The 72,089-nt window shown below is 37.0% G+C and overlaps 5 protein-coding genes across 6 annotated transcripts; 2 read left to right on the forward strand and 3 right to left on the reverse strand.

Moving 5' to 3' along the window:
- Window positions 1–1,949: 1,949 nt before the first annotated feature.
- Window positions 1,950–3,405, reverse strand: LOC122310461 (probable polygalacturonase). Its single transcript, XM_043124334.1, has 3 exons — window positions 3,374–3,405; window positions 2,989–3,059; window positions 1,950–2,819 (listed from the first exon to the last, which is right to left on the reverse strand). Exons 1-3 carry the CDS (start codon window positions 3,403–3,405, stop codon window positions 2,167–2,169), a joined length of 756 nt encoding a protein of 251 aa, XP_042980268.1. The 3' UTR covers window positions 1,950–2,166.
- Window positions 3,406–8,132: 4,727 nt separating this feature from the next.
- LOC122311845 (beta-carotene hydroxylase 2, chloroplastic-like) lies at window positions 8,133–10,205 on the forward strand. Its single transcript, XM_043126582.1, has 7 exons — window positions 8,133–8,683; window positions 8,773–8,832; window positions 8,955–9,026; window positions 9,109–9,243; window positions 9,441–9,566; window positions 9,711–9,767; window positions 9,866–10,205. The coding sequence occupies exons 1-7, from the start codon at window positions 8,303–8,305 to the stop codon at window positions 9,941–9,943; spliced, it is 909 nt and encodes a 302-aa protein (XP_042982516.1). The 5' UTR covers window positions 8,133–8,302; the 3' UTR covers window positions 9,944–10,205.
- An 8,525-nt stretch (window positions 10,206–18,730) lies between these two features.
- On the reverse strand, window positions 18,731–20,192 carry LOC122311156 (putative septum site-determining protein minD homolog, chloroplastic). Its single transcript, XM_043125589.1, has one exon. The coding sequence runs from the start codon at window positions 20,047–20,049 to the stop codon at window positions 19,054–19,056; it is 996 nt and encodes a 331-aa protein (XP_042981523.1). The 5' UTR covers window positions 20,050–20,192; the 3' UTR covers window positions 18,731–19,053.
- Window positions 20,193–34,956: 14,764 nt separating this feature from the next.
- LOC122310818 (probable receptor-like protein kinase At5g24010) lies at window positions 34,957–38,295 on the reverse strand. 2 transcript variants are annotated; one of them, XM_043124979.1, is made up of 2 exons: window positions 35,263–38,295; window positions 34,957–35,107 (listed from the first exon to the last, which is right to left on the reverse strand). In XM_043124979.1, exon 1 carries the CDS (start codon window positions 38,281–38,283, stop codon window positions 35,350–35,352), a length of 2,934 nt encoding a protein of 977 aa, XP_042980913.1. In that variant the 5' UTR covers window positions 38,284–38,295; the 3' UTR covers window positions 34,957–35,107; window positions 35,263–35,349. The 2 variants fall into 2 exon arrangements, with proteins under 2 accessions (XP_042980913.1, XP_042980912.1); XM_043124978.1 differs by having other exon boundaries at window positions 34,957–35,126.
- Window positions 38,296–47,955: 9,660 nt separating this feature from the next.
- Window positions 47,956–59,163, forward strand: LOC122310462 (uncharacterized membrane protein YjcL). The gene is given in 8 exon segments (XM_043124335.1): window positions 47,956–48,054; window positions 53,849–53,902; window positions 54,724–54,940; window positions 55,515–55,625; window positions 56,937–57,110; window positions 57,409–57,437; window positions 57,439–57,651; window positions 57,754–59,163. Coding segments are annotated over 8 exon segments (1,221 nt in total). The 3' UTR covers window positions 58,078–59,163.
- Window positions 59,164–72,089: the final 12,926 nt, after the last annotated feature.

Consider the following 72,089-nt stretch of genomic DNA (forward strand, 5'->3'; position numbering starts at 1 on the left):
AGCTAACTATCTATACAACACTGAAAACTAAACTATATTAATAAAACTTTACAATGTCAAACATGATTAAAAACTACAAAGTATGACTAAACTTTGGCAATCCATGTTAAATGATCTAATTTGAATTCTGTCCATGTTAATCTAGGCAAAAGAGAGGTAGCTTGAAAGATAGCTTTAGAAACCTTAACGTGCACCAATTTTTTCTTCCTGGTCAGCAATAACTACCTTCTCTATAGGTGTGCTGCATAAAAAAAGTGATTATGTCATCCCAAACCACTCAAGAAGCGCTAATAAAGAGCCAACATTTGGAATTACTCATGAGCTAGCCTTAAAAAAGAAGAAAATCTTGCCATGCGAATCTTGTTACTCATGGGCTTTTCTGTGTGGATTTGAACCAGCTAATCTTGGGGCTATTTAATAAATTTCCAAAAATCAGAAAAAGGCAATAAGTTCTATAGTATTTTTCAATTTTGGTACTAGTATATTCCAATTTTGTACCATCAATTGAAATAGTGATTTTCTTCACTTTCTGCCTATCTCCATCACAATGGATGTTCACTTTGAGAACAGATTCCTGCATGCACAACCAAGCAAAAAAAAAAAAAAACATAAAGTAAAGGTAACTACTATTAATACCTTAAACCCAAACCCAATTCAACTCCATGATTCTTATGAGACAAAAGCTGCTTGCTTGAATTTTTTTACATGATTTGGAATTAAGCTGAAAAAACCCACTTGGAGATTCAAAGAGAACCAGCCATATATATTTTTAGATATACAAGCTACTCTTGTTTACCTTACTTTATGTGGGGGAGCCTCCCCAGGGAGGGTATTATCTACATCATTCAAAAATAGGCACCGTTTCTATCCATAAGTTATAATGTAATGTAAGAACTAAAATAACTCAACTAGAATGGATTATGTAGGTATTTAACTGATAGAAATTGTTTACAAACAATAATAGCTACCATCATGATAGTCTGAGTTCCAAGTACATATCTACATGGACGACTTCATCAATTTCAAATTATTTTTTATTTGCATTTTTGTTAAGTAGTCTTTGTTAGTACTAACAAACACGAGGTGTAGACTATTAGTCAAAACCAGGAGATTGTTGTAGCCACCAAGAAGTATTTTACTCTTCTATATTTTTTCATTCATTCTTGTAGACCCTCTCCTAATAATAACATACCCTTGCTCGATTAAAATCTGACAGGCCATCTCTTAATTATTCACTTATTTTTAGCTTATCAACTACACAAATCCAATTATAGTAGAACCAACCTAAAAAGGAAACATTGATCAATGAGAAATATCATAGAAGAAAAGTGGTGGCTGAGAAACACTTACATGCTTCCTTTTTACTAGTACTGCTTAATTCTGTCACAACCATATTTGCCCCCCATTAGAAGTAAAAGAGACATGTTTCTTGATAACCCAAAATAAGAACCTTAAAATCTCATATGCCTCTATATAAGGATATGTCAAAAGCCCAAAAACAAAACACCTGCCCAAATCGGTTCAAAATTTTTTGAACCATTTTTGTGGTCAATTATGTTTTTCTTTTTTTTCATTATTTTATGAAAATGCCCACTTCTTGTCAGATTGAAAATTTTGAACTTTCAATTTTTAAACCCCTCTCACAAACTTACTTTTGCCATGTAATTGGTGTCCACTCATTGACTTGCAAGTAAAATGACTCTTGGTTCATGTGAGGATCGATCTAGTGCGTTTTTTCTTTTTCTTTTTAAAAAACATGATTTATACATGCAAGTTTTTAGTAAATTTGAAACTAAAAATAGATTATAAAAAGATGTAATCTTGGATTAAATGTACCACCTTTCAACACAAGAGCTCCAGTTAGATGCCTCACCATTGCATGGCTATTACAAGTACAAGGTAAATAAAGATTGCCATTATTTCTTGTTTCATCTGGTTTGCGCGTGATGAAAACATTAATTTCCAACTTTATTTCATTTCCTTTTCACTTGCATGCTTAAAAAATATAATTATGACAACAAAAAATTAAAATGATGATGAAGCCTAGCTGAATGAAAAATAAAAAACTTGAAAATACTTTCATCATGCTAGGTTCAGTTATTTTAGAGAACCAACATGTTGGAGATATGCAGATTTCCCAACAAGTTACATTCTGATCTCTCACACCTAGGCAGTTTCCGTAGTAGAACAAGTCTTCAAGTGTACATCCTCAACGGGCAACCTATCCTTAGGAAAGGCACAATCAACTTTTTCCTTTTTGGGCAACAAATGGCAGGGTTCAAGAGTCACATTGCTCATCACTCCAGCAATATTAGTGCAATTCCACTGCAATTCCTTTGGCATCTTACTCAATGAGATAGTCACATTAGAAATGCATATTCCTGTAAAATGATCTTGGGCAATCCCCTCAAGTCTTGCTCCACCAGTAACATTCGTCGCCACAATATCTCTGTAATTGATTACTTTAATCTCCGAAATAGCTTTCGGGTCAAAATTAGTGTCAAGGTGTTGATTATAAAAGCCTGACATCAAGAAAACCCACTTCATAGTTGTGAGGGTCATTCTTCTTACAAAGATATCCTTCACATAAGCTCCTCTACCGATAGCAGTCTTGATTCTAATACCTGATTGAGTGTTAATGGCTGTGATGTCTTCAGCCCTAACATCTTGAATTCCACCAGACATTTCACTACCTAGAGCAATGGTGGCACTGTCGGGGGATATGCAGGTTAACCTTCTGATGATTAGGTGCTTTGTGGGCATTCCAAATTTAATGCCATATTGATCCCAACCACTTTTTACGGCAATGCAATCATCCCCTGAGAAACAAAGAAGTCCTCAATACGAGTATTTGTGCATGAATATGGAAAGGAAGAAACAACATCGACTTAGATTATATGGTCATCATTATTAAGTACTTATAATATAATTACCTCTCGTGCAAAGGAATGGCAAGCAATGCAAGTGACTCGAAAGTGGCAAACAAGCCTGGGTCTATCTCATCTGTGTTAGGAGAGTCAATAGGGGCAAGGATTGTCAGCCCATGGATTAGCACATCGCTACAAATCAAAAACAAAAGATGAATACGAGTAAGAAATGCAAAGATCATGTTTGTGCATTAAGAAATATATATATATATATATACACATATAAAGTTAAGGAGGTAGAGGATCAGGAGCATGTTGATCGTGATCAAACCTGCTATAAGTCGGATGGACAAACCACGAGGGAGAGTTGATTAGAGTAAGATTAGATATTTGGGTTTTGTTTGAGTACTGTATTTCAATCATGTATGGTCGGGTGACATTGGATTGGCCCTGGTGAAACTTGTCCCACCAATATTGACCCTAGCCATCGATCGTGCCATTGTTACCTGATAACAATAAGAATGAGTCCCTTAGACATGGTCAGGCCAAAACGATACTAATTTGACATGTAATAATCATAATTAATTGGGGAATTGGGATTTTTTTTTTTGGGGGGGGGGGGGGGGGAGGGGTGTAATTAGTCAATAATTACAGATGATTATGATGTCGGTGAGGTTTGTACCAAATATGAGGCTACTGAACCGTCCATCTCCATTTCCATCCCTTCTTCTCCCATAAGAAGGCAAAGCAGGAACAAGTGGCCATTTTGCCTCATCCTGTCCATTTTACAATGCATAACATGCAAGGTTTTGGCAATTAAGTAATACTGATAGTATAGGAAGAGTAGAATTAAATAGAAAAAGAGAGAGTTGTACCAAGGTATCAAATTTATTTATTTATAATGAATTTAATTGCTTAAATTGGTTCCAGGTGTTAGCCAAGACAGTTATAATTAATTTCATGGTGTTGTTAATCATGATGCGTGTTAAAAGTATACCTGAGATGCAAGAATAACGCATCCTTGTGAAGAAATAGGGTGAAATGGCTGCTGGTGAGATTAAAGCTCCCAATTAACCATTTTCCAGGAGGAACAATAAGCTATGCCCCACCTTGTGATGCATACTTGCTGAGGCTATCAATTGCAGCCTTAAAAGCCTTAGTGTTCAGTGTTTTTTCATCACCAACTGCTCCAAAATCCGTCAAATGTGCACTGTACTTTCAACAATTTATTACCCTATAGTGTAAGGTGTCTAGAACACTAGAATATAATTTGCACTCTACGACCCTTAAACTTACCGTTCCCAGCACAAGAACAGCTAAGATTGTTTGAATAAGCTGTAAACAGAGGAAAAATTAATGAAGAAAGTCACTTTTCTAGTTGACTAATTATTTAAATTCTTTTGTATAAGTCAATCATTGAAGTACGTATGTAAGAGATTTTAAAAACATATATATATATATATATATATATTAAAATAACCAAAATAGGTTGTTTTATATGAAAATAACCATCACGTAGGTGAGACAATGGTTGTTTAATAACTTGTACACAAAAACAATTATCTTCTATACAAATTATAACTTGCTGGTGTCCTGAGCCTATATGTTTAGTTTTCAACACTGCTCTCAACAAAGTGAGATCGTAGTGGAGGAATATAGGCATAATTCCTAGCATTACCTTTTTTTTTTTTTTTGCAATAATATTCCATCTCAAATGGAAAAGGAAATTAGAACAAGCTTATAAATGAAACCAAGAAAATATTGCATTAAAACCAAGAGAACCTTATATATATATATATATATATATCATAGAAGCACAAAAACAGTCTGTATGTCCATTGAGATTCAAACAATTTAGATCAATATAGCCCTCAAAAAATTTGATACTATGGATGAAGAACATATACATGATATACATACAGAGATACACATAATATAGAAAATACAACAATATTTATTCATGATGAAAAAAAGAGGAGGAAGAAGAAGAGATGGAGCGTGTTACATCAGATGCTCTGAATCCTAGAGACTGCTCCATGTTCTGAGAATTAGAAAAACTATAGGTAAGATTGTTTTGCAATGCAAGATAGGGAGGGTATTAATAGGGAGGGTGCAGGAGAGCAAATTCGGAAGGTTAACCAAGCTTTCTCTTCCTGTTCATTGACCATTAACAAACTTACAGCTTTAATTTTTTAATCTTTCACAAATAACCTGCCTATATATAGATATATATAATCTTGAAGATGCATAATGTTCTTTTTTAGTTATTTAGTGTTTGTAGTACTATTGTTATTACATCACAATTTTAATTATTCATCTCTTTATTCTTTTGACTTGGTACGAGATCCAACGTTTAATCTATAAATAATATTTACAGTTATAGAGAGCGCAATCATACTACTTTTGAAAAAAAAAATATAAGACTTACATAAAAAAATTAATTTTGTAACTGTGGACCCCACTCTTATCAAAAGAAATGAGCGACACTTGCATAATCAATAACAAACATGACAGCATTATACTAGTATGTCACATGATCATGGTTTCTGAACAATTATTAATTAAGGATAGTGTTAACATTTATGACTCTGTCTAATCTCAGTGTATCACAAATGGCAAGTTAGCTCAATCTCAGCTTGACCAAGATGAGAAGAATGATAGCACATATCAAGACTCTAGAAGAAAAGTTGTCTGCAATTGATCTTTAGGATATAATGGTGTAAATATGTTGTAAATCTGTAATTTATATTTTGCATATCCTTACGTTTAATTCGTGTATATTTCCTATAGCTATAATGGAATACAATTCTAGTTTTGGTAGAAAACCAAACCATTTTTACCATATACTTTTTTTATCTTTTTTTCCCAGTTGTGTAGGTCATGTCTATATGAAATCAAATGCATGGGCTGATCAATTAATTTATAGACATCATGAGTATATTCCTTAATTATTAAGTTTCCGATTGCATTATGGTCACTCAAGCACATTGCATGCAGCATGCGTATCCGTGCAAGTTAGAACAACTAATATTTATTAGGCTGAAAGTGAAGTGGATGCATCATAAATTATAATTAATTAGATAAATGCAAAATTAAATTCTATAAAAAAAAATAAGATAAAATAAAATAAAATAACAATACAACCGTTGATCATGCTCTTCAGCACAATATATATAGATCACAAATATTTCCATTAATTTTCCATTTCATATTTACCTGGTCATCATCTTATGGAAAGATAGAGAAAAAATTTTAAAAATAAAAATAAAAAGGATCGAGTAATTGGTTTAATTTACTATAAATGGTGCTTGCATTATATTCCATTGTCATGCACTTCCTATCTTCTTGGATTAAGTATTGGGTTTGGGCCGTTCGGGTTATAGCCCATATAACCAACTTTTCATGGAACTAGACAAGTTGAAACTGCACGAGAAACTCAACCGACCATCCCCATATTACACAAACTTGCGTTGGGTGGGTTGGTGGGCTGGGATGGGCCGGGCTCCGTATATCTGTGGTCTCAGAAGTTAGTACTTCAATTCTGATCATGTGCATCAGTTATTATTATTATAATAACAATCACATTCTATTAATAAAAGATGATATATAAATTTAACTTAACAACAATTTAATTACAAACGTTAATAACTTATCAACATATTATTATGATTGATATGGTCTAATCTAAATGACAGATTTCTAAAGACTTAAATCTAAAAGATACCACAAGTCTAATCTATTTATTCTATTAATGTTTTGTTATCTCAATAATTAAATCTTATTTGACAGTAGAAAATTAAGAGTAATTCACTGGCACTAACCTTGACCATTATAATTGTTCAAGGAATCCTTAAAGAGAACACAACATTACATTCATACCTATCGACACCAATAATTGACGCGTCAACACCTGGGTCAAACAGGTCTGCCCAAGTTATTTGCCAGGTGTCAATCCTGGAAGGGAATGGACGTGACACGTGGCAGTTGAGAAGAGCGAGTAGGAGCTAAAATCCAAAAAATTAAGGGAAGGGTGATCCCTCCTTGTTATTCTAATTTCTGTCAGTATTTGCCAATATGCTATGTGATTTGCTGTCGTCTCCTTTCGTAATCCCGCGGCGGCCCATCAGCCTCATATTCTTTAGTCCCAACCTGACATGTGTTGCCATTTCCTGGCCACACATCGACCCCCACTTTCCCCCACATTTTGCGCTTTGCTTCTTTTCAAAACTACGAAGAAAAAAGGTTTAAATGTTAAGAGGTGACATTGTTATTTTTTAATAAGAAAAAGAAAACATGCATATTTAAGAATTTATTTATTTATTATTATTATTATTTTTTTTAACAAGTGTTCTTTCTTATTCGTATGGGAGTAGAAATACTGATCGGATAAGAAAATATGCATCTTTTAAAAAATTGTTTATAAAATCTTGGAATAAATAATTTCATAAGAAACATTCGAGACATTTCTTTTCCTTTTAAATTAAAAAATGCTTGGAATTAGTCTCATTTTGAACATTTTTAATGTATGTAAAAAAGAGTCATTTTTAGTTATTACGGACTAAAAGTTGACTGCAATGAATTATGTAAAGTTAAAAAATTTAACTTTTAGTTACAATATTTATAAAAATAAAATCAAATTTAATATGAACTGTTCAATGACTAAATATTTAGTTTTTTATTTTTTTATTTTTGGTAAGACTCTTAATCTCTCTCTTCCCTCAACATTTTCTCAAAAAATTCTAGTTTTTTTTACTTTTAATGTCAACAAGGGTTATTAGCATTATATTAAATTTATTTTTTGGCATTTATGTTAAATTTTAGATAAATTTAATTAGACATTTGTTGTTATTAATATTAAATGACCATTAAAAATATAATTTTTTAACCAATAATTTAATTCGAATATAATTACTAATTAACATATAATTAATATAATGGTAAAATATGATATAAATAAATATATTAAAAAATATATTAAATTAATATTATTTTATTATTATATAAATAATAAATAAATAATTCAATATAAGGACTTATGTGAATGAAATAATTAAAAGTTAAATTGATCTTATATTAATCAAAAGTGTATTTTAATTTTAACTAATAAGAAGGATGATAGAGAGAGAGTAAAATACAAAAATCCTGTTGATATTTTATTATTAACAAAAAAAGAAAAAAAAATGGCAGTAAAGCAAATAAAGACAAAGACCGTGGTATTTGTTTTTGATCACTTGCTGAGTGTCTACATGCGCATTATATTCCAACAAGTCGCAGAAAGATGTGTGGTCTGTGCGCATTTAACCCTTTGCTCCTCAGTCGAGATGCTGCCATTGTGACATTCTCCACGACAGCCCGCACCGCCTAGCATACTCCCTCTCTTTCCGAGCTGCTATTGCCAAATCTGAATCTCAAGTTCGACTCTTGTGCTAGCTCCCATGGCCGCCCGACTTTTGGCCTCCTCAGCCCCTAAACCTGCCTTCCGTATCTACCAGTACTCCCAACCCCTCCACAAACCCACAACCGCCTTCGCTCCCTCCCTCCTCCACCGCAGCACAATCATCAAAACCTCAAGAAAAACATGCTTCACTCTGTGTGTGATAATGGACGACCAAAAGCAAAGTAGCCAGTTGGGAAATCTCGTAGATGAAGGTCCCGATGGTATCAATTATCAGATCCCATCGGTACGTGCGGCAGAGAGGTTGGCCAGGAAGAAATCGGAGAGGTTCACCTATCTAGTAGCTGCTGTTATGTCTAGCTTTGGTATTACTTCCATGGCTGTCATGGCTGTTTATTATAGATTTTCTTGGCAAATGGAGGTACTAATTCCTTCTGCCTCTTTCTCTCTCTCTTGAAGGATAGTTTGTGTATATTTATGTCCTATCGAGTGGATTTTGTTTTGGTATAGGGCGGCGAGGTGCCTTTGTCTGAAATGTTCGGTACATTTGCACTCTCTGTGGGGGCTGCTGTAAGTTCTTTTTTTATTATTCTTTCGTAATGGGAAATTTTGGATGTTGAATTGAAATTCAAAAGTTGGAGTTTTGGGGCCATTTCTTGTGCTGAATTGAACTGAGTAGTTCTGATGTTTAGGTGGGCATGGAGTTTTGGGCAAGGTGGGCTCATAAAGCTCTCTGGCACGCTTCCTTGTGGCACATGCATGAGGTATGTTTCCCATATCTCGGTTGATTTTGCCTTTGACAAAAGTCTGAAGAAGAGAATCCTAAATTTTTGCTTTTATTTGCAGTCCCACCATAGACCTAGAGAAGGACCATTCGAACTCAACGATGTTTTCGCCATAATCAACGCTGTCCCTGCTATTGGTCTCCTCTCCTATGGTTTCTTCCACAAAGGCCTTGTGCCTGGTTTGTGTTTTGGTGCTGTAAGTCTCTCTAGATACCTTTCTCTCTCATTATCTTTCTGAATCTGACTTCAATGTTTTTTATTAACGGTTTGATTATAATATTTACATTCATACAACAAAAGAAATAGTAGTTAATTACTGGGGATTGCTAATGATGTTTATGTGACGAAAAGGACTAGGTGAATTTCCAATATTGACCTTTTGACCTGGAGCAGGGTCTTGGAATTACAGTGTTTGGCATGGCCTACATGTTTGTCCACGATGGTCTGGTACATAAAAGATTCCCAGTGGGGCCCATTGCCAACGTCCCCTATTTTAGAAGGGTTGCTGCTGCACACCAGGTTAATCTTCACCACTCATACAAAATGATTAATTATTTTATCCCTGTGCCAAACAAGCATCGATACGTTTTTTTTTTTAATCTTTCTTTGGAACAGAATCTCGATAAAGATCAATATTTTGTTTGGTTTGATGTCTTTCTGCAGCTTCATCACTCAGACAAGTTCGAAGGTGTGCCATATGGTTTGTTTTTGGGACCCAAGGTAGGTTCTGTTTATTTATTTATTTTTATTAAAAAAGGGTTGTTTGTAAGTTTGTTTCAGTCCAAGGGTGACTGGAATTGTTTTGCTTTGTGGTGCAGGAACTGGAAAAAGTGGGAGGCCTGGAAGAGTTGGAGAAGGAGATAAATAGGAGAAGCAAATCGTATGAGGTTTCATGAGTGATAAGTGAATGGGAACCCCTTTTGGAACGTGAAGAGTGATCATAAATATCAATGGTTTTGAGGCCCTCATTGTTTTTATGCATGGGCAGAGAGGAATTAAGAACTCGGGGGATTCTAGTCTCTAGATGTGTGTCCCACTTCAAAGAATATATATGCATATATATATATATATATGCACCCTCTTGTACGAATCCAATGTTATAACTTTTGTGAATATATTGGTCAGAAGTATAAAACAAGCACATGTACCTTGTTTTCATTTGGAAGTGCTTTAATTTGCAAAACCCACCGTTTCTGTTTGATCTTTTAATTAACGTTGCCTTATATGAGAAGGGTTAAGGATACAAAAGGGATCAGATGAGAGATCTAAACAAAAATATAGTCATGTATAAAAACATGGAAAACAATAATATGTTGTAATTCCAAACTTCTAGGAATATATATATTCATGGACGATGGTAGGGAGATAGAGAATGGTACCCATGTATTGTACCAACAAGTGTAAATGCATTTTTTTATTTTAAGCATTTTTTTATATATCTTTAATATTTTGTTTAAAAAATAAATTCACTAGAAGTCACTCTCTTAATAATTTAGCAAAAAATATTGGTCGCTTTTATGTGATGAACCTGATGTGAGACGGTGTCAACCATTGTAACCCTTGGTATGCATAGACGCGCTGAACTTCAAGGAAGAGAACAAGGCAAGTGTACAAGAGATCTCAGGGAATGTTCTCACATATATGTACAAGCCCATTGTGTGCGAAACACACCATGTTGTATTCTTTGAAGCTCCATTGATCAAGATGAGATGACTGGGAAAACTACTCAAAATTTAATGTTGAAAGTGGAAAGCTCCACATGCTAGCTTATTCAGGACACTATCAATACTTTAAACCTTGAGGACAATATTCTTTAAGGGAAGGCGATTGTTATGAATCTGATGCGAGATGGTGCCTTTTAATGTAAAGCATTGTAACCCTTAGTATGCAACGTAGCAGCAACAATTAGGGGTATAACCGGTTTGGTTTGGTCTGGTTTTAGACAAAATCTAAGATTGAATCGGTATGCACCAGTTTTGCATTTTTCAAAACTGATTACGTACCGGTTACCCTTCTAAACCGGTATTCCAATTTTACCGGTTTCCGATCCGGTTTTAATGTATTACATTGTATATTATATAATATATATATATATATATAATATGGTATATTATAGTATATAATACTATAATAATAATATATTGTAATATATTATAATTGTATTATAAACTATAATGATATATTATAATATATATAATATAGTGATATATTATAGTATATTATAATATATAGTGATATAGTGTTAATATAACTATTAATACAATAAAAAAAATTATATATAATTTTAAAATTTAATATTATATTAATTAATAATTTATCATATAATATAAAACTATTTTAATATATAATAAAAATTAAAAAATATACATATAAATCGGTCCGGTCCGATTTAATTTTGTATATATTATATATAAAAATTATATATAATAAAAATTTAAAATATATATATAAATCGTTCCAGTTTGGTCCGGTTTTAGAAAAAAAAAATTGATATCAGACTGATTTTGACTAGTTTAAAAAAAAAAAAAATTGATACCAAACTGAACTAAACTTGAGACTGGACCAATCCCACCGGTTTGGTCCGATCCGGTTTATTAATTCACTAATTTTTTTTACACCTCTAATAATAATATATTGAAATACTTCTAAAGGAAATAAAGCAATTAACAAATACTTCTAAAAGAAATGTAAGACGTTGTGCTTCACCCTACTACGTGAAGTAGGGACACGTTAGGGTCTACTAACGTAGTAGCTTGTAAGAAAATCCTTGTACTCAGGAGGTTGGGAATTCCTCAAATAACCCTTGTTATCATTTTCAGCAATATCATTACAGCAAAGTTCATTGGTTCATTACTCTATTGTTCAATTCGTTCTTGGGCATTATAACCACCCGATAACATTTTATCGGTAAGGATTCTTTGTTCAAATAGAATTTTCATATATTCATTGGCCAAACTAAGAAATGAGACCATTAATTAAATTAAACAGTTTGATACAATGCATTTGGTAAGGAGGTAACTATAAATGATTGTTTTGGAACGTTTTTATGGAGACACCTACTCTCATTTCTTCCAAATCCACGAAAGAAGATGATATATATCTATAGGGAACAACTAACTTCTTTAGATGGAATAAAACTAACCAAAAAGCGACAGGTAGGGTGGCGTATCGGCTTGTGCATCTGCGACGGCATGTGAACCACACTAGTCAATGTGTTTGCTGATTTCTTTATTGGAGGAGGAGGAGAAAGATCAACTAGTGAAGGATCCATATTGGTTGGTGCATGCATGCGTGGATGAGTTTATGAACGATATTGGTAAAATTAGATAATTTATATTCAGCTTTAAAAAAGAAAAAAAAAAAAAGGGGGGGGGGGGGGGGGGGGGGGGGGGGGGGGGGGGGGGGGGAAGGCAATTAAAAAAAAAAATTATCTATAAAGGAAAAGGCAGCCAAAAACCAAAGAACATGATCAACTAGCAAGCGGGATGGAAAGAGGATTGGTTTCAAGCAGACAAAATGGAGACAAGTGAGGATTCGGGAGAGCGTTTGTCAAGAAAATTGTTATAATTATAAAGAAATTTTACAAAAATAAATTTGACGAGATTTTATATAATATGTTATATTTAATTTTTATAATAAAAATATTTTAAATTTTAATGTATCATATTAAAATATATTAATTTTTAAATTTATTTTATAAAATTTTTTTATATTTAAAGTATTTATCTTTTTTTCAAAAATGAAATGGAGTTTTTGGATGAGAGAAAAATTTGTATAACTTAGGTTCTGTTTGGTTATACAGATAAGATAAGATGAAATGTTTTGAATAGTAATGAATAAAATATTATTATAATATAATTTTTTAATATTAATTTTATATGGAGATTTAAAAAAGTTAAATTATTTATTATATTTTATATAAAAATTTAAAAAAATTATAAAAATGAGTTGAGATAAATTGAGATGAGATTTTTAATTTTAATTAATAAAGTGGTAGCTATTGGCAGCCGACATTGCTAATCCAATCTGTTAGCTGCAACTTTGCCAAACTAATTTTATAGATTGGTCGGTAGAGTTTGGCGAGTGACATTGAATACGTAACCACGTACTATTCAAGTTTGGAAATAAAAACAAGAGACTTTGCCAGGACGGGGCCATAGGTCACCGCCCAAACACGTACTTAATGGTAACGTGGAAGTAAATATAAATAGAAATATTCGGATTGGGCGGGGGGCGGGGGGTCCTCAAAACATTCTACTCTGACCACCAAATAGAGCAACCTCAGTGGCTCTTGCACTTGGCTTCTTGATTGAGACCTCCACTTTTCATCTCTACTTTTACCTGTCAAAACTTGAGAAGACACGCCACGTACACTACATTATAATAATGTGCTGACTGATCAAATAAGCAATATTCATCGCAAATTACTTAATTAAAAGAGAAATTAGGATTGATTGACTCATCCAAATTTTCACTGCGTTGCTGCCGACATCAAAATGCACTTTTTATAGTAAACTTATCTTCCTTTCTATTTGATGTTGACCTCAACCCAAAATTATGCACCCCATTGCCAACGTACCTCTACCCCTCCACCATCTTTCCTTCGAAGACACACTCACTACTACTCAGCAATCACTTATCTGCAAGATATTGTTTCTTTTCTGTCGAGCTTACTCATAATATATGACAATTTACGTGTCTTTATGATATTGGCCCTTCTCTCTAATAATTGTTTAGACTGGCCAACACCAACAGGTCAGGGAGGGACGCACTCAAGTGGAGTTTGGGCCTATGTATTTGTTGTTGGTCTCCCACTTTATGCTTTACAGATGAAAAATTCAATTTGGAATGTATTTATTCACACATCAAATATATTTATTATTCGTTCGTAGGAAAATATATTTATTTATATATATATATATATATATATATTCTTTTATAACTGATTTAGTCCCATAATTAATGAGTAGTCACACACAGACTTGGGTTTGGTTGACCGGGAAAAGGCCAATCTTCTATTTTACTAACTAATTTGTGTATCTGTATTTGCCTGTCAAGATTAGGCTGAGACTAGGCCCAGTTCTCATTCACCCGTCCCAAGTCTTCTTCCATGATTGGGCCCTATCAAACTTCTCCAGGCCCAGTAAATATTCACTCTCTCTCCCGAGCTTGACGCACCTTTCATTCCCGTCACTTTCGCGGGAAAATCCCTCTCCATGAATTTTCCGTACAAGTCCCTTCCTTTTCTCCAGAAACCGAAAACCCCTTAATCCTTATCAGATAAGTCGTGCCAGCACTCTTCTCTTTCCCACAACCAATCGCATTCAGCTATCTTTCCTGGCCTCCATGTACGGTCGAAAGGGTTGTATTCATTTCGTGGGTATTGGAGGTTGTGGGTTGTCTGTGTTAGCCATGCTTACACTCAAACAAGTAAACACTAATGTTATGGTTGCTAAGAATGTAGATAATAGAGCACGAAAAAACAAACAGAAAGGAAAAAGAATTTCGTTCCCATCATCATATAGTGGGAAGAAAAAAAGGAACCTCTGTTCTCATATCCTAGGAAACAAAATTTGTCATTACATTTTAATGAAGCTTGAGTTTGGTAGACCCATGTTGATTGGGTCTAATTGTGTTGCTGGTTATGAATGTCATTATTACAAGTTATAGATGTTATGGTGCGAATTGGTTATAGGGTTTCGAGGATAGTGGCTCAGATATCTTATGGAGCAGTTACATGGATGCCCTAGACCTTGGTGCTCGAATCGGTCATTCAGTGTCGAATTTGCTCTGTTTTTTAAAGGAAAATTTCCTTTGAATCAACTAGGTCCAACTGTCTGCTTCACTAGGCAGTTGAAGGTCTTTGATAACTATAAGTATATAGGCAGTTGATGGTGTAATGTTTGATTTACGAGATATAATTTTGTGAGTTACTCTACTTGATTTCTTTTAACTCTGTGGCACTACAGATACAAGTGTTTGTTGGCTGCCAAGGCCAACAGGGTGCTATAATCTTATTGCTGTTAGTGGCAGTCTTGGTAGGTGTAGTATAAACTATCGTTTCATTCTAGCAGCGATTCATACAGACTCCTCTAAAATTGTGATACCAATCCATGATTTGCTAGGGAATTGATTTCGGCTATCAAAATAATAAATGGTAGGGTTTGAGTTATTAATATAATAAAATTCAAATAATTTTCATGTTTAGCATTTGGGTTATCTATATAAGGAGCCCTATGCTTTGCAATGTGATCACGAAGGAATTCTCATCTAACATTTCATCTTGTATGAAATTGGAGGATCGGCTCCCTCGAAGTAACCACCATTTTCCTTATCATATTTAGGTCCGAAACCACATTGATGTTCTGGCTCTGGTTTTAGGTATCAGCCACGGCTTTGAATAGTTTTCATTTGATCTATCTACAGTATAATAGATGTAGCATTGCTTAGTTGTTTATTTGTGGATCTAGAACCATAGGGCATAGATCACTTTTATTACTGAATTGACCAAGGTATAAAGATTAGGTACTAATATTCTTATTGGAGACCAGCATTGCGATTATGAAAGCTTTGGGAGTGTTATTATGGGTTTACACGTATCTTTTTTATATTTTTGGGGTAATTTTACTCATGCGTCACTAGAATTTTGAAGGTTAAAGTTGAACCAATTGAGTTCTTCAGATTGAAACTTTTCTGACTCAATTGAGTGCTAGTTGTAGCTTGCTTGCGCTTACAACGCTATTCTTTCATGTTGCAAATAAGTTGGGGCGGTGCAACTTGCATATTTCTTTTGCTTCATGAGACTACTTCAGATAGTGAAATCTCTTTTGCAGTAAATCAAGCCGGCTTGTTTTGTTTTCTATCCTATGTAGTAAGCAACCATTGCCTAATTCAGGGAAGAGTACAACAGCAAGTATGCTGGCTTATGTTTTAAAAGCAATGGGTGACGATCTTACAGCTGTAGTAGGAGCGGAGCGCACGTGCCACAGGTATCCTTGTACTTTGAGCAGCTAGGCAGAAATGTTGAGTTTTATGAATGCAGTATATTATGTAAAGGATTTTTTTTTTTTTTTTTTTTGTTTTAGTCGTTTGCTCAGAGTAATTCCCTTAATGATTTCACCTCTTCACGAACTCTACAAACATTTGCGCATGGGTCCATTACTCAGTTGGCTCCTTTTATGTAGTTAATACATCTCTCTTAAATTCAGCAAACCCAAAAAAAAAAAAAAAAAATGAAGTAGAAAGAAAATCAGCAAAAATAATACATTTCTCTTGAAATCGATGGATGTCGGAAACAATTGAAGTTATCCTTTTGTAGTTTTCAGAAGGAAATATTATTTCAGGTAGTGGTCAGAATTTTATGCTGGAGGTACCCTTTTCACTTGATTTTCACTGTGGTTCAATTTGATTGGTTATTATATGAGCATTCGACAGTGCAAATGATAATGTTAATTCCAATAGGTTATTACAACGTGTGGTATTTTCTTTATTTTTAGAACTGGATCTCACTCCACATTTATGTGGAGACTGCAGATGCTGGCAGCTTAGTTTCATTGTTTTCTTCTATTTATTTGTTTTTTTAATGGAGTATTTCACCTTTATTCTCATGCACTTCATGTCCTGGGTAGGCTGATGAATATGATGGTTGTTTTTTGGGATTATCACCTTACATGACTCTGGTAACTAATCTGGATTGTGAGCATCTTGATATCTTTAAAGATGAGGTGCGTTGATGCATAACCTTTTCAAGTATGGAACTCACGTTGTGAGATTGTATATTCATCTGCTAGCTTTAGACTGTATCATAACCTTCCTAGCTCTTGGTTCTGTGATTGCCCTATCTAGAACTTGCAAAGAATCTTTAAGACTTATCCACCTTGGTACCCATCATTTACTCGCTAGTTAAGTTAAATCTACCTTCAGGATGTTCCTGAAACTAATTAAGTTTTTTTTTTTTTTTTTTTTTCAGTAAGTCCTGAAACTACTTAAGTTGGGGTGGGTAGACATCTCATAATATCTGGGGACGGGTATCCATCACCCACTAGTCGCACTATTTCTCCTTCTTCATGTATATTCTTGTGTTGTATGTAATGGGGCATCTCCAGGGGTGTACGGAAAACCAAGGGTTGCTCATTATTTTTCTAATTTTGAGAGCGAAAGCAAGCATCAAATCAAGATAGTTCCTTGTTTATATAATTTACTTCTTGTTTAAATAATTTACTTCGCTTCGCATGTGTTTCACAACTTTCAACTTTCACTCATCATACAAGACACCTATTCCAATTCCCTATGGATTAACCATTCAATCCCTGAAGCAGCATTCCATGTCTTTCACTCTCATCATATAAGATACCTATTCAAGTTCCCTTTGGATCTAACTATTTCTGAGTTTACAGTGCCCATCTCTTTGGTCTAAATAATAAGAAAACATTTGGTGAATGGGGCTCCACTCATGCAAATTTCCATATTTATTTAGATTCAGAAATACAAATCCCATTCCCAATTGAACTGCTTAGCCTTAATTACTCTGTTGAAGATGGCTGAAAAAGTTATCAAAGAAGAGGACAAGAGACAAATATTAACCAACAAACAAAACTATAAACAATGCAAATTCATGGTAGCTGATGTTTTGAAAAGTAATAAAATCACATAGATGCATAGATCTGAACTTCAGCTGTAGCTAGGAGTCATAAGACACTGAACGGTGACAGAAGTTTGCATTTCACACAAATCTTATGTACAGAAAATAAACAAGGAATAAAAGCTGGTGGCATGTCTTTTATATAAAAGATTGAGCACACCAAAGTCCAGCAAAGAAAATTTTAAAACGAATACTGATAGTCACTTCACAAAAATCTAATGCATTCGATGTACATTCTAGTTCATCAGCTCAACTTAGTAACTTACATTGTTGCTTCATATGGATGGTATTAGTCTCTGGTTGTGATATCACCCTTTTTCAAAGATAAGGGCATGGTCGCCCGCAATGCATTGACACCCCTTGCTATTTTAACCTATTTAGGACATGGACTAGAAACTCAAATTTTACACCTCAGTGACATTGGAAAGGTAGCTCCTCACACGTTTCCTCTTATTCACATGCTGCAAGAGCCTGCAACCCCATTGCTGTTTAAGAAGTTCCTGAACCTTGTTCGTAGGAAATTCTCGGACACTAAAGTCCAGGTGCATGTTCTTTGCTAAATCATAGAATACAAGCAACTTCATTAGACTATTCCTTTGATGCAATGTCCGTTCCAAATCTGGAGCTATGTGATAATCAATACAGGATAAACACTTGTGGAATTTCGGATCTAAATGATTGGCATTCATCATCAATTCATTCCAACTTTCATGGTGACTACACAGGTTTTAATTTTAATTGTAAATCTCTGGTTGCCTATGCTGTGGAGCGAACCAATTTATACAAAGTGAAAGTACACATGTATTGTAATTGTATTGGCCTTTGGAAATGAATATCCAATGTTTTGACACAAAGTTTGGCATGTAATTTAACACTCTTGAGTATTGACCCATGTCAACAGAGGTATATAATTGGTGTATCCGTTGTTTCATGATAATTTATTAATCCGTCAGAAACTTATGCATCACATAAAATCCAAGTTTTACATGACCAAATAATAAATATGGAATCAGAGGATACACCATACGGTTACAATTGATGATACCCCAAAATTAGGCATAAATTCCCCCATTTCAAAGCGATCACAAGACAATACAGAAAATTCATCCTTGACAAGGCATGTTTTCATACTGAAAGCTCCAACTACAAGTCAACAGATCTTAAGTAAAAATTACAAACACAACTCCTAAAACCAACACGACATTACTAGAAATCTAACAATCATAGATAATCAAAATAAAGAAAGAGAACAACTTTACCGATCCCACTGTACACGGCTAGTTCTCACTTTCCCAAACTCCTGAAACAATTACCTGTTTCAAGCAAAATATTTATAAGCTCAAACTTCAGAAACGGATTTGATATCTACCTTCCAAAAAAGGAGAAAAAGCCGCGCTTCTTTGGCTCCTCCTCCACCATCACAGCTTTCATGCTATCCTGCTCAACAAGCCTCCAAGCCGCCTGCTCGAAAGCCAATCCAGCCAATGTGGGTGGCTTATTCAATACAAGCGGGTACCCTCTATTGGTGCTCCTTATAACCTCCGAGTCCTCCGGAATGACCCCCAACAATGCCAAACCCAACATCTCCTGCACATCAAGCACTGACATCATGTCCTCGCCTTTGATCATATCGGTTCGAACCCGATTCACTATCATCTTTATGTCCCTAATTCCATCGCATTCCAACAGCCCCGTGACCCTATCGGCGTCTCGCAGGCTCGTAATGTCCGGCGTGGTAACGAGGACAGCCTCATTGGCCGGAGTGATGGCGGTTATAAACCCAGCATCGATGCCGGCAGGACAATCAATGAGAATGAAATCAGGGGAGCCCTCTTGGCGAGCTTTCAAGGCGTCCACGAGCCAAACCAAGGCCTTTCCGCCAAAACCAATGGGAAGTTTGGAGCGGGGCTTGGAAATGCAGAGAAGTTCGAAGTTGGACCAGCGCTTGTCTCGGACGAGGGCCTGGTCGAGGCGGCAATCTCCGTTGAGGACCTCTATGACGGTGTAGTTGACGCGGTTCTCAAGGCCGAGGAGGAGGTCCAGGTTTCGGAGACCGACATCGGCGTCGATGGCGACGACGGAGAAGCCTAGGCGGGCAAGGGAGAGACCTACATTGGCGGTGGTGGTGGTCTTGCCGACGCCGCCTTTGCCAGAGGTGATCACCACGACACGGGGGGTCTCTCCGGACAATTGGGGCTTTCTATTGTATTGGAGAAGGGTACGAGGTGTGCCGGAGAAGGGCCTATGGGTGCGTTTTGTTGGGGTTTTTAGGGTTTTGGGGTGTAAGGGTATTGTGGATGGTACGGTGAAGTAAAAGAGGCCCGAGGGTTTGGGGGTAGTGGTGGGGGAGAGAGAGAGCATTGCTTGCTCTAGAGAGACAGAGACAGAGATCGAAGGTTTTAGGGAAAGAGGTAGACGACGGCAACCATTTTTGGAGTTGCAAGCAGAAGGATTGAAAAAATAAATTTGGAATCGGGTCAAGGGATGAATCGAATAAACTTATGTACGGAAATCCATGGAACTAAAGCCCTTATTTTATTTATTTTTTGGGCAAAGGTCATGTTTGGCACACGAAAATTATTAAAAAATCCCATCTCATTTAGAAGAGTTTTACTGTAAAACTATTTTCACATTTGCCAATAAGCAAATGTTACATAAGCATTTAAAAAAACAAAAATTCTACTTGCAACCGAGCTGCGACACCCCTGCGGCATCGCGGTCAGACGTGGCAAAGTAGCAAAATGTTGAACGACGTTGTTCTAATTTGAATAACAAATCACAGCAATCTCAATTCGAAACCCCAGCTTTTGCCGTTCATTCTCTTCATCGTCTTCCTTCTCCCTAATACCCCCATCGTCTGGTTTCCAGCCTTATTTCTGAGGTAACCCATCGACTTCATCGTCTTATCTCTCCCCATACCCCATCGTCTGGAATCCAGCCTTCGTCTTCGACACCCCCATCTCCATCGTCTTCGTCTTCTCCATTGCCTCACGAAGACACAACCCACGAATCCCTTATCTTGCTTCGTCTTCGTAGTGAGGAGTGATGGGGCTCAGAAAACAAACCAACTTGCATAAAAGAAAAAGTAGTGTCAGAAAACTCATTTCCCCCTCCCTCCCTCCATCTCTATATCCGTCCGTCTTCACAACGTCTGAATCGTGCTACAGTTTTCTTCTTTGTTTTTTTTTTTCTTTTTCCTTGGCTGAGAGAAAGAGGAGTGAGTGAATGATGCGTGGAGTCCCTTGAATCTATCATTCCCGAGCTCTGTGTTTGTTCCCCTAAATCTGTGATGTAACTATTTCACAAAAAAGAGAGAAAAACTGAAGGAACAAATTCTCTCCATCTTCATGGGATGTAAAAATATGCAGAGAAAATGGTACTCCAACCCAGTTTTTATGTTAATTGTTTCTTCTCCCAAAGCAAATAGAATGATTCGATTGCTGGTGCCTGGAGTTTCACGGACAAATGAAATTGCAGGAAACCTTTCATTTTCTTGGTATTTTGTTTGGTCGTTGGGAATGAAAATAAAATGACATGCGAACATTTTTTTGGCAAAGTGTTTTAGCAATTTGGCCTCAAAATTGAAGGCAATTGGATGGTCTTCCTCCACCACAGGACGGCTCAGTCCCGAAACTAGTCCGATACCACAGGTGAGATATAGAAGGGCAGCCAAAGCACTGATGAGGATGGAGAAGACGAAGATGGAGAAAATAGAAAGAGAAAAGATGGGGTTTCATGGAGATGGGGGCGAAATGCGAGAGTTGCAAAGAAACGATGTCGTTCAACATTTTTGCCAAGTCAGACCCGATGCCGCGGGGGTGCCGCACGCCGGTTGTGTATAGAATTGCTCTTAATAAAAAAAGAAAAGTTATAGCCGCATACACCCCATCTCTCCCTCTTTTTCTTCTTCTCTCTCCCTTCCCCTTAAGTACTCACCCCAAAGCCTTATCAATATCTCCCTCTCCTTTCTCTTCTTCTTCCTCCTCCATATGCACTGATGCCGACGAAAGAAAGTTGAAAATAATTAGGAACTTGTTTGAAAAGATCAACTTCAATTTACAAGAAATATATAGAACTAATATAAAAAAGATTACTATCCATCTCCAATCACCCATTCACCATATTAGAGAGAAGGAATTGTTACTGGACAAAAATTCAACTATATCAATTTATAAACTGTATGTTCACAAAACTACAATAACTCGGGTATATTAATAAAGATAAAAGAATTCATTCAATCAATATGCACATATATATAAAATACAATCAATTTTAATAATAAAATTAAGCTCTCAACAGCAACACTATGCCATCAATTTGAGAAAACCAAAACCAGCAAACTAGCAAGACGATTTGTTTTATTAGAGACAGAGGGCTCCTTGAATAAGGAGAGGGAACCATCAACAAACGCAACCAAGGAATGAAAGGCCAAAAATAAATATGGTTCTACAGTATTTGGAACTTTACCAAACAGAAAACTTTTTTTACCTTTTAAATAGAAGACGATTTTTTGGGAGCTTCCTTCCGTTGGCATCGAGTGCAGATGGGGGAGGGAGAGGGAGCTTCAGCATACGGGGGTTTTTTTTTTTTTTTTTTTAATTTTTGGAGAGGGAGATATGGCCTGTATGCAGTAGCAATTTCTCTCTTTTTGGAATGCCTATGTGGCATTTGCTTGTTGGCCGATGTGAAAAATAATTTCACACCCATCTGGCCTGAAGGTTTTTCCCATTTAGAAAAGTAACATTCATTTTACTCAAAATTTTTAAAATATAACATATTGAAAAAACTATATATTTTTTAAGTTATATTCATAAAAATAAATAAATAAACAATCTCGAAAGTATGAGGTGGTAGCTTATGGCGTCTACTCTGGCCATCATAGGTAGCGGGACGATTGTTATGGGCAGGGGTGATCATCAGATTGGGAAGTGCTTGGACGCCATATGCTAGTTAGTATGGTAGTTGAGAGGTCAATTTGTGTGAAATTAAGCACTAGTTGACTTTCTCTTTGTTCGAGAATCAACTAAGGTTGCGTTTGATTGTTAAGATGATTTCAGATGATCTGAATTGGTTTGTGAATAATAATATTTTATAGATCTCATTGATATGTATTTAAATATAAATATGTTTGAATGTAAAATAATGATTCTCATCAATGATTAGTTTGAGATGATTTGAGATAGGCTTGTCAACCAAACACAACCTAACTATTCTAGTTTATCTTAAATAGATATCGATTCTCATTTTTCTTCTAAAGGATTTGAAGAAAATAAAATTTGTGAATTTCTATCTAACACTTTGAGATAGTCAATTTAATAATCCAGAGCATCCACATTGGTCTATGCATATGCATATGCATATGCAAAGTCATATTTGCATAATATGAGCCTAAATTTATCTACATTGGATTATGCATATTCAAATATTTGCATAGCTATGAACAGTACATTTACATGTTTGAATATCTACTATTCTCTCTCCAAAACATATTTTATTCATTCTTTTTCTCTCCTCCCACTCTCTTTCTACATATTTTACCTGTATATATTTTACTACATATTTTACTCATTCACTCCCAAAAAAATATTTTACTCAAATATTTTACATATTTGAAGATCAAACCCTATTAAAAAAAAAAGCAAAAAATAAAATAAAATGATAATATTTTATTATTATTTTGTCTCAAATTTGCATAAATCAATGTGGAAGTTTTGCTTGTATGGCAAATTGGATATTCAAAAGATGTGATTTTACATATGCATATGCATAAACCAATGTGAATGCTCTAAAGGGATGCTTAGCAAAATAGGGTTGTTTTCTCTCTTCGAGGGAGAGCACCTCCAGAATAGGACAATAGGACAATAATATGCCCAACATTCAGAATGAGGATTCCTACAGATACGTGACCAACATATAAGCTGCTAGAAGCAGTAATGAAAAGGGAAATTACTACAGACAAACTGTCCTATGACCATGGGCCAAAATACAGTAGGATTAAACTAGAAATAAGCAGAAAAGACAAGTAATTAAACTAAGAAAATAATAAGCTAACACGGGAGCATACTACTAGCCCAACTCATTAAACTTAATAAAACTAATTTCAAAGTTTGGATTCCCAGCTCCAAGGGCCTCTCTCAAGTCCATTTTGACGCAACCAATCCAAGAGCTCTTCACAACACTTTAGTTGAAGTTCTTCCAAGTACACGACAACATCTAACTTCTCCCATTTGACAAGCTTCCTTCTGCATAGACTGTAAGAAACCCTAGCTCAATGTTGTTCTTGATTTCACCATGCAGCGAGACAACACTTCTTCAAGCTCGGGTTTAATGACATTATCATCATCAACGGAAGGCAACTCTGGAATAGCGGTAGAGGAGGATCCCAACTTCTTCTTGAGCTGGGAAATGTGAAATGTTAGTTGAATTTTGGATGATTCAGGTAGATCCAAACAATAAGCTACTTTCCCCACTTTTTGTAAGATTTGAAATGGACTGAAGAATCTTGAGGCCAATTTATTTCTACAACGGCGGGCCACTGTGGTCTACTTGTAGGGCTGGAGTCTCAAGTAGACCTAGTCTCCTTAAAAGAACTCTCGATCCTACCTCCTTAAGTCATCGTATCTCTTCATTCTATCTTGTGTTTTTTGTAGGTTGTGATGTAGCAGATGGGCTATCTGATCTCTGGTCTTGAGGTAATCAAACTAAGAAAATAATAAGCTAACACAGGAGCATACTCCTAGCCCAACTCATTAAACTTAATAAAACTAATTTCAAAGTTTGGATTCCCAGCTCCAAGGGCCTCTCTCAAGTCCATTTTGACGCAACCCATCCAAGAGCTCTTCATAACACTTTAGTTGAAGTTCTTCCAAGTACACGACAACATCTAACTTCTCCCATTTGACAAGCTTCCTTTTGCATAGACTGAAGAAACCCTAGCTCAATGTTGTTCTCGATTTCACCATGCAGCGAGACAACACTTCTTCAAGCTCGGGTTTAATGACATTGCCATCATCAACGAGAGGCAACTCTGGAATAGCGGTAAAGGAGGATCCCAACTTCTTCTTGAGCTGGGAAATGTGAAATGTTAGTTGAATTTTGGATGATTTAGGTAGATCCAAACAATAAGCTACTTTCCCCACTTTTTGTAAGATTTGAAATGGACTGAAGAATCTTGAGGCCAGTTTATTTCTACAACGGCGGGCCACTGTGGTCTACTTGTAGGGCTAGAGTCTCAAGTAGACCTAGTCTCCTTAAAAGAACTCTCAATCCTACCTCCTTAAGTCAGCGTATCTCTTCATTCTATCTTGTGCTTTTTGCAGGTTGTGATGTAGCAGATGGGCTATCTGATCTCTAGTCTTGAGGTAATCTTCCATAGTAGTAACTCAGGCAGTACCAGGTATATATTCTAACCATTTGGGAGGGGGTAGCCATATATGGCTTCAAACGGTGATAGCTTTGTAGACATATGAGAAGTGGAATTGTACCACCACTCAGTGAGAAGCATCCATAAAACTCAGTCCCTAGTCTCTTACTTGATAAGCATCGTCGAAAATTTTCTAAGACCTTGTTTATAGCCTTGGACTGTCTGTCGATTTGAGGGTGGTAGGCTGTACTTAGTGCCATTTGAACTCCCTGCAAGTTGAAAAGTTCTTGCCAGAACTTACTGGTGAGTGATTTATCTCTATCCAAGACTATGCACTAAGGTAAACCATCCAATTTAAATATGTGCCTAAGAAACAAAATTGCTAAATCCTCAGTAGTATTTAGTGAGCTGATCAACCACCATCCATAGACTATCAAACCCCTTGGAATTTGGAAGGCCTTCTATGAAATCCATAGTTATATGGGTCCAAGGCTAAGAGGGAATCGGTAGTGGCTGTAGCAGCCCACTAGGCAATTCAGTAGAAGATTTCACTCTTTCACACTAGTCACACCCCCTATAAATTGTTTAACTTCACTCTTTAGCCAGGGCCAAAAGAAATCTCTTCCCACCCTTTGTATGTTTTTGTTGAACCCCGAGTGACCCCCCCAATGGGGTGCTATAGCCCAACTCTAAAAGTTTCTTCTTAAACTCAGGGTTATGAGGAATATATAGCCTATGTTTGTATAGTAATAGGTTAGATCTCATGGTATACTCAGGGCCCAATTTTTTATCCTTAAACATAGAGATTAGAGCTTGTACTTTAGGTCACTGGCGTAGGCAGCCTTCAGTTCATCTAGACAATCCACAATGGGAAAGGAAATTAGTATCGAGTTTTCTTCCTCCTCTTGATCTACTATTGACAAAGCATCGACGGCTCTATTTTCAACCCTTTTTTTGTGCTCTACCACAAAGTTGTAACCCAAAAGTTTAGAAATTCATTTATGTTGCATTGGAGTTCCCACCCTTTGGTTTAGTAGGTATTTGAAGCTCTACTGGTCAGTTTTGACTTTAAAGGTCTCACCCAATAAATCGAGCCTCCAGTTAACCACTGTGTACATTAGAGCAAAAAGTTCATTCTCATAAGTCGATAGAAGTAGAGTCCTCCCCTTGAGAACTTGGCTAAAATAGGCTATAGGTCTTCCTTGTTGCATCAAAATAGCCCCAATAGCAGTGGCTAAGAGCATCACACTCAATAGTGAAGGGTGATGCAAAATTTGGTAATCGAGAGTTTTGTGACAACTTCCTTTAGCTTGTGGAAAGCCACCCTTGCTTCTTCACTCCACTTAAACCCTTCATTTTTTAGCATTCTAGTCAGCGGGCTAGCAAGCTACCCATATCCCTTGATGAACCTTCTATGGTACCCCGTCAGGCCTAGGAAGCCTCTCAATGTTTTAACGGACCCAAGAATGGGTTAGTCAATCATGACTTGTAGCTTTTCCTAATCTGTCCTTACATCTTGGGCTGAAATTAAGTGGCCCAGATAGGAGATTTCCTTGCATCCGAACATGCACTTAGAGAGTTTAGCAAAGAGTTTGTGACCTCTTAAGATCTCAAGAGCCACTTGCATGTGCATCAGTTTCAAATTTGCTATAAATCAAAATATCATTAAAAAAAGACCAAGATGAACTTCCTCAAATAGGGTCTGAACATTATAAACTTTAAAATAAAACACAAAAATCAATAAAAATTTTATAAATTAAAAAATAAAAATAATATTAAAAAATAATTTTGAAATAATGTTTTAATGTTATAATATTTTTATTCAGTTTTTTCTCTTTCATTTTTCAAAATTTAATAAAAACATGTTTACTCAAACAATTTTACTATTATTCAAAAAATTTGAAAATTTTCAAATGTCCAATATATTCTTAAAGCTCTAAATTAGTGCACCCCCTCTCAGTTACTTTTTTTTTTTTTTTCTTTTTGGTAATTTTTGATGCTGTTGTAGAGAAATATTTATCCTCAATTTTATTTTTCATTATTGTTTCTTTTTCGATCAAATATTAATATGTACCCTCATTTATTAGTTTGTTTTTATTGGGTAAAATAAATCTCACTTACACATCTCACACTTTCAGCACATATTGTTCAACAAAAAGCTTTCAATATTCAGTTACTTTATTTAGTGTTGAAATCAGTAGCATTACAAGATTACATAATTTATTTTCATAATTTCATTATCAAATAACAATCGAACAAAAAATATTTTTTAATTTTTAATTTTCAATTTTTTCATATAATTGTTACCTAATCATTATTCAAACATAAAAACTAATATAAGTTTTACAAACTTCAAAACAAAAATTATATTTAAATAAATTTTGAACTTTATAATAATCTTATTTAAAATTTTCTCTAATTTCTAAAATATATATATATATTTACTCAAATAATTTCTCCACTGAGCATCCTCATTGGATTGGCCAAATTCATCTTCAAATTTGGCCAATATCAACATTTCTTTACATTTGCGTATTTCATCTAAATTTAATTCTCACATTGGATTAACCATTCATTATCTATATAATAATAAAATATTATTAAATTAATACTTTTTTAAAAAAATTTATTTTGATCACATTTTATAATTTTACCAATATAATATTATTAATAATTATATTATAATTAAATTAATATTAAAAAACACATTTTCAAAGGTCATTTAATCCTTTGAAATGAAAGTGTAGAATATCTTAATATTTTAATTGGTGAAATAAAAGTGTAGAAATGAAAGTGTAGGAGTGAGAAAGTAATATTTTATTTTTTGGAGAATAAACGTGGTTTTCTATCTTTAGCTAATGACTGTAGCAAAATGTAAAAGGTTTTAGACTTGCCTAATCCAATATGGGTCTTTTTTACACAAATAATTCAAATTTTGGCCAACATCCTTATTTAGCTGTTGGCCTCATTTGGCCAAGACAATGAGGATGCTTTTATAAAATTGTGAGATATTCAAGTCCAAGCGTACTAATTCTATCACAATCAGATTAGAAATAAAACATTGACGTTTATTTTTGCACATCCCCGAGTACCTAGAAATTCAAGTAATATTAAATTTTATTGATATAAAGAAAGGCATAAGCCAGGTACACTGAAAGTATACATGTAAATATATCTCACTAAGAACTAGAAGCTGTTACAAGGAAATCATGGAAGTTGAGACTATTAAACTCTAAAGCAATGGCCCACATAAACAAAGTCTTCCATACAAAACTCCTAAACTCTTCTACAGATCATTCGTGATTCTCAAAATGTCTATTATTTCTTTCACTCAAGATACACCAAAGAATACTGTTATAAAATGTCAACCATAAAGATCCTTACAAGTGTCGAATAGATAAACACTACAGCCAAGTGATACTCAAGTTGCTGAGGTGGAGGGCTGCAGTTGGGTTTATTATGCATTTGTGTATCTATAAAAGGATTGATGTAGTTCATTTTATGATGAATCAACTTAGAGAATTACATTGTAAATTGGTGAGGGATCAGAGAGAAACAAAGAGGTAGTACCCGAGAGAGGCATTGAGAGATCAAACAAAAGCAAGGGTCATATCTTGTAATTCTCAAGACTGTATCATTCATCATGTTCAATGAAATGAGAAGACTCTTAGAGGTTCCTGCCGTGGATGTAGATCATTGAGATCGAACCATGTAATTCTTGTGTATTCTTTACTTCATTGTTCTGTCCACAAAGTTCTTCATTGAATTCTTGACACATCTTGGCAATCAAATTATGATATTGAAACTACAAAAGAAAATCAGAATTGTAACAAGAAAATCAAATTTGATGGGGACAACCAAGTTTGATGTCGAGAAATTTACGAGAAAGAATGATTTTAGTCTGTAGAGGATTACGATGAAAGCACTATTGGTTCAGCAAGATCTTCAAGATGCACTTCTTGGTGATAAGAATCTGAGTTTCTTGTTAGAAAAGGAAAAAAATACAAGTCTTGCAGAAGGCCCATAGTACTATCATCCTTTCCCTTGGTGACAAAGTATTAAGGGAAGTGGCCAAAAAAGACACTGCAGTAGGAGTTTGGCTTAAATTGGAGAGTTTGTAAATGACAAAATCTTCAGCCAATCGACTCCATAAGAAGACCAAGCTCTACACCTTCAAAATGATGTCACTTATGTCTATGGAAGAACATCTTGATGAATTTAACAAGATCATCTTGGATCTTGCAAACATAGACATAAAGATCAATGATGAGGATCAAGTTATACTGTTGTTAACCTCTTTAGATTCTTCTTATGCAAAGCTTAAGGAAACCATAATGTATGGTAGAGATAGCTTGTCATTAGAAGAAGTACAATCTATTTTGCACTCAAAAGAGATGCAAAATAAGGCTGAGGTCAAAACAGAAACTGGAGAAGGGTTAGTTGTAAGGGGTAGGCCAGATCAAAGAAATTACAAGGGAAAGAACAACACAACAAGGTCAAAATCGAGAGGGAAACAATTAAAATGTTTAATCTGTCACAGGGAAAGACATTTTAAAAGGGATTGTCCAGAAAAGAGGCAAAGTGTGGGAAACAAGTCTAAGGAGGAGGGAGATGCAGCTGTGATCTTGGAGGGGTATGAAAGTGCTGAGGTTCTAAATATCTTAGAAGTGGATTAAAAAAATGAATGGATCTTAGACTCAGGCTATTCATTCCACGTGTCTCTCTAGATCATGGTTTGAAACTTTTATTGATCTTGAAGGAGGATATGTGATTCTTGGTAACAATAATAAATCTTGCAAGATTCAAGGAATTGGGACAGTAAGGTTGAAGATGCATGATTGTATGGAAAAGTTATTGAGAGAAGTAAGATACATACATGAGTTGAAGGGAAATTTAGTTTCTTTAGGAAGGCTAGATCAATTTGGCTGTATCTTTAAATCAAAATATGGAATCTTGAAGGTTGCAAATAGATCACTTACTGTCATGAAAGGTGTATAAGAAATGGTCTCTACACACTGATTAGCAAGACAGACATAGTCAAGCTTCTCCAGTCCAAAAGAAGATGGAAGACAAGGTGCTTTTATGGCATAGAAGGTTGGGACATGTTAGTCAACAAGGTCTTCAGGAGCTTGAGAAACAAGGTTTACTAAAATATGAGAATCTTGGAGAGTTACCTTTCTGTGAAGATTGCATACTTGGGAAATCAAAAAGAGTCAGCTTCAAAGAAGCTATTCATCAAACCAAACAAACTTTGGATTACATCCACTTAGACCTATGGGTACCTGCAAAGGTAATGTCACATGGAGGTGCAAGGTATTTTCTAACTATCATTGATGACTATTCAAGGAAAGTATGGTTATACATTCTGAAAAATAAAAGTAATACTTTTGCTAAATTCAAGGAATGGAAAAATCTAGTAAAAAATCAGGTTGGTAGAAAAGTTAGGAAGTTAAGGACAGATAATGGTTTAGAGTATTTGTTTAATGAGTTTAATGATTCTGTAAGAAGGAATGGTTGACTAGGCATAAAACTGTTAGGGAAACACCCCAACAAAATGGTTTAGCTAATAGAATGAATAGAACCATTTTGGAAAGGGTGAGATGCATGTTGGCCACATCAGGTTTATCAAAAACCTTTTGGGCTGAAGCAGCAGCTACTATTGTGCACCTAATTAACAGGTGTCCTTCCTCAGCCTTAAACCTCAAAACTCCATAAGCAATCTGGTCAGGAAAACCTTCAGTATATGACCACTTAAGAATTTTTGGATGTATAACCTATGCACACTAAAAAATAGATAAGTTGGAACCATGTGCACTTAGGTGCATTTTTGTGGGATATCCAGAAGGGTTTAAAGGATACAAATTGTGGATAAATGAACCTAGAAAATAGAGATGTATTATTAGTAGGGATGTAACCTTTAATGAGAGGCAAATGGCAGGAAAGAAAGAAAAATCAGATTGTGATGAACAATTACTTGCCAATGCTGATCTTGAGGTGGAGCAACCAATAGACCCACCTTGTAGTCATGAAACTCAATTTAGTAAAACCAAGGACTCCAGTTCAGAGGCTAGGCACCAAGGTGGAGAAAATACTTACCAATTAGCTTGAGATATGGAAAGAAGAGTAATAAAACCTCCCTAAAGGTATGAGCAGGTTGAACTTACTGCTTTTGCTTTTACTGTTGTTGAGGAAGTAATTGAAATGAAACCTAGAACCCTTGGGGAAGCCATGACCAGTAAGGAAGTAGATAAATGGATGCTTGCAATGCAAGAAGAAATGGAATCCTTAAATAAAAATAAAACATGGGAAATGGTTCCTAAGCCAAAAAATTATAAACTAATTGGGTCTAAGTGGCTCTACAAAAGAAAAGAGGGCATTCAAGGGGTTGAACTACCTAGGTACAAAGCTAGGTTGCTAAGGAGTTTACACATAAGGAGTGAATTATAATGAAATCTTCTCCTTTGTGGTTAAACACAGTTCCATAAGACTTTTACTCTCTTATGTAGCTTACCAAGACATGCATTTGGAACAGTTGGACGTTAAGACAACATTCCTGCATGGTGAACTAGAAGAAGTCCTATATATGCAACCCGCCGAAGGCTTATCTACTGAAACTACAAGGAATCAAGTGTGTTTATTAAAGAAATCAATGTATGGATTTAAACAGTCTCCAAGACAGTGGTATAAAGATTTGATAATCACATGATTCACAATGGTTTCGATAGAAGCAATCATGATAGCTGTGTATACAACAAGCAAGTCAATGAAAATCCAATATACCTATTGTTAAATGTGGATGACATACTTGTGGCATGTAAGGATAGAATTCAAATTGACCAAGTCAAGCGCATGCTTAAGTCAGAATTTGAAATGAAGGAATTGGGTCAAGCTAAGAGAATTCTGGGAATGGAGATAATAAGAGAAAAGAATAAAAGGCTTCTCTACTTATCTCAAAAACCATATATTTTAAAAGTTCTAAACAGATTTGGTATGGACCAAGTAAAATCTGTAGGCACTCCTATTGGGCGGCATTCTAAATTGTCATTCACTCAAGCACCAAAAATTGATGAGCAAAAAGAATTTATGAATAAAATTCCATATGCTAGCATGACTAGGAGTATTATGTATGCCATGGTTTGTTCTAGGCTAGATTTAACCTATGCTATCAGCATTGTAAGCATATTTATGAGCAATCCAGGTAAATGACACTGGCATGCTCTTAAGGGTGTATTTTAATACTTATCTGGAACTAGGTGCTTATGACTAAAATTTGGTGAAAATGTGCAAATAGGATCAGATCTACAAGGCTTTGTTGACTCAGATTATGCTGGAAATATAGACACAAAGAAATCACTAATTGGTTTTGTGTTTACCATTTTTGGAGGAGCTGTTAGTTGGAAGGCAAATCTACAATCAATGGTAGCCTTATAAACAACTAAGGCTGAATATATCGCAATGATTGAGGCAATAAAGGAGGCTATTTGGTTAAAAGGGATCTCTCATGAACTAAGCATGTACAAAGGTAGTGTCATAGTTCACTGTGATAATCAAAGCACCATATATCTTGCAAAAAATAATGTATATCATGAGAGATCCAAGCATATAGATGTCAAGCTTCATTTCTAGAGGGACATCATATTTGCTGGGGAGATTGGGGTTGACAAAATTCCTACAGAAGACAACCCTTTTGATATGATGACAAAATTCTTACTAATAACCAAGTTTAGACACTGTTTAAGCTTGATTAATGTGGAAAATTGTTAAGTACCCCTAGGAGGAATGTGTAGGAACTTTCTAAGAGGAAGAACACATATTGCAAGAACTAAATGCTTGCCAAGGTGGAGAATTGTTATAAAATGTCAACCATTGAGATCCTTACAAGTGTCGGATAGATAAAGACTACAGCCAAGTGATACTCAAGTTGCTGAGGTGGAGGGCTGCAGTTGGGTCTGTTATGCATTTGTGTATCTATAAAAGGATTGATGTAGTTCATTTTATGATGAATCAACTGAGAGAATTACATTGTAAATTGGTAAGGGATCAGGGAGAAACAGAGAGGTAGTACCCGAGAGAGGCATTGAGAGATCAAACAGAAGCAAGGGTCATATCTTGCAATTCTCAATACTATATCATTCATCATGTTTAATGAAATGAGAAGACTCTTAGAGGTTTCTGTCCTGGATATAGATCATTAGGATTGAACCACATAATTCTTGTGTATTCTTTACTTTACTTTACTATTATGTTCACAAAGTTCTTCATTGAATTCTTGACACATCTTGACAATCAAATTTTGATCTTGAAATTACAAAAGAAAATCAAAATTGTAACAAATGCAAATGGGGGCCATCTTCCACATCTTTGCAATTTGTGCTATCCTTGAGATTCCTTTTTGTTGTGTAATGTGTGATAATGATTAATGAATTGTACGGAATAATCAAAAGAGAAAAACAATAGAGATCGACACAGAAATTTAACGTAATTCCAATTTGCCAGGAATTCAACTACTCTTGCCAGCATTGTCTATGCAAGCCCCATTTTGTTAAAAAATGATTCCATGTATCTCGGGTAAAGTTACAGTGTAGGAGTAAATAGTCTACTTTTTTCCTACTATTTGGAAACAGTGGTAGAGACGTATACGCTATAGATCGTTTAAGTACGAAATTCATCATGTTTGGTGATTATACAATTCCTCATGGCTCGCATTGCTCGCGATCCAATGGAAAAACATATAGGTAATGAAAGGTGGAATAAATATGTAGAAATATGGAGAGAGAGTCGTAAGTGAGTGTATATTGATTCACGTGAATGCGTAGAGAGAGTTTCGTTCAATATCTTCTTCTTCTTTTTTGGAGTTAATTCCTTAATAGCTAAATCACACTTGATTTATGTCATTTTTATATTTTTAAACGTCAGTAAACCACTTTAGTTACTTTAGTTTTATAGATTTCCTATATGATCTCTTCCTTTTATTTTTAGTAATGGGCTTTCAATAAGTTGGACTTTAATTCATTTTATATCCAACAATACCCACCATGATATAAAAAGTTAAGAGATAATTATGAGAATCATATTTAAAATTTAAAAAATTAACATCTCACACAAAGAATAAAAACAAATTCTTTAGTCTCTTTTTTGAGATAAGAAAGAATAGCCTCAACGTGTTAAAATATAGAGAAATGATATTTACAGTTATAAAATACACAAACACCGCATATTCATTTTAAAAAAAGTGAATAAATATAAGATCTGTATTAAAAAAAAAAAACAATACACGACATAACCCATAACTACTATAAAAAAATAAGTCAAATTATTGATCAACTCACTATCCAAACCTAACCTTAATGACCTAACAGGTAACCTGAAGAATCAATATAAGATTAAACGTGTTAATGCAAGGTTTGTAATATTGATCATTACTTCGTGCTTGAAGTCACTTGTATCCTTGATTCCTTACCACAACAATTCAAATACAAAACTTAGCATAGAATTCGATGATAACAGCAACCATAACACAGATCATAGATGGGTTAAGGTTGGTTTTTCTTGTATATATTTCTCTATGATGCCACTTGTGTCTTTGTGAAATCACTACTTGTCCCGAAAGTTTAAATTAATGAAAAGGATTAAATTTTATTATTTATTTTATATATTAACACTCTCACTCATGTGTAGGCCAGACTCTTTCTCAATATGTGACTTAACACATGGAATATTTAATTAAATGGAAAAAAGTGTAGAATCAAGATTCGAACTCAGAACTTTTGTAGTTTGCACTGATATCATGTGAAATCATCACTTGTCTCAAGAGCTTAAATTGATAGAAATAAGTTTTATTATTTATTTTATATCTTAACGGTCTCAATGCTGCATTGGAACTACTGATCTTGATCCTCAAGTCCTAAGTTAATCCTGCTTGATTAAAAATGTATAGGATTACTCCTAGGTTACATTAGATTGGAGAGTTTCTAACCTGCATCACTATCGTTTTGATGGCTCTATTTGCAACAGTTTCTGCTGTATCTATTTAGCGGCACGCACAATATGGAGTACCTTGCGACATCAGATTGAACTGAATAAACAAATCATCTATAACTGTCTAAGGATCCCATTTTATTCCTTAAGACAATCAAAATAAGAAATCGATTCAATCTGAAAGAAAAATGAGAGCGAATAAATAGTTAAAAAGGAAAATATTACATTAATACCTCTAATTTCACTGGAAGTTTGAAGATATAAATCTTCAATCTTGAGATTACTTATACTGTAGAGATATTAGTTGTAGGACTCCGAAGCTATCTTCCATCATTAGTCACCAACTGGGAAAATACTTCAGTTGTAGATATGTCTGAGTTATGATTACCACCTTCACCATCCGTTCTTATGTTACTGGATGGGATTTGGGGAACGATTCCATGTGTTCGGGGATTAGGCCCATCAATACTGCTGCCTTCACTAGGTCCTCTTTTTTGTCCGGTTTCCTGAAGCTGAAGTGCATATTCCAGATTCCATAACACGTCACCCATGGTTGGCCTATCAACACCATAGTCTGCCAAACATTTCTCTGCTGTTTCTCCAAATTTCTTCAAAGAGCTCGGTTCTATCTGTCCAGCAAGATGAGGATCAATAATTTGCTCGAGCATGCCCTTCTTCTGCCATTGCATTGCCCATTCAGCTAAATTCACTTGTTCCCTAGAAAGCAATGGATCAACAGCAGGTCTAGCACAAAGAACTTCAAAAAGCACAACCCCAAATGAATAAACATCTGACTTATCTGTAAGCTGCTGCCTCCGGAAATACTCAGGATCAAGATATCCAAAACTACCCTTTACACCTGTACTTACATGGGTTTCGTTGAGACAAGGGCCAGATCTTGAAAGACCAAAATCAGCAACCTTGGCCACATAATTCTCATCAAGCAATATGTTGGTCGATTTAATGTCACGATGGATAATTCCTTGGGCTGAACCTGTATGAAGGTAGTGAAGACCTCGAGCTGAGCCAATGCATATTTCAAGCCGCTGCTTCCAAGACAAAGGTGGAAACCCTGAACTGTACAAATGCTTTTTCAATGGCCCCTTCTCCACATATTCATACACTAATATCATTTCTGATTGTTCTTCACAATACCCAACAAGAGAAACAAGATGTCGGTGGCGAATTTTCGACAGAATTGTTATTTCAGTCTGGAATTCTGGAAGGCCCTGCCTGGATCCTGGCACACCTCTCTTCACAGCGACCTTTGTATTGTCTCGAAGAACCCCCTTGTAAACCATGCCAAATCCACCAGAGCCTATAATCAGACTTTTGTCAAAATTGTTAGTTGCAAATTGTAGATCAGCAAAAGGGATTCTCATGGCTAAGTATCCATTTGGGCCAGGAGATACATAGGCTGTTCTTTCAGACATTCTACTGTGAGAACTGCCTCCATTTACACGTAACGGTGTCCACCCCACACTTTCTGCAGGTTTTGGTTTTGGTTTCTTCTTCCGGCATTTCATAACAAGCAGTAGTGCAAGCAATACCAAACATAAACCAACAAAACCAACAACCAAACCCACTATAATCCAGATATTCTTCTCCTTAGTACTAATTTCTGAATTCTCCTGACCTAAAATCTTCATAATCTCTGCCCCATTCAGAATTGCATTCATTGCCGAAGTGCTGCTGAGAATCGAAGGACCTACACTTACTTGCACAACTGTGGAATCACCCGAATCCACAATGACATCAAAATAGACTGGAGATGCAAGCGCATGGTACACAGTCGATAAATCAAGATCCTCACATGCAAGGTAACCATTGATATAAACATTGAAGTACAGCAAGTTAAGCCCCCGACTAACAATATCACAGAAATGCAATCGAACCAAATATCGAGCACAATCTGAACCCACTGGAAAATTCCAAGTGATATTAAACCTTGCATTAAAATTCGGGTTTTCCCTGTTCATTTCTTGAGCAGTCATATACACACTGTCTGGAGCAATATCTCGACTCGCACCTCCAGTTTGATAATTTGGCGGGTGGGTAGTGTTCACAAGCCTTGCAGCAGATTTCAGAACAAGATAATCGTCATCAGGAATCCAAGTCCTCCAAAGGGTATCATTAAAAGGAGTAACTTTTGGACCTCCGACGTTAATCCTAGTAACTGTCTCTAAGACCCGTGATGAAAGATTCTTGTACACTTTACTTCCATCAGCACTAAGTAACTTCACTCCCTCATCGACTATAAAGTCCCTAGGAGCCGAAAAAATTTCGATTGCATTAACGAACCCGAAACCCGATTCATTACTAGGTGTGAATACAATTTCCACCACAGTTTTATCTATTTTTAAGATATATTCTCTCAGGACAGTGTCGGTGTTATTCAAATGCAAACCTCCAAGAATTAAATTCCCATTAACCAGAACACTAAAATTTGCTAAAGTTAAATCATAGCCTTTAGCTACAAAAGGCGAGAAATGGAAACGTACCAAGTGAGTCCCATTTTTCTTGATGCTGAATCTGTAGCCAGAACTGCAGGTGAAAACCCTGGCTGTATGGTACAAAGTAGGTGAATTTGGTGATGGTAATTGGTTCTTGAGCGAAATGGACTGTTCTGCAGAGAGAAAATCCGAACCGGGTTTCGTTGAATCTGCGAGAAAGAGACGGTTGTAGATAGAAGTGTTGTTAGGCGAGCCACAGTTGAGGAGGTAGTTGTCTGATGGAGTAAAAGAGCTCGATAAGGAGACGAGAGATGCGATAATCAGAGGGAGGAAGCGAATGGCTTTGGTCACCATGTTGACAAAGTCTTTTGGGGGTTCCTGAAGAGGTTTATAAATTTGGGTCTCTTGGAAGTGAAAGTGTCTGTAGTGTGTACATATAGTTGAGTGGAAGTGGGCGATAGCTGGTCCCCATTTCCCCCCCTTAATGACTGCCTCCCACATGCTAGAAAAGCATTGCAGGATCAGCACTACTCTCGTATTTGGCACTTCATTGTGGCGGTGGGCCAAATTTGCCAAAAGTTTTGCTGTTGGTGGGCCAAATTTGTTGAAATTTGTTTCTCCGGTTAGTGGGTGGGTGGGTGTCATCTTTGCGTGACTTTGAAAGTTGAAATAGATGAGTTGACACCTATGCAGGACGATGTCGCTTCGCAAACCTCGTGGATCGTCTGCAAAATAGTGCAAATAGTTCGAGTCCGACTCCGTATTCGGCTTCCGATCCTTCCTTTTATAACTGCGAATCATGATATAGAGCGTTAATTTCATACTAATTCGTTTTCTCTTACTGTGCGTTCACTATTTATCATGAAGAAATTCGAGTTTGGCTCTGTATTCGACTCTGTTATCGGGTATCGAGTAAATGGAGAATTATATGGTTGTTTCTGGGTATATGTCGAAGTACGATTTTAGCTAATACTGGAATGGTTTCATGTGGTCGAACTCGAACCAAGAGGTGGAAATGGAGCATATACATGAATCATAATTCCTTAACAAGTCCCAAATGTTCCTCAATGGGTCCTCCCTCGACACGTCAGCATATCCGCTAAAACATTAAACAAGGACACGGAGGAGAAGAAGATAAAAAAAAAAAAAAAAAAAAAAAAACCATATCAACGAGGAATCCCCAGTGATTGAGATTCCACACTGAAACCTGGGGTTACATCTTTGCCTCACTAACTGTCAAACTATCCTTCATTAATGGCTTTAATCCTCGCCCACCTCTCTTCGTCACCTCTAATCCCGCACCTCAACCTCTCACCCCTTTTTTTCCGCCGTATTAGGCCCACGATGCTCTGTTCCATCAACTATCAAAGAATTAGACATCTCTCACCATTCATCTTATCCAATAATCGAAATTCAACTTGACGACCTGTGAAGTTAATTAGGTCCTATAAGAAATGGGCACTCATAGTGGGCACCTCTTTAACTTTTCTTGGGGTTATGAAGTGGATTTTAAGCCACTTCATGAGCCTTGATGGCTGGCCCTTAATGGCCAGCCGAGAGTTACATTTAGATATGCCATTTACATAGCCCATTCCTCTTTGGATATATGTGTATAGAAATCACAAATGATCTCTCTCTCAAATAGTTCTCTCTAATCTCGACATTTAGGCTGTGGAACATGTGAGTGATGCTCCGGATTTTTACCACATATCATACTACACTATCAATACGTGAAGATTTTGAATGATCAACAATGCCAGAGAATCTATGGAAAAACCGCATTAGATCTAAAATATTTTTGACTAGGTAATATCGCTTCCGCTATGTACTTTGATCTAATATTTCTAATAGGCCACAACTGAGGTATCCTATCATATCTTTAGAAGACCACTGGGGCACATGGACTACTCTCTGTCACTGGTGCTTCTGGTCTCTGGTATGCACTCTCATTTCATACTTAGCACGTTCAATAATTCTGGTGCTTTTGGTCAAGCGTCAAGGAAACATTCAAGGATCAAATTTATGTTTTGAAAGTGCTGGTTTTAGTCAATATCGAAACAAAAAGTCTATTTGCACATAGGATTGGGTACCTCTCGCGTATACGTCATCTATGTGTAATAACGAAATGGGGCGATTCATTCATCTCCTTCGATTCTTCTTCTTCTCAACTTATTTGCATCTTCTCATATGAAATGCAACACTCCCTTTCGTATATGCGGGAAACGGATTCGACTTCGGGAGCAAGCTTCCCCACAATGGGTTTCAAATGTCTAGAAAGGAAAGGAGTTGCAGACTTTCTGCTGGAAGTAACTTGCAAGATGGACCAAGAATAATAATGGTTCAGAAAGGACCAACCTTACTGATATATCTCTATACCTAAGTTTCTAAGAGCCTTTAACTCTTTTCACATTGGGCAACAACTCTCAGAAGATTTAAGAATTCCATATGACAAATCTAGAGCCCATCTTGCCGCTTTGGTAAGAGAGAAGTACGGGATCTCCAACATGGAACTCTTGAAGGCTAATTTCACAAGGGAATGGTTGCTGATGAAGCGCAGCTTGTTTGTATACATATTCAAAACTACTCAGCTAATAATCATGGCAACAATTGCATTGACTGTATTCTTAAGGATGGAAATGAAAACTGGAGAAATTAGAGATGGAGCAACATTTTGGGGAGCACTATTTTTCAGCCTTAGATGTCACTCTGCCTCTTTCATTTCATTGCAGTTCTGCCTCTTTCATTTCATTGCAGTTGCATGAAGAACACAAGTTGCTGCAAACACTACCTCTTCCGTTTCATTTGGTGTTTTTCATTTTTCTTTTTAATAATATTGACTAACCCAAGTAAGCCGATTCCGCACCCAACGATGGGTACCTATAGCAAAACTAATATCGAAAACACAATCGAAAGCTTGTCTCTTTTGTGGGCAAATTTGAGTAGCACTTTGTTAAAATATGCTTTCTAGAGTGTTGTTTGTTTGTTGGTTTTTTCTCGTCGTTAAAACAATAATAAAAATGATTTTTTATTTTCCACACCAAATTTGGCACTCATAATTTTTTTTTTCTCCTTTCTTACTGTTGTAAATAGAAATTTGTCTCTCTTTTTTATCCAAAAAGTAGCTTACACCCCAATTTTGTTAATTACCATTTCTCGTGGCGGAAGAATATCGTATACATTGGGATAAAAGCTTTAGCCTTTAACGGTCACCGGGTCACATAAGGAATCCAAAAACCTGTCTAAGCTAAATATGGAGAGTATTGAGAATATTTTTTTATGCACATTTTCTAAATGTTTTTTTATTTATTAGATTATGTACAGCCAGTTTCTTGGTGACTGATTTAAGTAAAGGATATGTAATACATTTTTGGGAATCCGCATCGATTATTCAAAGCACTTTTCATCTTTAAATTTGAAGAATTTTATCCATAAATGTCCTACATTAGATTAGTCAAGCGCTTTTCATATAAGTTATGAGATACAGTAACTTCATCTTTTTTTCCAAAGATAAAAATTTTTGTAGCAAGTCTAAACACATTGTTTATTAATTTCGGCTGCCTCTCTCCCGTGTTTCTTCCTTTCTCTTCTCTCCTGCGTCTCTTCCTTTCTCTTCTCTCCTGCGTCTCATCTCTTCTCTTCTTTTTCTTCTATATTTTTCTTCTTTCTCTTCTTCTTCCCTCTCCCGCATCTCTTCCTTCTTTCTCTTCTTCTATTTTTTTCCCTGTTCTTTCTCTTCTTCTTCCCTCTTTCTCTCCCGCAGCTCTGCTTCTTCCCTTTTCACTTCCTTCTCTCTAGCACGGTATCGCGACAGCTTCTCTCCAGCACTGACTTTCAACAACATGGTAAAATCCGAAAACCTAGCTTTGATTGTACTCTTGATTTTGTTGTTTAGGTTTGATTTTGTTGATATTGTTTGGATTTGTTTGGTGACAATTTACTCTGGTTTTAAGGACTAAGCATACCCATTCCTGATTTATTCTGATTTGTTTAGATTTGTTTGGTGACAATTTACCCTTTAATATTAGCAAGACTCACGGTGAATAAATTTTCGATTTTTGCACAATCTCTGACCAAGATAATGGATTTTATTGCACACCCATCTGTCCTTGCTTCCTTTTCATCGTCTTTGTTTGTGAATTTCTTTGAGGCTTACGATTTATCTTTTGCTTGTACAACCTGTGATTTGGCTTTAGATTCTTGATCCTATTTTGTTTTCCGACATGGGTCTTGCAAAAGACTCAATTTTTGGTTTACTTGGCATACGTATTTTCATTGCCATGACAAAAGACTCAAAATATTTTTTCACATTTTGGGTTTTAAATGTTGAACTTTAAAAACCAAATTTAGAATTTATTGAAGAAAAAAGTTAGCTTTATGAGGAAGATGATTGGGGGATTACATGATAATCTTCTTTTGTTGTATTTTGCTGCTGATTGAATACAATAGATTTAGCACTCTGAGTGGCAGTGCATGCATGGCCTATAACATTATGGTATAGAGGGGAAAGATCAAAATGCATCAAACTTAGCTTTTTCTTTTGTGGGCATTTTTCAGTCTTCATTTAAACACTCTTGATCAACTATAGTTTAGGGGAAGCAATTCCGGGGGGATATGATCAAGTATAGAATCAATGTGAAACATGATCATGCTAGCTAGTAAATTAATCGAGCTATGTATTTCACGTGATCTCTTTTTCCTTTCCACTAGTACTTGACTACTTTACGTTTACTAATTAAAGTAAATGAGGTTCGAGGAGCCAAGTAGGAAATTGAGAAGGAACCAATATCATATATATATATATATATATATATTCGTTTCTAATTATTAGATTGCGTTGTTCTTAAAGAACATTTCTAAAAATTCTATGTTCACAATAATCAGTAGTAAAACACCTTCGTGTTTAGCATACATCTATGTTTAGCATACATTTCTGAGAGAATTAAGACATGAAAACACATTTGTATACATTGTTTGTTGCTGAGGGGTTTGGGAATTTCTTTGTCTTTTATCTATGTTCAGCATACATCTAGAACTATGTACTGTCTTATACGTTACCTTCCAGGAATTAAGTATGAGACTTTGTATGAGAATTAAGTATGTCCAGCATACATATAGAACTATGTATTGTCTTCTACATTACCTTCCAAGAATTAAGTATGAGACTTTATATACTGAGCATATTGGAATTATGATTCTAGTCCTAATTTTATACAATTATACTTGAATCAAGGATGAGCATCACATTTGATGAAGATCCTTTCTTTACCACTCTATTGCAAAGTGGTGAATAAAGAATATCCAGTACCCTAATGACTAGCAACCATGATAATGTTGGATTCTAAGCAACACAATTGGCAGGTAAAAAAAGGTCATCTAATGAGAAAACACAACGAGGTGTGTCTTTTACCGTAGAGGAGGACAATATCCTCTTGTCGGCTTGGCTCAATATTAGCGTGGATGCTATCCGGGGGACAGATAAAAAATATTTACAAATGTAGGAGAGAATTAGTGATTATTACAATGAATATAAAAAACCTAGCATGGCAAATTGTTATGGGGGGTCATCGACCAATTGATGGTCGGTGATCTAAAAATGCACAAATAAGTTTTGTCCTGCTGTGGCCTAAGCAGAATTATTGCATCTAAGTGGTGCAACAGAGCAGGACAAGGCATAAGTTTCTAACTACATTAGGTTCTGAATTTTTTTACTGAAATTCTATTATCACATTCTCACTATATTCACATATTTAGATTGAAAGAGCCAAAATCACGTATAGAGAGATTGAGAATGCCACATACAACATTGAACATTGTTCGTGTCTATTAAGACACTAACCAAAATGGCAGCAGCATGTTTCCATATTGTCAACGAGAAGGAAATCACATGGAAAACACCTTGCTATTGCGGACTCGACTCCACTAGGAGATGACACTTTAGATGACAACATAAAGGTCATTTTTTAGAGACCTTTAGGCAAGAAGGCTGAGAAAAAAGGGGAGAGAAAGAGGAAGGCTAGAGAAACTTATGATGTTGAATTTGCTGAGACCTTAAATGGCATGAGAAATGATAGAGCCATATACAGTTCTGAGAGAAGACAAGAGATTAGCAAGAGTAATTTTGAGAGGACTGAATTACTAGTGGAGAAAAAGAGGAAGAATGACGTGATGACCCGCTTTTACGTGTATTTTCACTGAAGGAGTGTTTTTAATTTAATTAATATAATAGTTCTTTTATTTTAAATTATTGTATTTTAAATTGATTTTAATTTATTTGATATGGTGTTTAATTCATTTTAGTCATTTTACGGTTTTTAAAATCATTATCGGCGGATCAGTTTTTGGATTCCAGAGTGAAGATTGGACCTCATTTCTTTTCTTTTCTTTTCTCTTTTACTTTTTCCCTTTTCTCTTTTTTTTTCTTCTTTTCTTTCCTTTCTTTATTTTTCTTCTTCTTTTCTTCCCCTGTTTCTCTCTCCCCATGCAGCTCTCTTCTCCTTTCCATTTCCATCGCTGCCCGTTGACCAACCTAGACCGCCGCCGTCCGGCCACCGTATAGTACACCACCCCCACCAAAATCTTTCCCTCCCACCAATGATCATCCCCACCAATTTTCAAGGTCATCCGACCAGTCGTTAGCCGCCACGCACGGCTGGAAGTCACGGCACCAACCCTCTTTTCTCTCTCTGTCGCCGGTTGCTTTCTCAGCTTAGAACCACCTCTCACTAGTGGTGTGGCCTACACCACCCACCAAGTTTTCTTCCCCTTCCACCGGTAAACATCCCCACCAAGTTTAACCTCCATCCGAGCCACTGTTAGCAGCCACGAGCTCCTCCAAGCCACACGGTTTTTGAGCTTTTCCAGAGCCGTCGGTCCACCTCCGGCCACCACCTCTTCACAGCTTCTTCCCCTACCTCTTGCCGACCTAACCCACCCATTTCCGGCCTCGATCAGTTGCTGGAGCAGCTCCCACGAGCTCAAATCCTTTCAGCCCCTTTAAGCTCCTCCACCGCCATTTCCACCGCCACCCACGGCCAAAGCTCACTTCCTTTAACTTCATAAACATCTCAAGGAATTTTCCTATCAATTTCGTGTCTTGGTTTGTCACCATTCGAAAGTGGGTAATTTATCACTCACGGCCACAGTGTAAAATACACTGTTATGTTGCTTTTCCTCCGCCTTTTGTAACGCCGCGAGCTTTCAAAAAATACCATATAGTGCTGTAAGTATTTTTTAAACTCTACTTTTAGATTTAAATATATTTTGCTCTTACAATAAATATTTGCTGTTGGTTGGTTGATTCCGCGAGGAGTTCGGGGGTCGGATGGATTGAGGACGGAGTTGCTTGATTGGTTGATTTGTGATTGGTTGGTTATTTTGTGCATTGAGGCGTGCATTTTATTTTAATTGAGAAAATTATGTTTTGTTGGCGTAAATTGATTTCGGGTGCGTGTGTCTCAAGAGCCCAAGTCGGGATGGGTTATTATCTCGGTGGAGCTCCTTTGGTCACTCGGGAGTGGATAATATTGAGTGACATCCCTTGGGTTGTCGCAGGGCGATGACCGGATCGTACGATACGGTAACGCTGTCGTGTCGACTCCATAGTCCCTAGAGTGGCGGGGACTAGAGGATGGCCTAGCCAGGGACGCGTTGGACGCGAGTTCTGGGCATCTCTCGTTTAGGTGTCACACGCGTAGACGTTACCTACGGTGTGGCACAGAGCCAGAGTGTGCGGATGCTCCCTAGGGGAGATCATGGTGCATGCATAATTGGATCGTTTTTATGGTTTTGGTTACGGGTCATTTTCTGGAAAAATGACGAGGTTTGGTTTGAGGTTATGTAATTCATTTTCTGGGAAAATGGTGGTTTCTGTTTTGGGCCATTATCTGGTATAATGGCGAGGAATGGTTTTAATGGTAGTGTTTTTGGGCCAAATGGGTTTTTTTGGCATGCGTGGAAAAAATGTAGTTTTCATGGGACATGTGCATTGGCTTTTCTTTCATGCATATTGTTTGAATTTTATATGTTTTTATCTAATGGTGTTTAGATTTTACTTACCTGTGGCACCATTTTTGGTACCGTAGATTTTGGTGCAGAGTTCGAGGAGAAGGAGGAGGCTGAGCCCGAGGATGCGGCTCCGCCGAAGTGCTGAGTTCAAGTTTATGCCTTGTAGTTGATTTTAAAACAATATCTGTAGTTTGTAATATTTTATTATGTATGTTTTGAACAGTTTTGTATTAAACTAAGAAAAAATTCTAGTACTTAGTTATATGACTTTGCTATCCGCTGCGTGTTTTTTCGTACACTTTTATTGCTTATACACACACTTGGCACTCGTCGATAGGGTGGTGACCCGTGATGTAACCATCCAGACGTCTCGATTTTTTCGTGTCCGTGCATGGGGATTTGGGGGCGTCACAGGTAGTATCAGAGCAGTTTGGCTCTGGGTAAAACCACATATCCCGTAGGGAGTACCAGAATGTTTTTAAAGTTGTGTTTTAAAATTTATTTTAAGTAAAATTGCTATTTGATATGTTTTATTTGTTTTATTTATTTGAGCTTGTTTGCTTGTTTTTATTTATTTAGTTATGTTATTGCATGCTGGTTTCTTTTTGTTTCTTGTTATGTGGTGTTGGTTTTTGATTTTTGATTTTTGATTTTATGTTGTTGGTTTTTATTTGTTTTCTTAAAGGGAGTCAAAGGTTGTGTTGTGGCAGAAAAATGGTGAGGCCAAGAAAATCTACTCAAGAGCCTCGGGACGATACACCAAGGTATGATGCTATAGCCCAAGCAATACGGCAGATGACTGAGTTCATGCAACAGAATTTTAGGCCCCAACAAGGAGGGCCTTGGCCACAACAAGGAGGGCCTTGGCCACAACAAGAAGGGGCTTGGCTGCAACAAGGAGGGCTTTGGCCACAACAAGGAGGGCTTTGACCACAACAAGGAGGTCCTTGGCCACAGCAGGGAGGGCCTTGGCTATACCCAGGAGGGTCTAGTGGCATGGTGCAAGCTGGATGCACGTATGAGCGCTTTCTGGCGCATAGAACTCCACACTTCACTGGAGAAGAGGATCCACTTCAAGCTGGAAAGTGGGTCAGAGACTTGGAAAGAACTTTTGAGGTGTGTGGTTGCACTGAGGCGCAACAAGTACTCTATGCCAGCTATCTGTTGCAAGGCACCGCTTCTGAGTGGTGGGATACAAAGAGAGTAATGCTGGAATTAGAATTGGGATCTTTTGCCGTTGTGACCTGGTAGCGATTTAAGAAAGAGTTTAATGATCGCTTCTTTCCCGCTTCTGTAAGGTGGCAAAAAGCAAGAGAGTTCTCAAGCTTGGTCCAAAGGAGCATGACCGTGGAACAGTACGCCCGAAGATTTATAGAACTTGGGCGATTTGCTCCCCACCTCATCGCCTCGGAGGAGATGCAGGCCGAGCGTTTACAGGAGGGTCTACGTCCTGATATACGCCGAATGGTGGTCAGCCACCGGATATCCACTTTTCAGAATTTAGTGGATGTTGGCCACTCTTGTGGAGTGAGAGAATAATTTGAGTATGGGCTCCCCTCCAGGACATAAGAGGTGGAGTTTTTCTGGTGAAGGAAATAGTTCGGGTTCGCCTCAGAAATTTGTTCAGCGGACCGAGACTCGACCACAAGCGTCCTCAGGTGATCGTTTGGGAGGACGCGTGCCAGTTTGTGGAGTTTGTAATAGAGCCCATGTGGGTGAGTGCCCTTCTGGTGGGGCTCGATGCTATAATTGTGGCTAGCAGGATCACTTTGCTCGTGAGTGTCCTAGACCAGTTCAAGGAAGCCGTGGAGGTAGACGCGGTGGAAGAACAAATCCAAGGCAAACAGTGCAAGCCCGGGTTTATGCTGTCACACTCGGAGATGTTGATGATGAGGCACCAGCGACCCATGATGCTGGAGTAATTACAGGTATGGATTTAATTTAATTTAATTTTGGATTTGATCTTTGGTGTGTTTTGGTTTCTTCTTTGTTTTTTGAATTTCATGGGTTTATGTGTTTGGTTCAGGGAGAGTCCGTTTATATGAATTCTATGCTTTCACTTTATTTGATTCGGGTGCATCACAATCGTTTGTATCTTCCACTTTTGCTTGGATGTGTAATTTGGTCACGGAACCTTTGCCAAAGTCATTAGTAGTGGCTCTACCCAATGGTGAAATGGTATGATGTTCCAAGGTTGCTTTGGGTTGTCCATTAAATTTTGATGGAAGATTCTTGGATGCTGATTTGGTGGTGTTTATGCTGTTGGGTTTTGATATCATCCTCGGGATGGATTGGCTATACCGATATTCTGCGAGTATTAATTGTAGAAATCGGGTAATTAGCTTTCAGCTTCCAGATGGTGATTGGCTGGAATTTGTAGGGAGTAAGCTAAAAGAAAAGCCGGTAATTATATCGGCAATTCGAGCAAGAAGAGAGATTGCATGGGGAGCGGATGCCTTCTTAGTCCAGATGGTGTCTACGCCGCCTGAGAAGAAGTATTTGGTAGATATTCCCGTTGTGGAGGAATTTCCGGATGTGTTTATGGAAGACTTGCCTGGGCTACCCCCTGTTCGTGAAATGGAGTTTGTTATAGACTTGAAACCTGAAGCAGCTTCTGTACATAAAGCTCCTTACCGCATGGCACCTGCTGAATTGAAAGAGTTGCAAACTCAGTTACAAGAGCTGGTAGATAAGGGGTTCATTCAACCAAGTACTTCGTCGTGGGGTGCGCCAGTGCTGTTCATTAAAAAGAAAGATAGAACCCTCCGTATGTGCATTGATTATCGGGAATTAAATAAGGTGACCATTAAGAATAAATATCCTCTCTTGCGGATAGATGATTTATTTGATCAGCTTCAAGGAGTAGTTGTGTTCTCGAAGATTGATCTAAGGTCAGGATACTACCAGTTGAGAATAAGGGACAAGGATGTGCCCAAAACTGCTTTCAGGTCAAGATATGGGCATTATGAATTTAAGGTGATGACGTTTGGGTTGACCAATGCTCCTGCTGCTTTCATGGATTTAATGAATCGGGTATTTAGGCCTTACTTGGATTCCTTTGTGGTAGTATTCATTGATGATATTCTGATTTATTCCCAAGATATTGAAGAGCATGTTTATCATCTTCGTCTAGTTCTTGGGAAATTGAGAGAACACCAGTTGTATGCCAAGCTCAGCAAGTGTGAATTCTGGTTGGAGGAAGTCAGATTTCTTGGGCATGTGATTTTTTGAGACGAAGTGGCTGTTGATCCTAGTAAGATGGAAGCCATTTTGTCATGGCAGCGTCCGACGACCGTGCGTGAGATCCTGAGTTTCTTGGGACTTGCCGGATATTACTAAAGATTTGTGGAGGGATTTGCTCGTCTATCTGGACCTCTCATAGTGTTGACTAGAAAGAATGCAGAATTTGTTTGGTCAGACAAGTGTGAGAGAAGTTTCCAAGAATTGAAGAACAGGTTGACGACTGCACCAATGTTAGCGCTTCCAGAACCGCATAAGCCATTCGTAGTCTTCAGCAATGCATCTAAATTCAGATTGGGTTGTGTCCTTATGCAGGAAGGACGGGTTGTTGCTTATGCATCCCGTCAGCTAAAGGACCATGAGAAGAATTATCCGACACACGATTTGGAATTGGCTGCGATTGTTTTTGCTCTTAAGATCTTGCGGCACTTTTTGTATGGGAGGCTTGCGAAGTATACACCGATCACAAGTGCTTGAAGCATTTGTTTTCCCAGAAGAATCTGAACATGAGGTAGAGGCGATGGCTAGAGCTAATCAGTGACTACCAGTGCGAGATCAAGTATCATCCGGGGAAGGCAAATATAGTTGCGGATGCTTTGAGTCGAAAATCGCACTTGGAAGATGAGGCCGAGTCTTCAGGATTGGATTCTTTGCTTTGAGGGATGAGAAGACTCCTTATTGAAAGTTCACAGCAAGAGAAAATATTATCTTCAATTCTTAATATTCGAGTACCTGATTTTGAAGAATTGAAGACTCTTCAAAGGAAGGATCCGAAGCTGTTGGATATCAGAAAAAGAGTCAGAAAATCTCTAGGGCCATTGCATTACAGTATGGATAAAGATGGGATTCTTCGGTTCCGAGATCGTAGAGTGGTCCCTAAAGATTCAGAATTCAAGGAGCGGATAATGGCAGAAGCTCATGCGGCCCCTTATTCAGTTCATCCCGGCAGTACGAAGATGTACCGGGACTTGAAAAAAAATTATTGGTAAGATGGAATGAAGAAGGATATTGCCTTGTATATTGAAAAATGCCACACATGCCGTCAAGTCAAGGTCGAGCATCAAAGACCCGCTGATATACTCCAACCCCTCCCTGTTCCTGAGTGGAAGTGGGACGACATCACGATGGATTTTGTAGTGGGCTTGCCGAGGACTCCTGGTGGGAAGAATTCTGTTTGGGTGATTGTTGACCGGTTAACGAAGAGTGCTCATTTCTTGCCTGTCAATAACACTGATTCTTTGGGTAAGTTGACACGCTTGTACGTGAAAGAGATAGTGCGGTTGCACGGCATACCGAAAAGTATTGTGTCAGATTGGGACCCAAGGTTCACGTCTCAGTTTTGGAAAAGTTTGCAGGCAGCATTGGGTACTAAGTTGAAGTTCAGTACTGCATATCACCCGCAGACGGACGGCCAATCAGAGCGCACCATTCAGACCCTTGAAGATATGTTGCGGGCATGTGTCATGGAATTTCAAGGGAGTTGGGAAAATCACTTACCGCTCATAGGATTCGTGTATAATAATAGCTTCCATGCGACCATCCAGATAGCTCCTTATGAAGCTCTCTATGGGAGGAAGTGCAGATCGCCTTTGTGTTGGGATGAAGTTGGGGAGAATAAAATAATTGGGCCCGAAATAACTCAAGAGATGCAAAGCCAAGTTCGGATCATCAGGGGTAAAATGGCGGCAGCTCATAGTCGTCAGAAAAGCTACGCTGATACCAGGAGGAGAGAGTTATCTTTTGAAGAAGGTGATTGGGTTTATCTCAAAGTCTCTCCCATGAAAGGAGTTAAGCGTTTTGATAAGAAGAGGAAACTGGATCCGAGGTATGTCGGCCCTTTTCAGATTTTGGAGAAGGTAGGGTCCGTCGCTTATAGAGTTGCTTTGCCATAATATTTTGGGGATATTCATGATATCTTCCATGTGTCATCCTTGAAGAAGAGTTTTGGTCAACAAGAACCACGCTTTGTCGACCCAGAGAGTATTCAGCTGCAACCGGACCTTACTTATGAGGTTGTTTCGTCGCAGATCATGGATTAGAAAGAGCAACAATTGAGGTCCAAGACAATACCTTTGGTTAAGGTGGCATGGGGAGATCCGTTAGCTCAAGATTTCTCTTGGGAAAGAGTAGCTGACATGAGGGAGCAGTACCCCTACTTGTTTGAGTAAATGACGGTACGTTACTTAGTCTTGATCTCAGTGGTTTTATGTGGTTTGTTTCAAGTTGGTGTTTGATTTGGCAAATTTCGAGGACAAAATTTGTTTTTAACGGAGGGAGGATGTGATGACCCGCTTTTACGTGTATTTTCATTGAATGAGTGTTTTTAATTTAATTAATATAATAGTTCTTTTATTTTAAATTATTGTATTTTAAATTGGTTTTAATTTATTTGATGTGGTGTTTAATTTATTTTAGTCGTTTTATGGTTTTTAAAATCGTTTTCGGCGGATCAGTTTTTGGCTTCCGGAGTGAGGATTGGACCTCATTTCTTTTCTTTTCTCTTTTTCTTTTTCCCTTTTTCCTTTTTCTTGTTCTTCTTGTCTTTCCTTTCTTTCTTTTTCTTCTTCTTTTCTTCCCCGGTTTCTCTCTCTCCAAGCAGCTCTCTTCTCCTTTCCATTTCCGTCGCCGACCATTGACCAGCCCAGACCGCCGCCGCCACCAGTGATCATCCCCACCAATTTTCAGGGCCATCCGACTAGTCGTTAGCCGCCACGCACGGCCGGAAGTCACGGCACCAGCCCTCTTTTCTCTCTCTGTCGTCGATTGCTTTCTCAGCCCAGAACCACCGCACGCCAGCGGCGTGGCCTACACCACCCACCCAGTTTTCTTCCCCTTCCATCGGTGAACATCCCCACCAAGTTTCACCTCCATCCGAGCCATCGTTAGCCGCAACGAGCTCCTCCAAGCCACACAGTTTTTGAGATTTTCCGGTGTCGTCGTTCCACCTCCGGCCACCACCTCTTCACAGCTTCTTCCCCTACCTCTTGCCGACCTAACCCACCCATTTCCGGCCTCGATCCGTTGCCGGAGCAGCTCCCACGAGCTCAACTTCGTTCAGCCCCTTTAAGCTCCTCCACCGCCGTTTCCACCGCCACCCACCGCCAAAACTCACTTCTTTCAGCTTCATAAATATCTCAAGGCTTTTCCCTATCAATTTTGTGTCTTGCTTTGTCACCGTTCGAAAGTGGGTAATTTATTACCCACAGCCACAATGTAAAATACACTATTACGTTGCTTTTCCTCCGCTTTTTGCGACGCCGCGAGCTTTCAAAAAATACCATATAGCACTGTAAGTATTTTCTAAACTGTACTTTTAGATTTAAATATATTTTTCTCTTATAATAAATATTTGATGTTGGTTGGTTGATTCCAGACTGAGTCTGAGGAGTTCGGGGGTCGGATGGATTGAGGACGGAGTTGCTTGATTTGTTGATTTGTGATTGGTTGGTTATTTTGTGCATTGAGGCGTGCATTTTATTTTAATTGAGAAAATCATGTTTTGTTGGCATAAATGGATTTCGGGTGCGTGTGTTTCACGAGCCCAAGCCGAGATGAGTTATTATCTCGGTGGAACTCCTCTGGTCACTCGGGAGTGGATAATACTGAGTGACATCCCCTGAGTTGTCGCAGGGTGATGACCGGATTGCACGATATGGTAACGCTGTCGTGTCAACTCCGTGGTCCCTAGAGTGGCGGGTACTAGAGGATGGCCTGGCCAGGGATGCGCTAGGCGCGAGTTCTGGGCATCTCTCTTTTAGGTGTCACACGCGTAGACGTTACCTGTGGTGTGGCACAGAGCCAGAGTGTGCGGATGATCCCTAGGGAGATCATGGTGCATGCATAATTGGATCGTTTTTATGGTTTTGGTTACGGGCCATTTTCTGGAAAAATTGCGAGGTTTGGTTTGAGGCTATGTGATTCATTTTATGGAAAAATGGTGGTTTCTGTTTTGGGCCATTATCTGGGATAATGGCGAGGAATGGTTTTAATGGTAATGTTTTTTGGCCAAATGGATTTTTTTGGTGTGCGTAGAAAAAATGTGGTTTTCATGGGACATATGCATTGGCTTTTCTTTTATGCATATTGTTTGAGTTTTATATGTTTTTATCTAGTAGTGTTTGGATTTTACTTACCTGCGGCACCATTTTTGGTACCGTAGATTTTGGTGCAGAGTTCGAGGAGGAGGAGAAGGCTGACCCCGAGGATGCGGCTCCGCTGGAGTGCTGAGTTCAAGTTTATGCCTTGTAGTTGGTTTTAAAACAATATCTGTAGTTTGTAATATTTTATTATGTATGTTTTGAACAGTTTTGTATTAAACTAAGAAAAAATTCTGGTACTTAGTTATATGACTTTGCTATCCACTGCGTGTTTTTTCGTGCACTTTTGTTGCTTATACACACACTTGGCACTCGTCGATAGGGTGGTGACTCGTGATGTCACCATCCGGACGTCTTGATTTCCCCGTGTCCGTGTGTGGGGATTTGGGGGCGTCACAAATGATATGGAGAAAAGAAAGATTTATATGAAGATAATTAAATTAGATCTTGCTGGGATGAATAGAATGCAGCAAGAGTATTTCTTGAATATTCAAAAAGAGATTTTCGGGGAATTACGGAAGTGATTTTCATCTACATCTCCGCCTCCATCTCCATCTTTTGATTTTGAAGATGTGTAGCCATCTCTGTTTCAACTTGTTCTTATCTATTTAATATTATAATTAAATAGTTTACAATTGGTTTTAGTAGCTAAGCAGCCACATGTGGTTGAAATATATGTGGTTGCCCAGCAACTATTGCCTATGCTATTTTGTGACTTTTTGTTATATTGGATTGTTGGATTGTACAAATATTAGCCTTTGTTCTGTTGGGCTGTTATTTTGGATAGCAAGTATTGCCACATGTAGGGTTGTTTTTTTGTTATATGCTTGTGATCATGTGATTTTCTCATATGTTATTTTGTTATATGCTTGTCCTTGTGATCACTCCATGTCTTAGAATAAATGCAGTCATCTATTTTTAAGTGATTATTGGGATGTTGGGTTGTTATGTAGGGCTGTTGGACTGTTATTTTGTTAGAGATACTGTTATTTTGTAGGGCTATTGGGTTGTTATTATGCATGTAGATGCATACAAGCAATAGAGCAATTAGAATATTAATGGGATCTGATGTTGCTGAGGTTGTTCTGTTGAGCTGTTATTTTGGACAACAACTATTGCCACATGTAGGACTGTTTTTTTGTTATATGCTTGTGATCATGTGATTTTCTCATATGTTATTTTGTGGCTATGCTTGTCCTTGTGATTACTCCAAGTCTTAGAATAAATGCAGTCATCTATTTTTAAATAATTGTTGGGATGTTGGGCTGTTATGTAGGGTTGTTGGACTGTTATTTTGTTAGAGATGTTATTTTGTAGGGTTGTTGGGCTGTTATTATGCATGTAGATGCACACAAGCAATGGAGCAATTAGAATATTAATGGGATTTGATATTACCGAGGTTGTTCAGTTGGGTTGTAATTTTGGGCAGCAACTATTGTCACATGTAAATGTTGGATTGTTATTTTATTATATGTTGTTGAGCTATGATTTTCTCATATGTTATTTTGTTATATTTGAGATTATTATATTATAGATATGAGATTATTATGGATTGTACATATGAAATCTTTATTTACATATGAGATTTTGTCATCTATATATACATATAAGATTATTATATTATAGATTGTTAGATTATGAATATGAAAATGAATATGATTATTAGAGGTTATTGAACATTAGAAAAATAAAATTAAAATGTAATTACAAAATAAAAATTAATTAAAGAAAAATAAATATTAAAAAATAATAATATTTTATTATTATAAAAAATGTGATTGCTAATCTAATGTAGATCTTAAGAATTAAGTGATTAGTTAAAAATTAAAAAGTTACATATTCTTTAAATTTTGAAGATTGGGATAGCCAATCCAATGCCAATACTCTAAGATAAGAGAAGACTAAGATTGGGAGCATGGTGAATGCTGCCTTGGTAAGCACTTTAACTAGCCTTGCAGCAAGTAATACCGGCATTATTCCTCATGAAGCATCGGCATAGTCGATTGTGTTGGAGTTTGTGCTTCCTATAACCATTCCATTGCTGTTGTTTAGAGCAGACCTACGCCAATTGCTACAGTCCACTGGGACATTGCTTTTGGCTTTCTTGCTTGGATCATGTATTGTACTAAAAATTTAATTACAGCCTCTATGCTGCTAAGACTATTTCCATTAATTTTATTGTTCAGCTTTTTAATGTTTAAGATTTTGCACTTTGCACTTTCATTAAAGCCAAATTGTTAAGATTGTGTCATATCACTAATGATAAGATTTGGACGATGGTGAAAAGTGTCAATTTTGGTAGTCAGAGGGTGCATAGCGCAAAATCTCTAATAATTTGAGGGTATGCAGTGGACCTTTTGCCAAAATGGATTTCATTTCTGAATTGTTTACAGTTGATTACCTTAAGCTTCATTTCCATACAAGTTATTAATATATATGGTCAAAAGACACTTTCTAGAGATCTATTATTTATGCTCATGAATTCTAGACATGGACTATTAAATATAAATTGATGATTATATATGCATCCCCGTAACTCCTAGTAATATCAATGTTTGAATATGTATCTCAAGAAAATCGGAATGTACATTTATTTGTAAATGAATAGATTATGTAATCGACCTTTCTATGGTTTGGTTCTCTACAAGTAATTGCTAGTAATCCAGTGGTGTCTATTTTTCTATCTAATAGTTGCAACTGTAGTAGGCACCATTGTGGCATTTCTGGTGGTGCCTATGCGATCACTTGGACAAGATATTTGGAAGATAGCTGCTGCTCTCTTGGGTAGTTATATTGGTGGATGTAAGTTGTGAGGAAATGTTATTGAGTGTTGCTTCTGGAGTGAGCACTTGTAGCAAAAGTAAGGAGATATACTAGCATTTTCAGTGATTTAAAAACATAATCATTCGTGATCCTCTCCATTGGTGCCAGTTTGTGAACAACATTATTTTATCAATCAGCTCTATCACTCTTCATATTGCTATTTGTTATGTTGTACAAAGTAGAATGAACTCTCCATCTTGATTTTTAATGGCTATCCCAAAATAATGATAATTCTTGATACTCTTAGTTTATGCCAGTTTGTTTTTAGTAAGTAATAAAGATTTGACGCCAGTTTACCAACTGCATTATATTCAGCAATCAGCTGTATGATAAGCCACTCTTCGTATTGATCTTTGTTATGTTTGATGATGTAGAATAAACTCTTCACCATGATTTTTTAATGGGTGTCTGGCATTGTTCCCAAAATCATAATTATTCATGATACTCTTAGTTGATGCTAGTTTGATAACATAATTATATCATGAATCAGCTCTGACAAGTCACTCTATGCACTTTGTTGTGTTGTATGAAATAGAATGAAATCTCCACCATGATTTTTAATGAGTTTTGTTTAGAATGGAAACATTGCTATATACCATTGATCACCTTAGAGAGATCTTTCTGTGCATTTGGATTAACCTATTTGTTTTGGTATATCTCGGTCTTTCTCATGTGACAGAACTGACTATCTTAAGGTTTGTTTGCATGACTATATGTTAGGGGGAGGGTAGATGAGTTTAATTACTGATCCTTAGACCAGAAAAACAGACTTTGAGGTGCATTAGATAAAAAATTCAGTTTGATGTTAGTCATGCTCGGATGTCTTACTGAAGGAGTATTCTTGGTAGCCATGGCCATATCTCTTAGCCACTATCAAATGTTTGGACTGAATTTCGCACTTTAGCTTATTATCTCTGAGGTCATATTAGCTGTTAGAGCAATAAATGTTGCCAGAAGGAGTGATTTTATTGTAGATTTCATGCATATATTCTTGCATGTACTGTTAGCTGGTAGGTATATATTCTTGCACATCTAGGCAGGTATATATTCTTGCACATCTAAGTAGATTATCGGAAGACTCTGAACTTAGCTACTTTGCAATTTCCTTGCCCTGGAGATTTGCTTCTGTTCATGTTTTGAAAATATATCCTTGGAACCTACTCCTTCAGGTTCTCTATTTCAAAGTTTGGTAGTTCCTCTTGAGTGCCCCGGATGTTTTTTCAATGTATGCATCTGCTTATGAAGTTTGGTACCATAACTAATTGGTCATCTTGTCTTCAATTTCTGCAGCTGTTAATTATGTTGCAATATCAGAGGCTCTTGGCGTTTCCTTGTCAGTTTTGTCTGCGGGAGTAGCTCCTGACAATGTTATTTGTGCCTTCTTAGAGGCTCTTGGCGTTTCCTCGTCAGTGTTGTTTGCATTGGCATCTAAAATTCCTCCCGAGGCTTTAACGTTAATCAATGGTATGAAGTATTTAGTTTTGGTATCACATAATTTAGTGTAAATTCGCGTGTCCATTTCCTCTTGAAATAAAGTCCGTTACTTCATGTTGTGCTATGTTTTCAGGTATATATCAGGTTAATTAAGACATGAAGAACCTATGATTTTTTCGAGTAGTTTATATTTAGCATAAATATTATTTGTTAATTGAGCCATTTCAAATGAGTTGTAGCATCTGCTTAAGATCAATATTGAGAGATATAATATCTTAGTAACCAAATATGCGTAATCTTTTTCTAATATCCTAAAATGCTTTGGCAGATGATACTACGGATATGGTGTCGGATTCTAGAGGGTAAGTTCCCTGTGCTACAAGCTGCAATAGCTGTTGCTATATCCTTTCTGATATGCAAGACTTCATCTTATCTCACAAAGGTATGCGGCATTGAAGGAGGCAACCTTTAGGTAATAACTGATGTCATTGTCATCTTAGCAACCACTTTCCCATCACAGTTTGGGTACCTTGCACCTACTGGTGATATTATTGCCCTGGTTTTGATGCCGGTAATTGAAATATATCCAGTTCAGCCAAGGCAGACTGGTGTTTATAGTAGAATACTCAATTCAGTACTCCGAAACATGTTAATGTTCTTTTTGGATCAACAGGTATTCTTTGCTGTGGTGGGTGCTAGTGGGAGCATATGGAATGTCATCATTACAGCACCTAGTATTTTCATGTTTGCTTTAGTTCAAGTCACCGTTCATCTTGTTGTGATCCTTGGACTTGGAAAACTGTTTCGCCTTGATTTGAAGCTATTACTTTTGGCATCGAATACCAATATTGGAGGCCCTACAACAGCATGTGGGATGGCAACTGCCAAAGGATGGGGATCATTGGTCGTTCCTGGAATTCTCGCAGGCATTTTTGGAATTACGATTGCTACTTTTCTTAGCATTGGTTTTGTATTGACGGTGTTGAAACATATGTAGAACCTGCAACTATATCAGAACCTCAGAACTTGACGAATTCGTATTTGCATGCACCTACTTGTATCATGTACATAGTTGCCAAATGTGGCAGTGCCTTCATATATAGTTTTCATTTTGTCTTGGTACTGAAGCATGCAAATGAATCACCCAGTTACAAAATATATGTATAATTTATATGAAGGGCCAAGAAATTAGAGGAAAATAAATAAACAAACAAATAAAAAGGGCTCCATATTTATCGGAGCCCAAAAGCGAGCACGTCTCTCTGTTGAGATATGTACACATGAGTTAGCAAGTTTTCATTTATTATATAACACGTGTTGTAATTAGTTTTCTGTATAAATAGGATAGAAGTCAGTTTTGTAAGTAGTCAATTCATTTTAATCAAAGTAGAGGGAACTTTCTCCTTTTGTGAACTTTCCTTTTTGCTCTTTAGGTTTTCTGTATGATAGTTTGGAACTATCATCTTTCTACATGTCATCAGTGAAAATTGCAATCCTGCATTAATGACGTCTTCTTCCTTGAATCTCCTATCAATCCTATGGATAATTCATCCAGTCCTTTTCATCTCAATAATGCAGATAATCCTGGCATTGTGCTGGTTACGCAGCCGTTAACTGGAGATAATTACCATGCTTGGTCTCGCTCCCTGCGAATTGCTTTACGATCTAAGCACAAGCTTGGTTTAATTGATGGAAGTATTACGTTGCCATCTAATGTTTCTGATCTAGCACATAATGCTTGGTTACGTTGTAATGACATGGTTTTCTCGTGGTTACTCAATTCTGTATACAAAGAGATCGTAGCCAGTCGCATCTATATCAACACAGCACGAGAACTCTGGTGTGATTTACAACAACGCTATTTGCAAACTAATGTGCCTAGAATTTTTCAGCTCCAGAAGGAGGAGATCTGATGCAAGATGATCTATCTGTGAGTGCATATTCCACTCGATTGAAGACTCTTTAGACGAATTGATGAATTATATGTCTTTACCTTCTTGTATCTCTTCAAGAAATTGTAATTGTGCAGTTTTAAAAGTTGTTCTTGAACATCGGTAACGTGAATATGCGATGCATTTTTTGATGGGACTTAATGACACTTTTGCAAGTGTTAGATCTCAAATTTTGTTGATAGATCCATTTCCTGATATCAACAGAGTGTTCTCTCTGATATTTGCAAGAAGAAAGGTAGAGTAGTATTCATTCTACTGTCAAATTTGTCAATATTGATTCTGCTGCTTTGGTTTCCACTACTCAGCAACAAAATTCTCAAAAACTCATTTCGAGAAATAAATTCTCTTCGAAACCTAAACCGATGTGTAGACACTGTGGAATGGTGGGACATACCAACGAGAAATGTTATAAACTCCACGAGTATCCTCTTGGATACAAAATTCACCAAATCTCGGATTAATTCTGTCAATGGTAATCCTTTTGATACTGTTTCATAGGAGGTACAGACTTTTGAAGGATCTTCATTACCTTTTACTCAAGAGCAGTGTCAACAACTTCTCTCTATGCTTGATTTACACAAGTCTTCAACCAAACTTGCTATGGTTTCACAAGTAGGTACTCAGCAAAATCCTCTGACATTCCTTCATCAATTAGGTATATTACCATTTCCTCCGCATAGTGTTTTTACTGCTCTCAGTTTTCAACAATTTTCATACTTCATCAATAAAGTTGAAAATCATCCTTCTACTGCACCTTGGATCATTGATACTGGTGCAACTAACCACATGGTCAGTTCTGTTTCCTTCTTACATTCGTACTCATCTGTTTAATCCACTTTTGTGACTATTCCAAATGGTCACAAGGTCAATGCCACACACATAGGCATAGTCAAAATTTCTAATACTTTAACATTGACTAATGTTCTATGTGTTCCATCCTTCTCATTCAATCTTTTATCAGTCAGTAAACTTGTTCATTCCACTAACTGTGCTGTGTTTTTCTTAAATAAATCATGTATCATTCAGGACCTATGTGCATGGAGGACGATTGGTCTGGGTGAACAACGAGATAGTCTTTATTACTTGCTGCCATATAAGACATCAACCTCTAATGTAATTGATGCTTCTATTTATTGTGTATTTTCTAATTCCAATAATACATTTTTTGCTTCCAGTATTCCTGCACCTCTTGTTTCAAGTCCTCAAACTTTAGACATATGGCATTAACGTCTAGGATATCCATCCAATGCTAGACAATGTTTGTTACATAAACAAGATTCTCTTATCAATTCTCCTTGTACAAACATATGTGATATATGTCATTATTCCAAACAGGCTCGTTTATCTTTTCCTCTAAGCAATTATGTTACCATAGAACCATTTGACCTCATCCATACTGATACATGGGGTCCTTTTTCTACTTCCACTTTGGAAGGATTTCAGTATTTCCTTACAATTATGGATGATTTCTCATGAGCAACTTGGGTCTATATGATGAAAAATAAATCTGAAATTAGACCTTAGTTACTTTCATTATTTGCTCTTGCTGAAACACAATTCAATTATAAAGTTAAAACCATTAGAAGTGATAATGGTCTAGAATTCAATATAACCAATTATTATGCTTCTAAGGGAATCATTCATCAAAGGAGTTGTAATGCCACTCCTCAGCAAAATGGAATTGTGGAATGCAAGCATAGACATTTGTTAGAAGTGGCTAGAGCTCTCAGATTTCAAGCTCCTCTTCCTTTATGTTTTTGGGGTTATTGTGTCTTAACAGCTGCTTATATCATTAATAGATTACCTACTCCACTTCTCTCAAATAAGTCTTCTTATGAATTGCTTTTCTCTACAAAGCCTTCATACTCTCATTTCAAGGTATTTGGATGTCTTTGTTTTGCTAGTACTCTTTCTGCCCATAGAAACAAATTTGACTCTAGAGCACAAAAGTGTTTGTTCCTTGGTTATCTTATGGTGTAAAAGGATATAAACTCTATGATTTACAGTCTCATACATTTTTTCTATCTAGGGATGTTATTTTTCATGAACACATATTTCCCTACAAGACAAATTCTATTAATTCTTCCTCACAACAAACTGTTGTACCAATGGAGTCTTTTGTTCTTCCAGTTCCAGTTTCTGATCCTACAATAGATTCCACATTCTCTTCAACCTACATAGCCCACCTCAAAATCCTACTCAAAATCCTGATTCTACAAATGTTTCTTCTCTTAGAAGATCCAGTAGACAGAGACATCCACCAAACTATTTACAGCAATATCATTGCCATCTCAACTATTCTTACTCAGACCATAGTTCACTTGCTGCAGCTTCCTCAAAGGTCAGTTCTCATTACCCTTTGTCTACTTATCTCTCTTTTTCTAAATTGTCTCCTGCATACAAAGCCTACACAGTTTCTATGTCTTCAAATTTTGAACCCAAATCATATTATCAAGCTGTCAAATTTCCTCATTGGTGTGATGTCATGTCAGTTGAGTTAACTGCTCTTGAAGAAAATCATACTTGGGTTCTAACTAGTTTACCTCCTAATAAACATCCAATTGGTTGCAAATGGGTGTACAAGATTAAATATAAGTCAAATGGTACCATTGAGAGATACAAAGCTAGGCTTGTAGCTAAGGGTTACACTCAACAAGAAGGTTTGGACTTTCTTGATACATTTTCTGTTGTTGCCAAGCTCACAAGTGTTCGGTGTTTGCTTGCCATTGCTGATGCTAAAGGATGGTATTTACATCAGTTAGATGTAAATAATGCTTTTCTTCATGGTGATTTAAATGAAGAATTTTACATGACACTTCCTCAAGGTTATGGAAGTGAGGGGGAGACACGAGTATGCAAGTTGACTAAGTCCTTATATGGACTCAAACAGGCTTCTCGCCAATGGTTTCACAAGTTATCAAACTGTCTTTTAAGTCATGATTTTTCACAATCTAAGTGTGACTACTCTCTGTTTACTAAAGTCACTACAAGTTCATTCCTTGCTTTGCTTGTCTATGTGGATGATTTGATAATAGCAAGCAATGATATTCAAGTTGTGCAAGACATCAAAAATGTTCTTCATGCTAAGTGCAAGATTAAAGATCTTGGAGAATTAAAATACTTCCTAGGATTGGAAGTGGCTCGAACATCTAAAGGCATTTCTGTTTGCCAAAGACATTATGCTCTTGAAGTGTTAACATATTTAGGTTTTATTGGCTGTAAACCAGCTAAAATACCCATGGATCCTAACCTGTGCCTCATCAACACCGATAGTGGTTTATTAGAAGATCCCACTGTCTATCGTAGGTTAATAGGAAGGTTGCTTTACCTTACTATTACAAGGCCATACTTGGTATGTTCTGTTCATATTTTGGCTCAGTTTATGAATAAACTAGCACAAGTTCATCTTGATGCTGCATATTATGTTTTGAGATACATAAAAGGAATTCCAGGGCAAGGTATATTTTTGCATGCATCTTCATATTTACAATTGAAGGCATTCATGGATTCAGACTGGGCAACATGTCCTGAAACAAGAAAGTCAATTATAGGCTTTTGTGTTTTCTTGGGTGACTCTTATTTCTTGGAAATCCAAGAAACAAAACACTGTGTCAAGATCATCAACAAAAGCTGAATACAGGGCTCTCGGTTCCACAACATTTGAATTGACTTGGTTAATTGCCTTGCTTTAAGACTTTGGCATTAATCACAACTCACCAGCATTACTTTACTGTGATAGCAAAGCTACTCTACATATAGCAGCCAACCCAGTGTTTCATGAGAGAACGAAACACATTGAGATTGATTGCCATTTGGTTAGAGAGAAAATTCAAGCTGGAATATTGCATACTCTTCATGTGAATTCAAAGCATTAGTTAGCAGATTTTTTTACAAAGGCTTTGGCCTTCCCTCAGTTTACATTTTTTTTTTCTAAGATGGGAGTGATAAATATACGTACTCCATCTTGATAGGGAGTGTACGTTGAGATATGTACACATGAGTTTGCAAGTTTTCATTTATTATATAACACGTGTTGTAATTAGTTTTATGTATAAATAGGACATAATTAAGTTAGTTTTGTAAGTAGTCAATTCATTTTAATCAAAGCAGAGGGAACTTTCCCCTTTTGTAAACTTTCCTTTTTGATCTTTAGGTTTTATGTACGATAGTTTGGAACTATCATCTTTCTACACTCTCATGCATGATCAAGTCCTGAAATCATAGGAACTCATTATTAATGGGATGAATTAATAGTGTATAAAAATACGATGATTAATGAGATATCATGCATATTAATTCTTTATAATAAATATTATAAGATAATATTTTTGCAACACTTAAAATCTGGCATGTAAAATTCGTGTTCTTTGTACAGCTTCTTCATGTACTATACTCGAGCAATGTTTCAACTCATGTACTTGCATTACCCGGAAAGGAAACTGGAATTGAGAAAAGCTGTCTGCTGTACTTGGAGTTTATTACCTTTTAAATCTGATAGTATACAAAATTAATTAATTATCAAAATCAAGTGCCAGTGGTTCTACCAAAATAATACATCGCATTCCTAGATAAACCCATCACCGGATCATTTCAGCTATCGTTGAATATCTGAAATCAAACTACTGCCTTTCAAAAAAAAAAAAACACAGTTTTGATATGTTGAAATTGTAGGGTGTTTTTTAGTACTGTATAAGGAGGGATCGATTCTCTTTTTTCTTTATTTTCTTTCTCGCATAGTTGGGATAAGGTTTCTTAAAGGTTGAGTTATTTTCCAGTGAAGGGTGATCTCCTCGCATGCGCTGACTCGCTAGGGGAAGAAGATTATCAGTAGTATGAAGACAGCATTTAGGATAATTTTGCTTGTGGTGTTTCTTGGGTGGGTCATAGTTTGGGTTCTTTTGCCAACCAAAACATACAAGCAAGCATGGACTCCCACCCTGAGCAGCAAGCTCAATTCAACATATTTTGGAGAACAAGGTTTTCTTTAATTATTTCTGTAATATATATAAATATATATATATATATATATTTTTTGTTTTTTTTGGGTCACTAGCTTAATCATGTTTTCTGCTGCATTCATTTGTTTTTCTGGAAGGTTTGGGAGTAGAGATGAGAATTTTGAGTTTGAGATGAAAGTTTAAAATATTATTTTTAATATTAATATTGTTTTGAGATTTGAAAAAGTTGTATTGGAATTTGAAAAAATTGAATTGTTTATTATATTTTGTGTGGAGATTTGGAAAAGTTGTAACGATGATATGAGAATTTTGAGTTTGTGATGAGAAATCTTCTGCGTTTTACATTTCCCATGATATTTATAGCAGTTTTGGGCTGCGTTTATCTTCGCGTACGTTTAGAACAAATCAAAGAATATGAACTCCAAAAGGTTACCTTCATCTCTTATGAATTAATGTTCAGCCACTACGTCTTTTCCATCCGGCCATTTTTTTCCCAACTCATAAACAAAAGATTAAAGCTTTTCCCATCTAATTATGACGCTTGTCGAGTGACAAAATCGAAGTATATATATACTGTATACCTTAACTGATCGATTGCAGAATTGTTACAACCAATCGTTTGGCCTTTTGGAGACGTCCGGTGCTTGTGATGGCTCCTCTTGGAATTGTTACTGCAGTGGAGCTTGCTTTTGCAGCCATGTTTGTTGTGCTCTTAATCTGGCCGTCTTTATCCAATTATTTACATGTCAGCTTCGGTCACCTCCATATGCATAACGCAGGCGAGAAAGTGTATGTAGGAATATTTCTTCATTTAAAATTTCAATAGTAATTAAAACAAGAAGCTTGGTCTGAAAGCAGATAGAAAGATGCATGGTTTGTAAGCTAGCCTTGCTTAAGCGATAACAGCCTTATTTTATATACAACAAAAAAGTCTTCTTATAGAATAGTACTACTTATGATCTCTGATCTCTAAAATTTCTTGCATGCATCTATCATTTTTTTTTCCCTGATCAATCGATCTTAGGCCAACCGCATTTTGGACTTTGAGTAGTCCCACATGATGATCTTGATCTGCATCCTGTCAATATTGGATATTACGAGAAGAAAATACATTTCATCTATATGAAGACATAAAATCATCATGTTAATACATAGGAAATTTGGAGCCTATAGGATTTCAATGCATTAATGTTGCATATATATTAATTTATAAAAACTCAATTGATTAGTCCATGGAAGGTACGTCGTTTTGTAATTTCGAATTAATTAAAGAGTGCAACATTAAACTACAAGTATTAAAAATGTGATTTAAAAAAATAGAGACAAGAAAAAATTACAAAAGACAAGTCCACACACAAACACTTATATTTATTCCTTGTCTTCTTGTCTGAATTGTAACTATCAATATAGTATTTAAAAAACTGCAATTATATATTGTGTGTGTGTGTGTGGCTTTTTGCTGGGCACTGATTAAAAATGGCGTTTTGGCAATAATGCATGCAGTTGCGTGAGTGGAGCCGTGATTGGGTGCCAAGTGTAGCTGGGAAGATTGCATTAGCATTGGCATTGGCAAATTGGCAATGTGGGTTACGAGCTTTCCTCGCGTTAGGCGAAAGATGTTTGAGGTTTTGTTCTATACCCACCATGTTTACATTCTCTTTATATTCTTCTACGTATTGCATGTTGGTACTGCCTACTTCTGCATGATCCTTCCTGGAGTCGTCCTCTTCCTTGTCGATCGATTCTTAAGGTTCCTACAGTCGAGACAAAGTGCTAGGTTGGTCTCTGCACGCATTCTACCTTGTGACACTGTTGAACTAAACTTCTCCAAGAGCCAAGGTATAACAAAGACGATTAGTACTACTAAAATAGTAGATTTTCTGACACCATTATTTTGTTTTGTTCGTAGAATCTGACATGCAATTTTTCCTCCCAGGTTTGAATTACAATCCATCAAGCATCATGTTTATAAATGTGCCTAGCATTTCCAAGTTTCAGTGGCATCCTTTCACACTGACTTCCTGCTGTAATATGGAACCGGATAAGCTCAGCCTTGTCATCAAACGTGAGGGAAGCTGGTCTCAAAAGCTTTTCCAAGAACTTTCTTCACCTGTGGATCATCTCAAAGTTTCTGTTGAAGGACCTTATGGTCCTTCTTTATTAAGGACACTACTCAAGTCGATACACCAAAGGATGCAGTGAGTGGCACAACAGCAAAAGAAAGCTCATGCTGTAATAGAAATGCGCATGTGAGTAAATGGAATATTGTGGAAACCTCTGGAAGAATATTTGTGTAACTAACTAGCTGAACTGTACAGTGAGGATTTAATCTAAGAATTGTATTTGTCGAGACATGCATTATAAATACCTATGGAAACATAGCATTATGTATGAGAGGAAAAACAATTAACAGTGAAATTCCTTCAAGCACTTTCCGTGCCTTTACTCTTACATTTATTCTTTAGTCTCTTTATGGTTATCAGAGCCAAATAGGACCTACGTCCATTCTTTGCTTCCTGACCTGCAGTGGCTAAATCTTCTTCTCCACCCATCACCTCCTCCTCTATCACCACCTTGGCTACTAAATCTGTTACTGTCAAACTCAACATTAATAACTACCTCCTCTGGAAAGCTCATATTTTCCCCTTTCTAAAGGGTCATTCTCTATTCGGCTATATAGATGGTTCCATCCCCATGCCCCCACCCACTGTAAACAGCAATGAAAACCCCGATTATACGAAATGGGTTCTTCAAGACCAACTCATTCTTTCTGCCTTAAATTCATCTCTTACCGATTCAGTCCTTGCTCAGGTGCTTGAATGTACTACCTCAAAAGATACTTGGTCGACCCTTCATACTTTATTCTCAACTCAACATCTGCTCACATTATGCAGACTAAGTTTCAGTTGGCTACACTTAAAAAAGGCTCGGAATCAATTTCTGAATACTTTAACAAAGCTCAATCCCTTTCCTCTTCTCTTAGTGCCGCTGGACATCCCCTCTCTCCTTCTAAGTTCAACATTTTTCTTCTAGCAGGTTTAGGATCTAACTATGAATCCATTGTCACTTCCCTTACCACTCGGCCTCAACCACTCTCTTCATCCCAAGTTTTCAGCTACTTATTAAATCATGAATCTAGACTGGCTCACCAAACACATTCTTTGCTCTCCGCTAGTCCCATCGCTGCGAATTCCACCATTACCCAGTCATCGTCCTCTTCCACTTCACCCAATCGTGGTCGAGGTCGTGGTCATAATCGTGTCCGAGCTAGGGGTCGTGCTTTCTTTTCTCCTCAACCCAGCCTTTTCTCTAATACTTCTCCTAACCGACCCACTTGTCAAGTCTGTCACAAGTTTGGTCATACGGCATTATCTTGCTATCACCGGTTCAATCAAGCGTATCAATCTTCTCCTCCTCCATCGCTTATAGCTAATTACACCACTTTTCCATCCTCCTCTGCTTCAGTCAATAACTGGTTTCCGGATACAGCTACAACAAATCATTTTACGGCTGATTTTTCTAATTTGAACTTGGCTTCTGCTCCTTATCAAGGCCCTGACCAAGTTAGCATCAGTGATGGTTCTTCTCTTTCCATCCAGCACACTGGCACGGCTCAGCTCCTTACCCCTTCTCGAAATTTTTTTCTTCACAATCTCTTACATGTTCCGTCAATCACTAGCAATTTATTATCTGTTCGTCAATTTTGTGTAGATAATTCTGTGTACTTTGAATTTTACTCTTCTTTGTTTCTTGTGAAGGATCTGCATACCCGGAAGGTGCTTCTCCAAGGAACTGTTAAAGATGGGCTCTGTGTTTCAACCTGCTACTGAGACCGTTTCGACTACTGCAAATACTTCCTCTCTACCTCAAGCCTTCATTGGTAAATGAACCACTTCCCAGCTTTGGCACTCACGTTTAGGCCATCCATCACCTCGGATTACAGTAGAGGTGTACAGGAACCGACCAAACCAGCCGTGAACTGATCGGCCGGCAAGAGGAAATGAAGCAAAACCGACATCGGCGATTCGGCGCCGGTTTGGACCCTTGGAAAACTGTTGAACCGACCGATCCGCTCTATTTTATTTTTTTTTCAAATATACGTATATAAAACGGCACCGTTTCACTTAACTAAGTGAAACGGCGTCGTTTAGGGCACGAATGTTTTAAAAAATATATAATAGAACTGCGTCGTTTAGCTTAAAAGCCAAACGGCGCCGTTTCAAAATGAATTAATACCCCTCCCACCCCTCTTCTTCTTCCCCGCGCCCCGTTCTTCCCTCTGAAACTACTTTTTTCATTCATGGTAGACGACGGCACGCGTCTGGAACCTTCTTCCTCAGTTGCTCCTCTTTCACAGAATAAGCCGACGGTAAACCGACCACCGCGCCAACTCAAATCGAGATTGATATGATCGGTTTTCTCTCCCCAAACTCTCGGTTTCGGCCGGTTTACAAGAGACTTTAAAGATGTCGGTAGTGTCTCGGTTCGGCGCCAAAACCGACGCCGAACCCATCGGTGTACAGCCCTAAATTACAGCACTTATCATTAGGAATTTTAATCTTCCTGTTTCTACTCATTCGGCTCATTTTTCTTGTTCAGCATGTCTACAAGCGAAGGCCCATGCACTTCTCCACCCTCCATCACCATCCAGATCAAAGCATCCATTCCAACTTTTGTTTATTTAGTCTCTTTATTCTTCATCTCATTTTCAGAGGTGATCAGTTATAAACTATGAAATTAGAATTTGCTACTGTACTACTCACATGCAGTTTGGCTTCTATATTATATATCGATGTATCTTTTACTTTGAATTGCCTATAATTTCTCGTTTAATCTGATTGGTTTTTATTTTTCTGGCACAAGGCACGAGTCCCTGGTGATGGTGAGTGGAGGTAGTGGGATTACTCCTTTCGTGTCTATAATTCGCGAGATCATTTTCCAAGCCAATTAAAATGGAAGCTTATACGTCCCGCGTGTTCTCCTCGTGTGTGCCTTCAAGAACTCGGCGGATCTCGCCATGCTAGATCTCTTAATTCCTATTTCTGGCGCACCCACTCAAACTTCCAAAATGCAGCTGCAAATAGAAGTCTATGTCACCAGAAACAAAGAGCAGTCATCCATAGATTCCCAGAAGCTCATCCAGACCATATGGTTTAAGCTAGACCAATCAGACTCACTTATTTCTCCCGCTCTAGGCCCAAACAATTGGTTATGGCTTGGTGTAATAATATCGTCATCATTTGTTATGTTCCTTCTTCTTTTAGGCATTGTCATTCGTTACTACATTTACCCCATTGAACAAAACACCAATGAGACTTATAATTTCTCATTCTGCTCTTTTTGGGACATATTTTTGGCATTTACCTGTATTCTCTTAGTTTCTAGTGCAATATTTCTTCAGTGCAAGAAACAAAATGCAAGGGAAAGGAAGCAAATCCAAAATTCTGATGTGCCAACACCAACAAATTCAACAGGGTCTTAGTTCAATATTGCGGATAGGGAGTTGGAAAGCCTACCCCATCAGTCCCTTGTTCAAGTCACCAACGTGCACTTTGGTGCTAGGCCTGATCTTAAGAGTAAGTTACCTCTACTAACACCGAAATATGATAAGAGTAAACGCATCACCTTCGAATTAATTAGTATGCTCACTAAAGTAATCGATCGTATGTATTGGCATTGTAGAAGTTCTTCTTGAGTGCACAGGATCAGATGTTGGAGTTTTAGTATGTGGTCCGAGAAGGATGCGACATGAGGTTGCCAAAATTTGTTCGTCTGGTTTGGCAGAAAATCTGCACTTTGAGTCCATCAGCTTCAATTTGTGATGAATTCGAAAGGTGATTGTGTCAGTCTGTTAGCATTGCAGAAAATCTTCTTTTGTGGCAAAAGATCCAATCTTCGAGTCTTAAAGTTCGTGGCCCATGAAAAGTGAGATGGAGGCCAGGTTGCAAATTAATAATCGTTCATCCGCTTCAGCAGATGTATAATCTGCACCTTTTATTATTGACAGAGGTAGAACTAGGGACTTAAATTTGTATGTTGAATACTAAACCATGCACGATCCTTTCCTTCCTGAAAATTCTAAATCCAAGTCAATTTGATAGTTTTACACTCACCTGTATATCCAGATAATTTCAATGGGGTAACTAACTGCATTGGAAGTAACAGTAGAGCCAAATATTATACTATTATGGTATTCCATGGAAAATGCAAAAGGCCACATTATTGCCTTTCGGAATAGAAGTCAAGACTTCTTTATTCAGAATCCACATTGACATGGTATTTGACATGATCTTGCTTGCAAAATATTCGCATGCACTTGCACATGGACTTGAGTTATGTCCTCTTTACCTCTCGTTGGCACTACTTTTTCACTGGGGAGTTGTTTTTATTTAGCATTCTTGCTATATAAGGCAGCAAAGAAACTCTCCCTGGAACCAGGAGTCCTGGAACAGACTCAGAAACAGGGAAATGGATTTAGGGGAGAAAGGGGAAAGAAACTGCTTCTAGTGAAAGAATGAAGTACTTTCGATCGATGCTAAGGCTGTTTCTGATTGTAGTTTTTATTGGGTACATAATGGTCTGGAGCATAATGCCCACCAATGCATTCTATTTGCACTGGTTGCCCCATATCGTTGCAAAAACAGATTCAACGTATATTGGAAAACAAGGTTTTTATTTTTTTAACGTTATGATAACAAAAGACATAACTTTAACGTTATTTTTGTTTGGTGGGAGTTTATTGAGTTCTTTTCTAACTAAAGCCATTAATTACTTCAATGGAGCTTATCGTATGGTTCAACTCTCCTTGGTAAAATCTTGAATTCCCTTTACTGGTTAAAGCTTGTGTATGTTTTTTCTTTTTTCTCCTAAGTTGTAATCAACCAAGTTACTATTTCACTCTGTGTTTTGTTCTTCTTGGCGTTTTGTAGATGCAAATATGCTTATTTACACATTCCCCATCCTATTCTTTTACATTGTTATTTTTTTCCCGACATTTGACCACAACATAAAACAGTTATTTTGTTCGTATACAGCATGGTTGGTTTTCTCGTCTGGCATCATGGAGATGACCAGTGCTAGTGAAAGGGTGCTCATCACGCTTGCAGATACAGATGCTATTCCAGTGATCGACAGCCTGCCACCACAATGTTCTCTACTTTCACACCAGATTACGAGGATAAACCAAGTGGCCAGTTGAAAAACTGTATTCTGTTAAAAGAGGAAAAAACTTCGAATCATTCCCTCTCAAAATCAACGTGCCAATCACTTCGGATATGCTACTTTTCCAATTATGCCTTGTAATGAATTATTTCCCTACCCTACTCCTAATGCAAGCATGTAGGTTTTTTGTAGACTTGCTAAATACCAAAGTTGGTTTCGTTTATATTTGAGCTGAAATGGTATCCTAGTTAACCCGCACTACCGACAACAGTCGACAATATTTTATGGGCTTTCCTTCAAATTGTTGAAACGTAAACATATGCCAACAGTCCAAATAAACTCAAAAGGTACTTTCCATTTGAGGACCCTTAATGTTGAGGGTAAACAGTTCTCTTATATTTTCAGCCCTCTTATAACAAATACTCAAATAATCAAACTAATATAACAGTTTATAATATATAATTAATTTGAACAAAAGAAAACCAAAACTCTAAGAAAATTAAATGATTAACGTGATCAGTTTAGTTTTCTATTTTAAACATTTCAGGACTCTAAAATCACAATATATACTCATACAAGATCAAAAATAAAAGCAAGAATAATAAAAGAAATGCAAAAACAATACAAGAAATTACGTGGTTCGACCCTAATAGTCTACATCCACGGCAGGAACAGTCTAGGAGTCTTTATTATTGAAGAATGCTTCAAAATAGAGTTTTACAATCACTTACAACCATTTCTCATCACACAAAATAGGGAGTGGCTTCCTCGTATTATCCTCTAACGAAACCATACATTTCTTGCACTTGATTTTCACCTCAAGTGCTGATTTAATCTTGATGAAAACTAGGGTTTCAACTCTTTGTTTCTCTCCAGAGGACGGAGGCTTCACGAACGAAGGAGAATAGAAAATATTCGGACTCACTCATCACGAAAAG

The sequence above is a fragment of the Carya illinoinensis genome, chromosome 5, assembly GCF_018687715.1.
Source record: "Carya illinoinensis cultivar Pawnee chromosome 5, C.illinoinensisPawnee_v1, whole genome shotgun sequence".
NCBI classification, from domain to species: domain Eukaryota; kingdom Viridiplantae; phylum Streptophyta; class Magnoliopsida; order Fagales; family Juglandaceae; genus Carya; species Carya illinoinensis.

Excerpts from the sequence above, each read along its gene's own strand:
- LOC122310461 (XM_043124334.1), bottom strand. The coding sequence starts at position 3,405 with ATGTCTAAGGGACTCATTCTTATTGTTATCAG. Across the intron at positions 3,060-3,373 it reads CTCATTCTTATTGTTATCAG|CGATGTGCTAATCCATGGGC; the intron begins GTAACAATGGCA and ends TTTGATTTGTAG. Across the intron at positions 2,820-2,988 it reads CACAGATGAGATAGACCCAG|GGGATGATTGCATTGCCGTA; the intron begins GCTTGTTTGCCA and ends TTTGTTTCTCAG.
- LOC122311845 (XM_043126582.1), top strand. The coding sequence starts at position 8,303 with ATGGCCGCCCGACTTTTGGCCTCCTCAGCCCCTAAACCTGCCTTCCGT. Across the intron at positions 9,244-9,440 it reads CTGGTTTGTGTTTTGGTGCT|GGTCTTGGAATTACAGTGTT; the intron begins GTAAGTCTCTCT and ends GACCTGGAGCAG. Across the intron at positions 9,768-9,865 it reads GTTTGTTTTTGGGACCCAAG|GAACTGGAAAAAGTGGGAGG; the intron begins GTAGGTTCTGTT and ends TTTGTGGTGCAG.
- LOC122311156 (XM_043125589.1), bottom strand. The coding sequence starts at position 20,049 with ATGCTCTCTCTCTCCCCCACCACTACCCCCAAACCCTCGGGCCTCTTT.
- LOC122310818 (XM_043124979.1), bottom strand. The coding sequence starts at position 38,283 with ATGATTCGCAGTTATAAAAGGAAGGATCGGAAGCCGAATACGGAGTCG.